Raw genomic sequence first — 72089 nt, 5'->3', positions numbered from 1 at the left:
TTGTTGAACACAAGGAGGATCTCACGACGTTCAGGTCCATTGCCTACGAACATCTTCTACTGGCTCGAGTGTTTCACTCTATTTGAATCGTCTTCTGTTCATTCAAACTTCTAGAAAGTGCCAGGAACATGAATTTCAATAGCTCAGAATACTGAACAATTTTGGCGCCTAGCTGATTAAGATGGAGGTTAAAAGTGGCACACATCAATTTTTTTTTTTGTCTCGGAGAAACGGTGACATTACAAGTAAAAGTTTGAGAAACACTGACGATAATAGCCTAATTTTACTCTCTACAATTTATAGTGGATAATATAGTAAGGATATATTATTAAGAATGATGTCTGCTATGTTGTTAAGAGTTTTGTCCCCTGATGGGCTGTACCGCTGTTATAAAGACTTCAAATCATTAAATCCTCTAAACAAATACAGTGGATTGTATCATTGCGTATGTTCCAGTTGCTCCAGTTGACTGTTACTAATTGATGAATGGGCTTGCGCCACGAGTATTGAAGCCGGGAAAGGGGACAGAAATTATAAATGAATCCTATCATTCAAACAGAAGTTGTTTCCCTTCTTTTCTTTAGAAGCAGAAGAACAATGGCTGGAGTTTCATCCCAACGTTAAGAATTATAGATGACTACAACAGATAAATGTTAATTGTAGTGAATCTTTTTTTTTTTAAATTATGTCCCTTTCAATTGTGCCCCCATTGAGGCGGTGTTGTCATATTGTCACAGATGTACACGTTTCTAGTGATGACAAGCTACTCAAAGTTTTGTGAAAGAAGAAAGGAGGTTAAAACAGTGTCGTCGGAATAATGAAAGTAGGTATTCTCGATACCAGGATCAAAGGCTTGCCATGCGTATGTCTCAAAGCGCGCGAGTGGTCACGTGCTACTATTTGCATACGCCTCTTCTGAGGCATTCATGTGTTTCTATTGGCACCATTTCTTGTCCAACCTCTTCGACTGCAGTGTGGACATGAAGAAACAAAACAATAGGGAAACATAAATGAGATATCCTTGTGCTTAAAGGGTTAATGTGAAATGAAGAAGAATGGCAATGTTTCGTGTATACAAAGGGTTAACTTATTAAACATGTCATCTAAGTGTTTCTTGTCTGCATATTAAATATCTGACAATAGACACAGAAGCAAACCGATGGCAAGAGACATTAGACATTTCCTTTGTTTGAACCTGTTCACCATGTGATAAAACAAACTATGTGTTGTTATCTAAGTCTATGTGTTGTTATCTAAGTCTATGTGTTGTTATCTAAGTCTATGTGTTGTTATCTAAGTCTATGTGTTGTTATCTAAGTCTATGTGTTGTTATCTACGTCTACATTCAAGACATTGACGGCTACAAGAATAACTGAGCTGAAAGCACAAAGATAAACCAAACAGAAACAAATAACATAACAAAACATAACATGGGATGGCTGCCAAGCGTGCGGTATACGCTCTGGACTGTCGTCTCGATTGTCCCGGGTTCGAACCCTGCTTGTCGCTCACCTCACGGAAGGTTAAGAAACTAAAATTGAAACAAAGATGACAGCTGAAACAAAGAAACTAAAACAGAAACAAAGATAACAGCTGAAACAAAGAAACTAAAAAGAAACCAAGATAACAGCTGAAACAAAGAACCTAAAACAGAAACAAAGATAACTGCTGAATCATAAAAACTAAAACAGTAGCAGAGAAACTAAAACAGAAACAGCTGAATCGAAGAAACTAAAATAGTAACAGAGAAACTAAAACAGATACAAAGATGACAGGTGAAACAATGGAACTAAATCAGAAACAAAGATAAAAACAAAGATACAAGACAGACCACTTGTTATTGACGGACCAAAACTGACAAACAAAAAAGAAGATTGAAGCTCACTAGACACAGAGATAACTTCCTCTCTGTCGTATTGATGGTCACAGGTTCGAATCGTACTTCTACCATGTGCTGGTGTTCTAAAGGAGGTTTGGACTAGAACCTGAATAAAAGTCTCAAAACTTACTAGTGAAGGGAGACTACCGTGATCCCCTCTTTCTTCCCCCCCCCCCCGGTCGAAATTCGATCTTTAGCGTGTGTATTTAGGTCAGAGGTTTTTAAACTTTTTTTTATATTTGTATTCGTGTCAGTATCTTTAATGTATTTGTATTCGTGTCAGTATCTTTAATGTATTTGTATTCGTGTTAGTATCTTTAATGTATTTATATTCGTGTTAGTATCTTTAATGTATTTGTATTCGTGTCAGTATCTTTAATGTATTTGTATTCGTGTCAGTATCTTTAATGTATTTGTATTCGTGTTAGTATCTTTAATGTATTTGTATTCGTGTTAGTATCTTTAATGTATTTGTATTCGTGTCAGTATCTTTAATGTATTTGTATTCGTGTTAGTATCTTTAATGTATTTGTATTCGTGTTAGTATCTTTAATGTATTTGTATTCGTGTCAGTATCTTTAATGTATTTGTATTCGTGTTAGTATCTTTAATGTATTTGTATTCGTGTTAGTATCTTTAATGTATTTGTATTCGTGTCAGTATCTTTAATGTATTTGTATTCGTGTTAGTATCTTTAATGTATTTGTATTCGTGTCAGTATCTTTAATATATTTGTATTCGTGTCAGTATCTTTAATGTATTTGTATTCGTGTCAGTATCTTTAATGTATTTGTATTCGTGTTAGTATCTTTAATGTATTTGTATTCGTGTCAGTATCTTTAATGTATTTGTATTCGTGTCAGTATCTTTAATGTAGTTGTATTCGTGTCAGTATTTTTAATGTATTTGTATTCGTGTCAGTATCTTTAATGTATTTGTATTCGTGTCAGTATCTGTAAAAGTATGAAAGCTTATTTGTAATCATACTGTAGTCTGTTAGTCTGGGACTATGTTAAGTGTGTGTCCTGTTAGTCTGGGACTATGTTAAGTCTGTGTCCTGTTAGTCTGGGACTATGTTAAATCCTTACTTAAAAGATGCTATAAATATATTGTAGTCGTAGTATATAGTACGAGAATCTTTATATTTAAACGTAATTCAATCTTGTACTCACATTGCATCGGATAAACAGGAGAACTCTCTGATTCTCTCTCTTAGCACCACATTGCTTGAACACTTAACACTTTCATACAACTTCAAATGTAAACATAAACTTTGATTTGTTAGCTGATTGCTACCGGATCACTTCAGTAGAAATTATATCTTGAAGTTTGACTCAACACTCAATACTCTTCCTCCTCTATCACAATGTGACTAAATTTAATCTACATCTTTGGGTGATCTGACTTTCAGCGAAACTTTAACTTCCTGTCATGTGATTATCATTTAAAACAATTCACTTTACAGCGTCTGTATTTGGCATGACACAGGACCTTCCATCACTTGATTAACTGACCAGAGGCATGTACATATGAAGACCTTCCATCACTTGATTAACTGACCAGAGGCATGTATATATGAAGACCTTCCATCACTTGATTAACTGACCAGAGGCATGTACATATGAAGACTTCCATCACTTGATAAACTGACCAGAGGCATGTAAATATGAAGACTTCCATCATGTTTTGATTGACAAGATGTACGCGACATTTGTGATGTCTCCGTTGTCTCCGCCCATGGGCGTAGCCAGGGGGGGGGTTCTTGGGGTTCAAACCCCCCCCGAAATGAAATCCCCCCTCCCCTGCGGGGGTGGGTGGGTGGGAACGGAATTAAGTGACTGATTTTTGCTTTCATTTTGTTTATTTTAGGTGAGATTTTAATACTAAATCATCACTTACCACAGCACAGCCGAGGGGGTTTTGAGTTAAAAACCCTCTACCAGGGGGTTTTGAGTTTTAAACCCCCTACCAGAGGTTTTTGCAGTTAAATCCCCCTCTTCTATAAAACAAAACAAAAAAAATGCAAACCACAATCCCCAAATTCCAACATCACAGTTAAGGAAGATTTTGATTTTAAAACCCCCTCCAAAATTTATGATAAACCCCCTCTTCAATATAAAAAAGCAAATTACACATTTAAAATTCTTTGAGAGTAGCCAAAGGGGTTTTGAGTTTAACCCCCCCCTTCCAGTTGAGATTTGAAGCTAAAAAGTACCTCTTCAATATAAAAAAAAAGCAAATTACACACTATAAAATCTATGAGCGTAGCCAAAGGGGTTTTGAGTTGATGGTTTTTTCTTTAAAGTTTAAAACCCCTCCAGATGGTTTTGAGTTTAAAATTCCCCTACAGAGCGTTTAGAGTTGAAAACCTCTCTCTTCAATATTATTTTAAAGCAAACTACAGTCACCAAATTCTATGATCGTAGCTAAATGGGGTTTTGAATTTAAAAAACAACAAAAAAACTCCAAGATTTTTTATTTTAAAACCCCTCAACAGATGATTTGACGAAAAAACTTTCCTTTTCGATATAAAATCTAAAGCGAAATACAGGCATGTAATTCCAAGAGCGTAGTCAAGAAAGGTTACAAATTTCTACCAGTGGCTTGGGCTCCATTAAAAGGCCTAAAGTGTGAATAGTCTTATGCCGAAATTGAAAAACATTAAATGTGGCTCAACAAAGACAGATTTTAGGAGTCAGTTATAGAGATCGGGTCTAAATCAAAGAAATCATATGCCGAACTGTGAGTCGAATCCTTAGTAAGGTTGTGACAGAGCGTCGCATGAGGTTTTGCGGGACATGTTCTCCGACAAAATGAATTACGTAAAATAAGAGTTGCGGAAACAGCTTGCCGGAAAATGCGCCGAACGGCGCGAGAGGGTCTAACTCAGTAAGAATAGCACATTAGGTTTTTGAAATAAAACTTTTTAATAGCAAGATAATGCACTGTAGATACCTCAGAATATGCATTTTGTTGGCTTTCAATACCAGAAATAGTGCTCGGCGGCGGGGCTTGGCCCCGCGCTGGGGGAGCGCTGCGAGCTCCCCCAGACCCCCTTGCTGGCAAGGGCGGGGAGTCTACAATAAACAATAAACGTCTTCCGAAAGGGTCAGAATGTAATAAAGATTAATTATGTACACACACACATATATATGTAATTTTTTTCCGCGGGGGGGGGGGGGAGGGGGAATCCCCCCAAAACCCTCCCCGAAAAATAATCCTGGCTACGCCCATGATCCGCCTATAGGATTTTTTCTTTTTGAACTATTGACTTTTGTACGTAATAGTTTTACACTAGCCTACCTTTCCTATTGAGTGCTGCCCCAAATACTGTTAAATAAAAAAAGGGTCTGATGCAACCGTTCTCAAAATATATAGAAAAGCTCAGCTCTAACCAAATGCTATAATGGGTTAAGTGGCTTACACCCCTGTAAGACAATGAGAGAAACGTTGGACTGATTTCTCGACCACATCTGTTATGCGAAGAAGACAATATAGAATTGTTGTATTCAGTGACTTATACGAACAGATGTTTCTGTCTGTGTCAATCTTCACGGGAGGCAGTAAATCTGTGTGTGTGTGCGTATGTTTAGTGATATTGATCTAGGTCAGGTCGATTTGAAACGAAAATCACGTTCATTTAATTACTTCCCTTATCAATGCACATAACCAACCAATTGTACCAATCTCCCAAAACAGAATTATCTGTCTAGAGATATACAGTGATCAAATCTATCGACCTCCTTATCTACTTACTTGCCTATCTATATTATCAAATTCTGTGTCTGGTAGCGACGACTTAGGAACTCGGACACCAAAAAAAGAAGAGGTCTACCTGTACAGAAGTTCATAACTGATGCACTGACGATGTATGCCTTTGGCCGGCGCTACACAGACTCCAGCCAAGTACTTATTCACCGATTCCGGACGCTAGACCATTCAACGATTATGTCCCTTTGTCACCCAGGGAAACGGGGGATAACTCAAGAACAATTCCTAACGGAAATTTGGTAATTACCAGAATGGCCCAGGCATCTCGCAGCTTGTCACTCGATTGGTTGATCGCGATGCCATGCTACACAGCAGGGTGGGTGGGTTAGGAAAGGTTAGCATGGTTATGGTTCTTGTTAAGTGTATTTATATAACAAAATTGTGGGAAAAAATTTTGAAAATACAGATTGGACGATCTGTTACACTATAAGTAGTTTGCCAGTACAGGAGAAAATGTCAACACTAATTAGTCAAGTAAAATTAACAAATAACAAATGTACAATCAAAGTCAATTTATAAAAAAAAAAAACATTTCTAAAATGATCTCCCCTGATGAGAGCTGCACACAACAGTACAATATAAGTATACTATAAGTTGAAGGCGTACTTTCTGTACATGTGACCTAGCAATATAATCACATCAAGCAAACAATGACACTTTCAAAAATGTTGTGAACAATTTCTTCTATTAACGCTTTGTCAATGAGTTTTTATTTCCCCTTAGAAGCCATGACTATATAGACACACTGAGAGTGATAGACAATTAGCAAGGAAGACATTCACGTGTTGACTTGGTGTATTAGAGTTTAAATCCAATCAAACATGATGCATTATCAGCACGAAGCTCACCCTATGGAACCTGAGATGGACTCCAATTGGTGACAAGGCAGGGAGACCTAGGTCTCCCGTAGTGCACTGGTAAGGAACTCTGCTGTTTGGTGTAGTGCCTCATAGCTTCCATATAAACTAGGTCTCCCGTAGTGCCCTGGTAAGGAACTCCGCTGTTTGGTGTAGTGCCTCATAGCTTCCATACAAACTAGGTCTCCCGTAGTGCCCTGGTAAGGAACTCTGCTGTTTGGTGTAGTGCCTCATAGCTTCCATATAAACTAGGTCTCCCGTAGTGCCCTGGTAAGGAACTCCGCTGTTTGGTGTAGTGCCTCATAGCTTCCATACAAACTAGGTCTCCCGTAGTGCCCTGGTAAGGAACTCCGCTGTTTGGCGTAGTGCCTCATAGCTTCCATACAAACTAGGTCTCCCGTAGTGCCCTGGTAAGGAACTCTGCTGTTTGGCGTAGTGCCTCATAGCTTCCATACAAACATAGTGAACCACTGAATACGTCTTCCCGCAGCTCGCGGAGCTGCGGACACTCTTGCAAGACGTGCGCCACCGTCTCTTCTGATTCCCCGCAGTGTCGGCAACGGGCACCTATGGCACCAATAAATGGCACATCACACATAACGGGATAACAAGTAATAGTGTTAATATACAGGTAATATATTTCTTGCCTTCATAACGTATAATCTGAAGATTACAAGGTAAGATTATAAGATAAGATTAATAGTGTAATCTCATCTTACGACGTTATAAAATTATCCTAAAATTATCTGAGAAGTTCATCTTATAACCATGTTTTATGATCTTATCTTTGAAAGTTATCCTATAATATTAAATAAGAATCTTATTCTATAAGAGAATTGAAATAATATAATATGGAAGTGTAAGAAAAAAATTCTCATTCACATTTTATTTGCGCCAGAGGCGGCGCAAGGCGTTGGTGACTTTGGTGACCGCCAACGGCTTCGTGGTTTAAGCTGCAACGCGCTTCCAAGGTCTAGTCCTTAGTTCAAAGATGCGCATGTGACAGTGCATAATCACCTTTAGTGACTACTTCAACATCTATTCAAAATACTTGACCACAGAAATGACAAAAACAATACCGATGAAGTGATTCGTTGGGTCAACGAAGCGAAATATCATGTGTGTTTTTTTTTTTTGGGAGGGGGGTGGAGGGGGCGGGTTTGCTCAGATACCCTTAAAACTAAAGTACATTTTAACAAATGTCAGTAATTCCGCATAAATATAAGTAACACATGTAAAAAACAACAAACAACAAAGCAACAAAAAAGACAGCTTAAAAACAAATGATAACATGGCTGAAGTGGATGAGACTTTGTGAGGGTATTTTTGGCAGACAACGAACAGAAAATTCGAATCTTTTTTGTTTTGTTTTGTTTTTGGTATATTTGTGATGAAGTTCTTTACGTCTGAACAAAACAGGAGACGTAAAATTAAGACGTGAATTATCTTCTGGACAACCAGCCGAACTGCAGACTATCAATTGGAAACATATTCAACAGAAGTGAGTGGAGAGTTGAATAGTTCTCAAATTATCTAATTGTATACATTGGCTTTAAGTGAAAAAATTATTATAATTGAATACAATTTTCATCTTTCTGTGGACCCCTTTCGGTCGTCTTGGGAACCCTGTGGGTCCGCGGGCCACATTTTAAGAAACACTGTCTGAGATGAATTACAATACTCTAATGTAGGCTACCACTAATGCATGAAAATGAACATTAAATTCATTTAAAAAAAAATAAAATGAACAATTTTCGTTTTCATTATTTATAAATGGGCCTCGCAAATATACTTGACCCACTCAAAATGTAGGTCTCGTGCCGTCACTGATTCGCGTTCCGCTTCTGGTCTAGCCATCTCCACATTCGAGTTCTTCTTTCCACAGCATCCATAGGAAACACATGAACCTACGTTAATAAGCAGATCAAACGTATGTTTACATTGTTCCAGCGAGCAAAGAGTTAATACAAACGTCTTCATGGTCATCCACATATGGAAGCTTCACACATTTTTTTGTGTTTGTGACATCTTTATGTTTAAGTGTTGTGTGTGTGTGTGTGACATCTTTACGTTTAAGTGTTGTGTGTGTGTGTGACATCTTTACGTTTATGTGTTGTGTTTGTGTGACATCTTTACGTTTAAGTGTTGTGTGTGTGTGTGACATCTTTACGTTTAAGTGTTGTGTGTGTGTGTGTGTGACATCTTTACGTTTATTTGTTGTGTTTGTGTGACATCTTTACTTTTAAGTGTTGTGTGTGTGTGTGTGACATCTTTACGTTTAAGTGTTGTGTGTGTGTGTGACATCTTACGTTTAAGTGTTGTGTGTGTGTGTGACATCTTTACTTTTAAGATTTTCTTTCTTTTTTTCCTTTTCTTCTTTCAACGCTTTAGAAGACCCGACTCATACAAAAGAGAAGAGGGTAGTGGCTGTCGGTGCGCGCAAAAAGATTACCTTGGAGTTAAGGCGACAGCTGTGATAACATGGCGGATTATCTTTGGGGAAAACCAACAAGCGAACTGGTGGGATAAGTTTCAGGTCTGAATGTTGAACCAGACTATCCGAGAGATGCTTGCTAATTGGGTTGCTCGAGTTCCTGCCCTTGGCCTCAGTCACGATTATTCCTCCTGTGCATTAGCCTCCTGGATATAATTAATACGAGCCTATTTAATACTTGTTGTTTTTGTTGAGATTTGGAGGACTGAGTTTTTTTTTTCTTCAAATTAAACGTTTATTCCTTCTATTTGGTTTTTGTCGTTTATCTATTTTCTTGTTCGTGGCTGCTAACAGTTCTCGAAATGTGAAGCATGTTGACACAGTGCCAGAAATGGACGACAAGCGGCATCTAAGCTATTATGATAATTGGAGTTAACTAAAAATGATCTACTTGACAATTAGTTGAGCAATATATTGTTATCGGGGTGATTGTTCTTTGTACTGATCATGTGACTCACACATATGAGTGAAACTGGTCACACCAATTCTATAGCCCTAAAAATTCAAAAATAGGAGGGGGTTGATTTAATATGTATCAATATCTTTTAAATATTTCCGGAGAAATGATGATGTGGTGTGGTAGATAAGTTGTAAGACAATTAACGAAATAGAGGGGGGTGAAGACTGGGATTTTTCAAAAAAGGTGAACTTTAGGGCATCTCTAAGACAACAGAATATTAATGAGTTCCTGACTTAAGTTGGGGAAAGTAAAGACCGTTGTACTGTCCACATCATTTTGAACCGTGGGAAATAGAAACAGAAGTGTTTGACATCAGTAAGATAGATGGCCTTGCCTGTTCAGACATGGTGGCAATACATTTTAGAAATCTATTCACTAGACGACCAGAAGATAAACTTCTGAAGAGCAGAATTAAAAGTTCAGAAAACAAAAAAAACATCAACAGAAGAGCAGAGGTTGAAAGGTAAGAAGGTAAAAAGAGCAGAAGTTGAAAGGTAAGAAGACAGAAGAGCAGAAGTTGAAAGGTAAGAAGACAGAAGAGCAGAAGTTGAAAGGTAAGAAGACAGAAGAGCAGAAGTTAAAAGGTAAGAAGACAGAAGGGCAGAAGTTAAAAGGTAAGAAGACAGAAAAGCAAAAGTTGAAAGGTAAGAACAGAAGTCTGAAGGGAAGAAGTTAGAAGCCCTCTAAATTGTAGAAAAACAAAACACAAAAGTTGGAAGGGTAGAAGAAAGAAGTTGGAAGGGTAGAAGACAGAAGTTGGAAGGGTAGAAGACAGAAGTTGGAAGGGTAGAAGACAAAAGTTGGAAGGGGAGAAGACAGAAGTAGGAAGGGTAGAGGACAGAAGTTGGAAGGGGAGAAGACAGAAGTTGCAAGGGTAGAGGACAGAAGTTGGAAGGGGAGAAGACAGAAGTTGGAAGGGGAGAAGACAGAAGTAGGAAGGGTAGAGGACAGAAGTTGGAAGGGGAGAAGACAGAAGTTGGAAGGGGAGAAGACAGAAGTAGGAAGGGTAGAGGACAGAAGTTGGAAGGGGAGAAGACAGAAGTTGGAAGGGGAGAAGACAGAAGTAGGAAGGGTAGAGGACAGAAGTTGGAAGGGGAGAAGACAGAAGTTGCAAGGGGAGAAGACAAAAGTTGCAAGGGTAGAAGACAGAAGTTGGAAGGGTAGAAGACAAAAGTTGGAAGGGGAGAAGACAGAAGTTGGAAGGGGAGAAGACAGAAGTTGGAAGGGGAGAAGACAGAAGTTGGAAGAGGAGAAGACAGAAGTTGGAAGGGGAGAAGACAAAAGTTGCAAGGGGAGAAGACAACAGTTGGAAGGGTAGACGACAAAAGTTGGAAGGGGAGAAGACAGAAGTTGGAAGGGGAGAAGACAGAAGTTGGAAGGGGAGAAGACAAAAGTTGCAAGGGTAAAAGACAGAAGTTGGAAGGGGAGAAGACAGAAGTTGGAAGGGGAGAAGACAGAAGTTGGAAGGGGAGAAGACAGAAGTTGGAAGGGGAGAAGACAAAAGTTGCAAGGGGAGAAGACAGAAGTTGGAAGTGTAGAAGATAGAAGTTGGAAGGGGAGAAGACAGAAGTTGGAAGGGGAGAAGACAGAAGTTGGAAGGGGAGAAGACAGAAGTTGGAAGGGGAGAAGACAGAAGTTGCAAGGGGAGAAGACAGAAGTTGGAAGGGGAGAAGACAGAAGTTGGAATGGTAGAAGACAGAAGTTGGAAGGGTAGAAGACAGAAGTTGGAAGGGTAGACGACAGAAGTTGGAAGTGTAGAAGATAGAAGTTGGAAGTGTAGAAGACAGAAGTTGGAAGGGTAGAAGACAGAAGTTGGAAGGGTAGAAGACAGAAGTTGGAAGTGGAGAAGACAGAAGTTGGAAGGGTAGAAGACAGAAGTTGAAAGGGTAGAAGACAGAAGTTGGAAGGGGAGAAAACAGAAGTTGGAAGGGTAGAAGACAGAAGTTGGAAGGGTAGAAGACAAAAGTTGGAAGGGTAGACGACAGAAGTTGGAAGGGTAGAAGACAGAAGTTGGAAGGGGAGAAGACAACAGTTGGAAGGGTAGACGACAAAAGTTGGAAGGATAGAAGACAGAAGTTGGAAGGGGAGAAGACAGAAGTTGGAAGGGGAGAAGACAGAAGTTGCAAGGGGAGAAGACAGAAGTTGGAAGGGGAGAAGACAGAAGTTGGAATGGTAGAAGACAGAAGTTGGAAGGGTAGAAGACAGAAGTTGGAAGGGTAGACGACAGAAGTTGGAAGTGTAGAAGATAGAAGTTGGAAGTGTAGAAGACAGAAGTTGGAAGGGTAGAAGACAGAAGTTGGAAGGGTAGACGACAGAAGTTGGAAGTGGAGAAGACAGAAGTTGGAAGGGTAGAAGACAGAAGTTGAAAGGGTAGAAGACAGAAGTTGGAAGGGGAGAAAACAGAAGTTGGAAGGGTAGAAGACAGAAGTTGGAAGGGTAGAAGACAAAAGTTGGAAGGGTAGACGACAGAAGTTGGAAGGGGAGAAGACAGAAGTTGGAAGGGGAGAAGACAACAGTTGGAAGGGTAGACGACAAAAGTTGGAAGGGGAGAAGACAGAAGTTGGAAGGGTAGACGACAGAAGTTGGAAGGGGAGAAGACAACAGTTGGAAGGGTAGACGACAAAAGTTGGAAGGGTAGACGACAGAAGTTGGAAGGGTAGACGACAGAAGTTGGAAGGGGAGAAGACAACAGTTGGAAGGGTAGACGACAAAAGTTGGAAGGGTAGACGACAGAAGTTGGAAGGGTAGACGACAGAAGTTGGAAGGGTAGACGACAGAAGTTGGAAGGGTAGACGACAGAAGTTGGAAGGGGAGAAGACAACAGTTGGAAGGGTAGACGACAGAAGTTGGAAGGGGAGAAGACAACAGTTGGAAGGGTAGACGACAAAAGTTGGAAGGGTAGAAAACAGAAGTTGGAAGGGTAGAAGACAGAAGTTGGAAGGGTAGACGACAGAAGTTGGAAGAGTAGAAGACAGAAGTTGGAAGGGTAGACGACAGAAGTTGGAAGGGGAGAAGACAACAGTTGGAAGGGTAGAAGACAGAAGTTGGAAGGGTAGACGACAGAAGTTGGAAGAGTAGAAGACAGAAGTTGGAAGGGTAGACGACAGAAGTTGGAAGGGTAGAAAACAGAAGTTGGAAGGGTAGAAGACAGAAGTTGGAAGGGTAGACGACAGAAGTTGGAAGGGTAGAAGACAGAAGTTGGAAGGGTAGACGACAGAAGTTGGAAGAGTAGAAGACAGAAGTTGGAAGGGTAGACGACAGAAGTTGGAAGGGGAGAAGACAACAGTTGGAAGGGTAGACGACAGAAGTTGGAAGGGTAGACGATAGAAGTTGGAAGGGGAGAAGACAACAGTTGGAAGGGTAGACGACAGAAGTTGGAAGGGGAGAAGACAACAGTTGGAAGGGTAGACGACAAAAGTTGGAAGGGTAGAAAACAGAAGTTGGAAGGGTAGAAGACAGAAGTTGGAAGTGGAGAAGACAGAAGTTGGAAGGGTAGAAGACAGAAGTTGGAAGGATAGAAGACAGAAGTTGGAAGGGGAGAAAACAGAAGTTGGAAGGGTAGAAGACAGAAGTTGGAAGGATAGAAGACAGAAGTTGGAAGGGTAGACGACAGAAGTTGGAAGGGTAGAAGACAGAAGTTGGAAGGGTAGACGACAGAAGTTGGAAGGGTAGAAGACAAAAGTTGGAAGGGTAGAAGACAGAAGTTGGAAGGGTAGACGACAGAAGTTGGAAGAGTAGAAGACAGAAGTTGGAAGGGGAGAAGACAGAAGTTGGAAGGGTAGAAGTCAGAAGTTTAAAAGCCAAACGTCTAAAGATATTCCAAGATGATGAAACTACTAGAATGTTGCATCAATACATGCATTTCATTTTACATTGTTTCTTATATTGCCTCATAGAGAAGGTTACAGACGATCCAATAGTACATCTTTATGTAACAGAATAGTTTGTTCTAGAACCAACACAAACCACCTTTTTTTCTACATCAAATACAATAAAATACAGTAAAATATATACAAAGTTTTTGTCTTTGCAACGCCTTTGTATGAGTTACGTTTGAAGAAAAATGTAAGCCACTGTTAGGTCTTTGTCTTCATGTGCAGTTTCCTACTCTTCCTTAATCTTCAGATTACCTTATTTATTATTTCTATTATGATTATTAATATTATTATTATTCGATGTACATCTAACCTCCTCTACAGCCCCAACACATTCTAGCGGTACTTTAATAATTTTAAACTTCACCAAAATAAAAAAAAACTGCTCATCAATTGTGACCTAAAAGTCAGACATGATTAGAAACGTGAGTTTGTATAGACAGTTGTCTGGTCCAGCTGCTAGACATAATCTGGTGTTTTTACTCAACAGACTGACTACATCATGAGTAAACATACCCGGGCAGCCCCCCCCCCCCCAACCCAACTCTCGCGTCAGTTCCACCCCGGCATCTCAAACACCTGATAGCCTTCCACCAAATCCCGTTATTCCTTTCGTTTCCTTCTGGCAGAGAAACTCTGGGCTATTTACCCAGAGATTCGCACAGAGTTATCAAACCCTAATTAGACCTAATGATGACACAATACACATGCGAGTTTTGAAACATAACATAATATTGGATCCTGGAGGGCTCAACCCGACCAGCTTTCTGCCACTTGTGGAAATAAGCGTAACCCGGCATCTTTTCGAATATTTGCTTTGTACATCAGCTCGTTCAATGCCAGAATTCTGACAAAAAACAACAAAAAAAAAAAACTACGAAAAAAGGAGAAAACTGTTTCCGGGCTTTGGATGAAACCTAATTAGACCCTCCCCTGCCCCACTTTTTTTCTTTAATGCTAGAAGAATGGTAGATGAGAAGCTTTGACCCGGGGGGGGGGGAGGAGGGACAAGGTGGGAATTTGAGAGAGGGAAGATGGCTGATGTATACTTAAAGAATGTCAGGACTACTTCTAATGAAGCACCCGGATCAAGCGATCATCTTGTAGGGAGTCTCTAAATGAGTTTTTTCAAAAACATTGACTTTTGGTTTTTCTTCTGTTGTCTTTCTTCGCGTCTCTTTTGACGTTTAGAGTTGTCACACAGAGCGAAGCAACAAGGGGAAAGTATACATAGGACAAGGGGAGACTATACATAGAACAAGGGGAAAGTATACATAGGACAAGGGGAGACTATACATAGAACAAGGGGAACGTATACATAGAACAAGGGGAAAGTATACATAGAACAAGGGGAAACTAACGCTGCTGAAACTGGCTTTTAGAAGTTACTATTTGTTATAACATTTGTTTAGGGTTAACAGTGAGCACGACTATGAATCAATTACGCGAAAGAATAAAACCTTAATCATAGTCTAATGTATCTGTCTAGTAGCATCCTCAAATCTGATCTATCTATCTATCTATCTATCTATCTATCTTATCAGTAAAAGGATTGTTGGAGATGTCTCAGTTCGGTTTGATAAAAAATTCCTGAACAATTGTAATTTGATCAGAAAGACAAAGAGTGTTTAATGGTGAGGTAGATTATGTTTTATTTCTGGGGTCTCCTTTGACAATAAGTTCTAGGAATTGAGAAAGATTTAGGGTTATGGTTTTAAAGATTGTAAGCTGAAGCTTGTGACAAGTGCTAAATGTATTAGTATAGTAACAGTATGGTTTTGGTTTAAGGCTTTTAATTAAAGACTTTATTTAGTTGAAGATAATTATGTAAGTTTATTACATGAGTGAAAGATATGTGTGAACGTGTGTGCATGTGTGTGTGTGTGTGTGTGTGTGCAAGTGCGTGTTCGTTGAGTGAGAAACGAAGTATTTGCTAGTGATTGTCTGAGGAACGAAATAGGACAGATAGATAAGGGTTACTATCTTGTCTTATTTTCACGCTACTCGTATAATATAAGAATGGGACGAAGTAGAGAATATTTAATGATATTCCTTTTATTATTATTATTATTATTATTTGGGTGTCAGCCTCATGTGTTACACAGCGTACTCTTTAATGCGTGTCCAGAAGCTCAGAGATCTTTAGAGCCATGCCACGGCGCGTGCCTTATTGTCCTCTGGCCAATGAACCCAGAACATCTGCACAGATCGAGACCTAGCGGTGGAATTGTAAACCTCAAACAAACAGGAATAACTAAAAACAGTCTGTTTGTCTCTCAAGTTTTATACAAACTGGATCAAAAGAGAAAGTCTATAAAATGCATCAATCCTACAAGAGACGTACGAGAGACGTAGATGAGACTTTAAGCTTGTATCACAGACAATACCAGACTCATGACTATTTGATCAAGCCTTTCTTGAGAGTCTCAGGTCTTCAGAACATTTCTTATTCTGGCTACAAAGGGTTAACTTTATTTTTTTTTATAACTTACCTCCGTTTTACTACACCGCTGTTTCATCTGGCTGCTTGGAGGCGAATGGGATTAGAGGGATTGGGAATGATTAAGGTCTAGGGAGTGGGGAGAGGTATCTGATGTGGCTAGGTAAGTACAAGAGAAGACTGTTATTACTGTCATACGTTTTTAAGGATGTAAAGAATTCAATCGCTTTTCTATGTCCAATGGGCTTATTTTTTTTGCGTATGTAATTTCTCTGTCAGTGTGTATGTGTGTGTGAGAGAGAGAGAGAGAGAGTGTGTGTGTGAGTGTGAGTGTGTGTGTCTATGCGTGTTGTAGTAGAAAAAGATAGGCTATAATGGCTAGGGTTCGTCAAGTAAAAAGAGGTTTCAATCAATTCAATAGACATTGTATCATTTTGTTATTGCGTAGCTTTTCTTTGCATCTATTTCTGTCCTGCTCTGGACTCGGCTCTACTTCTCTTTACGTAACTTGTAGCGAATGTTTCTGAGTCTAGAATTCAACGTTATGACGTCCTCTAGGGACAACTAAATGATGTCATTAAATGATGTCATTAAATGATGTCATTAACTGATGTAATGGGGTAGGGGGGATGACGGACCTTTTTAAGGCTAAAATATCTGCTGTTTGTACATTCTTTATGTAGTTATAAATTCATATATGAGTGTTAATTAAGTCAAAGCAAAATCATTAAAGTTGTTTAAAAAGAAATTGTTCCATTAAATTAATAAACCTTTCTTTCCATTTTTTGTTTTTTAATCTTTCATTCACCAGTACGTGCAAAATTTCAGCTTGATCCGAGCTTGGGTGTGGTAGAAATAATATGTACTCACTTTTGACCGGACAGACACAGGGAGTTGATAGAAGCTTTGTAACAAAAAAAAAAAAGAAAAAGAAGGGGATGAAAAGAGAAAGTGAGTGAGCGAGTTCGAAGTAACCCTTTCGTCGTCGTTTCCCCGCCCCTGAAACTTAAAATGTAGCGCACACACAACCACCGAGCAGCCACTTAATTATCTCATTTCCACGCCTTCTTTGCTTTCCCAGCGTCCCTTTGGCACAAGCCCTCTCCTCCCCGTGCCCAATGAAATGTTGCCTCTGATGTCTACGTGTGAACACAGCTCAACAAAACACATTACTCTTTGACTTGTAGCCTTCCAACCAAACGAAATCCAAGGGAGATTATGATAGAATTTCCATCTCCGCCAAGAGTACCCTCCTCATGTCCTACCCGCCCCCCCCCTCTCTCCCTCCGTTTGCAGTTTAGAAAATAAGTCAAGCATTAGATTAAAGGTAATTACTTGGGGCGGCGTGGGGTGTACAAGACAGGAGAGGGGGTGCAATGTGGTTAGTGTAGAAAGTGTTTAGAATGACAAGTTTAAACCACTTGAGAACATGTGAATTTCAAATCATTGCATTATTTAATTTTAAGGTGTTTAGGGAAAAGTGAGTGACAAAGATTAGATAGATAGATAGATAGATAGATAGATAGATTGATAGATAGATAGATAGATAGAAAGATAGATAGATAGATAGTTAGATAGATAGTTAGATAGATAGATAGATAGATAGATAGATAGTTAGATAGATAGATAGATAGATAGATAGATAGATAGATAGATAGATAGATAGATAGATAGATTGATAGATAGATAGATAGATAGATAGAAAGATAGATAGATAGATAGTTAGATAGATAGTTAGATAGATAGAAAGATAGATAGAAAGATAGATAGATAGATAGATAGATAGATAGATAGATAGATAGATAGTTAGATAGATAGATAGAAAGATAGATAGATAGATAGATAGATAGATAGATAGATAGAAAGATAAATAGATAGATAGATAGATAGATAGATAGATAGATAGATAGTTAGATAGATAGATAGATAGATAGATAAATAGATAGATAGATAGATAGATAGATAGATAGATAGATAGATAGATAGATAGATAGATAGATAAATAGATAGATAGATAGATAGATAGATAGATAGATAGATAGATAGATAGATAGATAGAAAGATAGATAGATAGATAGATAGATAGATAGATAGATAGATAGATAGATAGATACATACATACATACATACATACATACATACATACATACATACATACATACATAAATACATACATACATACATACATACGTAGGTAGGTAGGTAGGTAGGTAGGTAGGTAGGTAGGTAGGTAGATAAATAGAGATAGATAGATAGATAGATAGATAGATAGATAGATATAAAGATAGATAGATAGATAGATAGATAGATAGAAAGATAGATAGATAGATAGATAGATAGATAGATAGATAGATAGATAGATAGATAGATAGACAGATAGATAGAAAGATAGATAGATAGATAGATAGTTAGATAGATAGATAGATAGATAGATAGATAGATAGATAGATAGATAGATAGATAGATAGAAAGATAGATAGATAGATAGATACATATATACATACATACATACATACATACATACATACATACATACATACATACATACATACATAAATACATACATACATACATACATACGTAGGTAGGTAGGTAGGTAGGTAGGTAGGTAGATAAATAGAGATAGATAGATAGATAGATAGATAGATAGATAGATAGATAGATAGATAGATAGATAGATAGTTCAAACATTTTAATTTATCTTAATGTAGCACTAATTTTTCTTTGCAATGAATATTACTAGTGTAATAGATAGATCTATATATTTCAAACACAAACAGTCACTACTCCAGTTTTATTCTCAGTCTCTGTCTAGTGAAACACCTATTTATACTCACACACACGACTAAATCCATAACTCTCGTGTGTGTCCTGGTCTATTGGCTTCAACGCTTACAGAATACAAATCCATCTTTTCATATTTGGTTTGAACGGAAACATTATGTCTCATAGGTAAAGATAGAAATTAAGAATAAAACACACCCACAGATACATGTTTATGAATAACTGAGACTTTATTCACATCATTCAATCTCTAGAAATCAAACGGTTCTGACATAGTGCATTATAATTATTAATGTTAACAAACAAACAGAAATATGTTATAGAATGACATCAAAACTGAACTATTGAACTTCTCGATCAGATACTGAAGTCTAGAAGGATATCTTAAGCATGACACAAAGGTCAAAATGATTTCCTGTATATCTTTCACTGCTAGTTCTAGATCCATTACCTTTACACTTTGAACAATTTTTGTTTAGGGATATATGCAAGTCAAGTCTTGTCATACATTTTCAGTGCCTTCTGCATTTGAAGTGATCCTAGATTTTTATTACCCACTCAACCCAACTCTGGCCAACTTCACCCAGCTCAACCCAACTCTGGCCAGCTTCACCCAGCTCAACCCAACTCTGGCCAGCTTCACCCAGTTCAACCCAACTCTGGCCAACTTCACCCAGCTCAACCCAACTACGCCCATCTTCACCCAGCTCAACCCAACTCTGGCCAGCTTCACCCAGCTCAACCCAACTCTGGCCAACTTCACCCAGCTCAACCCAACTACGCCCATCTTCACCCAGCTCAACCCAACTCTGGCCAGCTTCACCCAGCTCAACCCAACTCTGGCCAGCTTCACCCAGCTCAACCCAACTACGCCCATCTTCACCCAGCTCAACCCAACTCTGGCCAGCTTCACCCAGCTCAACCCTACTCTGGCCAGCTTCACCCAGCTCAACCCAACTCTGGCCAGCTTCACCCAGCTCAACCCAACTCTGGCCAGCTTCACCCAGCTCAACCCAACTCTGGCCAGCTTCACCCAGCTCAACCCTACTCTGGCCAGCTTCACCCAGCTCAACCCTACTCTGGCCAGCTTCACCCAGCTCAACCCAACTCTGGCCAGCTTCACCCAGCTCAACCCAACTCTGGCCAGCTTCACCCAATTCAACCCAACTCTGGCCAGCTTCACCCAATTCAACCCAACTCTGGCCAGCTTCACCCAGCTCAACCCTACTCTGGCCAGCTTCACCCAGCTCAATAAAGGCCTATTTTGAAAACTTGAGGAAAGACAAGATTAGTTATGTTGTTCACAATAAACGTAGATCACGTGGGCACTTCAGTACAATCTTAGATCATGGGGACACTTCTCTACAGTTTTAGATCATGGGGACGCTTCAGTACAATCTTAATCATGGAGACACTTCAGTACAATCTTAATCATGGGGACACTTCTGTACAATCTTAGATCATGGGGACACTTCTGTACAATCTTAGATGATAGGGACACTTCTGTATAATCTTAGATCATGGGGACACTTCTGTACGATCTTAGATCACGAGGGCACTTCTGTACAATCTTAGATGATAGGGACACTTCTGTACAATCTTAGATAATGGGGACACTTCTGTACAATCTTAGATCATGGGGACACTTCTGTACAATCTTAGATGATAGGGACACTTCTGTACAATCTTAGATCATGGGGACACTTTTGTACAATCTTAGATCATGGGGACACTTCTCTACAGTTTCTCAGACTTTTAGGCCGACGCCATATTTACTTTTACACTATAAAGAGCTCTGCATCTCAGCAAGGAGCTGTGACGACCCTGTTTCGTTTTTTTTACTTTCCAATACCTCTATTCAGGTCAGAGCTTCATGGAGAATTTTGGGTGGGTGAAACCTGTGTGGACACGAATATCAAAAACGGCTTTTAAAAAGTCTAAGGATTTTCTTATAAGTTTTATAGTTGAGATTTATTGTTTGGAAAAAAACACTACTGGTTCGCTGGCCATGACAGAAAAACTTTATTTTGACTTTTATCATTTTCAAAGTATACAAATAATTTTGTTGGAACTATGTCTAGCTCTAGATCCAACGTGTGTTTTGAAAGGCGTTATTGATTCAAGAGTTTAATAAATTAAAGAATCACTTTACGCACCGTCTGCTAATGAGCCTCAGCTTTGATTACTCAATAAACTTCTTTTCCTATGTAATCTCCATCTTTGCAAAATAATCGCTCTATAAGAAACAAAAGATATTTTAATAATTTCTGCTGTATAAGTTGCATTAGTCATCAATCTACGACTCGAATACCATCCTTATTATAAGTTATACAAATTAAGTATTATATTATTAAAAATATTTTTATGCTTTTCTTACTTATAGTTGATCTAGTATTGCTATTTGGAGGGCCTGTAAATGTAGAATCTATAAATGATGTATGGAAAATCATTTGATGTTACAATCATGTAAGTTTGCAAATAATGAAAAAAAAAAACAAGAAAAATACACTACATGTACTATGAGAGACTATAACCAGTCTCTAAATAAATCTAAACAGATCTGTCATTCAATCGAGATAAAAACAACACGTCTTCTATCGGCCATATTTATTCTTCTGAAAGAGACAGCTAGAGAACTCTTAAAAAGATGGCGGAACACACACTTGAATCCCACAGAAAGTGCCGAAGACAGGTGCTGACGACGAACAGAGATCTTATATTAACCCGGCTGTTAACCACTTTGTCTGCAGATATAGCAGAATATGTAGGTCGCATCTGGGTCTGAGTAGTTATGTCAACGACTGTACTCAAACTGAATGTTCGGATTCGAAGACTATGCCACAAAGTCTGTAGGATATCACTAATCAGATAGTCTTCTTATTATTACAATGCTATAACTGGATTTGGCGGTTGGACGGCAACTTTTTTGTCCGATATATCGGCGTCCGACTGAGAAAGTCTGGAGACATTTGGCATCTGACTAAGGTAAGACTGGACGTTCCAAGACGTTTTGTCTAAAGCACCGAACCCGTAGGAGTTCCAAAAAGAATTGTTTTTTAGGTGATCGTGGCTGATGCCGGGGAAAAAACCCGAGAACGGATTTCCCCAATGAGAGCCTGGAAAATTAAGTGGCAGCGGTACATTCTTATGTAAGTTTGGACTTCCAGGATTGAGGTTCGGGTTGATCCCCAAATGGCTATTCAGGTAGTTGAAGGAGGGTGGGAATAGGGAGGAGTTGAGGATGTTTTGACGAGAAGAGCGATTCGAGAGATCTGAGTTAGGGGGAGGCTGGGAATAGCTGTTGCAGTAGATCATTGGTGTTGGTGTCGTGTTGGATGTCAAATAAGGACTCTCCTGGCCTGGCTTTGAAGAGGATTTAGTTGCCTTTACATCTTCTTTTGATGACATTATTGGTTGGCTTGGCTTTGAGACGCTTTCTTTGGTGGTGTTAGTTACATGAGAGGTCAAGGCTGGGGACACAATTAGCGGCGAGTTGGCGAACCGTCTTTGGAACTTCCGGGAGTCTCTAACTGATTTTTGGTACCGATCATGTTCTTTGCTTCCGGTTTCGGCTCCTTCTTTGCGACAGCCTTGAGAATCGTGTGCACGGGGAACCAGTTTGGTCTCGTAGTGCGAATGTGGACTTTTGGCAGGGTCTTTGTCTGAGCCATCTTTCCTTCTGACTAACGAGGCGCTCAAATAAGAGTCATTGCTATCGTCGTAGTCTGAGATCATGGCGTCGCTGTCTAGAGTGTCATCCCCATTCTCTGAAGATCGGGGGAAATTTTTTGCCGTGTACTCTTGAGCGCGAGCGCGAAGAGCAGCGATGCTTTCCGATCTAAAGTCCTCGGGTTTTTTGCCATCTTGACATTGCTCTCCAGGCTGCCCATTGTCCGGGCTGGAGCGCCCGCCCTCGCTTGACTTTGATCCGCCACTTTCAATGGACTTGCGGTACATACCTGTAAATATGAAGATTAATTTCAGCTATTTTTAAGTAATTTTTCCCACAACTACTAGCATTACATAACAACTAATATTTTGAAACGAAAGTACAAACACTGTTCATGATTCTAGAGTTTTACTTATATAGTGCTTACTTAAAAGCCAGGGCGCCGACGATTCTAGCACGCCTTCCTTGGCACTTTTTACAATGGTTTCAGGGAGTGGCAAGGAGTGCCGGACCATGGCGCCATACAGCCCGTACTCCGCCATGATGGAGCTCCTTCCCCAGGTCTTCTCTGTCTTTCTCCATTTAGCCCGACGGTTTTGGAACCAAACCTGGGGCAATTCAGAAACAAAAGTTGTAATAAAAGTATTATGAAATGTACATATTAAAAAAAAAACAACACAAATGTATATTTTAACACAAAGCCTTGGACGGCCCTTTTGATCTGTCTGGTGAAAAAATAAATTGTGTCCAAACCAGGCTTAAATATTGTGACTAGGAGGATGAAATCAGAATTCAATATCGCTTCTCGTTTGTGAGAAATACAGAGATCAGAGTCATTGTTACTGTAAGGATTCTTTAAAGTTGACAAGATAACAAGAAAAAACATTAAATAAGAAATATATTTTAAACAAATGATTTAAAAACAAAAACAAAGCTTATATTATTTGTAATTGTATCAATTCGTTTGGATCAGTCATGTCATGAATTGTGTGTCATAGATCTAGAATCTAGACTAACAAAAATAAATTAACGAGTAGAAATATTTTTACTTATTGTTTTTTTTTAGTGCAATCTAATACTTTTGGCATTCTCACTGAGCCACGATCCTATCACTTGTCTGGACTAGTTGGGGGAAAAAAGGGTAAATGTTTCCGTGATCGCATTTTAAATGCGTAAAAAGTCTTTTTCACTCAGCGCTCAAGCCTCCTCACCTCCTCAAATCAATTTATACCACTAAGTTTGTCAAGTAAGATTTTTTTCACTTGTTCAATACCAGGCGAAATAATTAATTATCGATTGTTTATTAATTTGTTTGTCTTTTAATTGATTCTTGTTTCGTTTGTTCAAGAAATAATTGTGCGATATTTTAACTTAATCCGAGATTGGGTGTTGGAGAAATAAAGTGTACTAACTTTTTACCAGACAAAGTGAGTTGATATAAAGCTTTGTAAAAATACATTTTTTTTAAGACAATACTTCTGTTATACAACTTAAAATAAAATAAAAAAAATAATTAAAAAAATATTTTGTGCTCAAGCCAGGTACTGAGTTCGTACCTCAACACTGTCACCTCTATGTACCTGAGTTCGTACCTCAACACTGTCAGCTCTATGTACCTGAGCTCATATCTCAACACTGTCAGCTCTATGTACCAGAGCTCATACCTTAACACTGTCACCTCTATGTACCTGAGTTCGTACCTCAACACTGTCAGCTCTATACACCTGAGCTCATACATCAACACTGTCAGCTCTATGTACCAGAGCTACTTTGTGTAATTGTATGATTATTCAATTTATTGGTACTTTCATTATATAGATATCTAGAACTAGATCTAGACTTTGATTTAGAACTCTTAAGATCTAGACTAGATCTAGTTCTAGATTTAGAATCTAAATGCAATCTATATTAGATTTGCGTAAACGTATCAATTAAACCTAGATAATCTATCATCATATAAACTGAATACAACTTTAGATTTAATAAACAACTCAGATATAGATACACTACGGATGACTACGCCATGTTTTATAAACTGATATTTATAGCCAAATTTAAATTTCTTTCTTTCTTTCCAATGGTCAAACTAGAGTTTTCCCCGTGTGGCTAACAATATATATCAACTGGTACATTTATAGAAAAGTCAGACATTATTATCTGTACTAAATAGACAACTTTGATCATACCTTTGTGTCGTTTTTTGAAACTTTTTAAATTCACGTAGATCAAAGTTTTGTATCTTTAAGGGCTATGATTACATTTCAAAATATTCTTTACAAAGTCAGCGAAGTAATATTTACAATTCATTGACAATAATAAACTGAGGGAAACATTTGAATCGAAGTTTGTTTTTAATTTTTACATGAAACTATTATTGAAAATTTTATTCAAAGAGTGAACAATTATAATATTGATAGTCTGACAAAGTACTGGACAAACTCGCCCATCAAGCCGTCATCTGCACCTCGAGTGTGACAGCGATAGTCTGCTCCTGGACGCCGTGAACCTTCTGGAGACCGAGCTCGTTTCGTTCCCTGGAGATCTCTCTTGGGACGTCACTAGCAACCAAGTATTGTCAACTGGAACAAGTGACGCGGTCTTTGAACTAAAATATTGACAGCAATTCGCTGGTCTCGCTATGATACTGAATGTGCATCACCAAGAGAATTTCTTTTAAGTGCTCTCCTTTAGCAGAAGGGAGGCGGAAACCAGCTACAGATAATACGAGCATAACATTCAATGCGCAGAATTTACACATTCGAAGATTATTCCACATGATACATGCGCCTTTATTTAGCTTGCCACATTGATCAACAGAATGTGGACTTCCAGCGCATTCTACTCTCTGTTTTATTAATGCAAAACAGATTTAGCCACTCATTAATCACAAAAGTTAGGATGTTAAACGTTGGCCCTTTTCACCCTTTTTTCCCCCTAAAGTTGGCATGTAGCATTCTTATTTCCGAGTTTCAAAGTTAGCAAATCGAAAAGAATGAAACCCAATAATCACTAAGAACAAAAGCAATATAAAGAAGAGTACGTACTTACAAATTGTTTCAAACTTATAACAAAATTTTAAAAGCAAAAGTATCCTGTAAGCATCATGTGATGTGTCTTGTTGGTCGGTCAGCTAGTCAGCAGCATGTAATGTGTCTTGTTGGTCGGTCAGCTAGTCAGCAGCATGTAATGTGTCTTGTTGGTCGGTCAGCTAGTCAGCAGCATGTGATGTGTCTTGTTGGTCGGTCAGCTAGTCAGCAGCATGTAATGTGTCTTGTTGGTCGGTCAGCTAGTCAGCAGCATGTAATGTGTCTTGTTGGTCGGTCAGCTAGTCAGCAGCATGTAATGTGTCTTGTTGGTCGGTCAGCTAGTCAGCAGCATGTAATGTGTCTTGTTGGTCGGTCAGCTAGTCAGCAGCATGTAATGTGTCTTGTTGGTCGGTCAGCTAGTCAGCAGCATGTAATGTGTCTTGTTGGTCGGTCAGCTAGTCAGCAGCATGTGATGTGTCTTGTTGGTCGGTCAGCTAGTCAGCAGCATGTAATGTGTCTTGTTGGTCGGTCAGCTAGTCAGCAGCATGTAATGTGTCTTGTTGGTCGGTCAGCTAGTCAGCAGCATGTAATGTGTCTTGTTGGTCGGTCAGCTAGTCAGCAGCATGTAATGTGTCTTGTTGGTCGGTCAGCAGCTTAACCGATGGAGGTGTATTTAATTCTTAATGTTGAGCTTTAAATAAACGTGAACAAAGTCCTTGATGAAATCAAACGTAATGCCACTTTTATTTACAATTCTATATAGCTGAAAAGTAGATGTTGGTAGAAACAAGATACAACTTGGATCTCTCAGCCACGTGACGTCTACTAACAGTCTTTATGACAGACCAGGTTTTATCAGCCTAAACCACCAAAAACAAATTCCCCCCTTCCTCGTCTGGGAAACTCCATAACAATGTGATCTTGTGGTATGCGCTTCTGACTGTTGTCTCGATGGTACAGAATTCAAACCCTGCTTCGTCCATACCCTGGCTGCCCTTCCATACCCAGCTGTCCTTCCATACCCTGTCTGTTCTTTCATACCTTGGCTGTTCTTTCATACCCTGGCTGTCCTTCCATACCCAGCTGTCCTTCCATACCCTGGCTGTTCTTTCATACCATGACTGTCCTTCCATACCCTGGTTGTTCTTTCACACCCTGGCTGTCCTTCCATACCCTGTATGTTCTTTCATACCTTGGCTGTTCTTTCATAACCTGGCTGTCCTTCCATACCCAGCTGTCCTTCCATACCCTGGCTGTTCTTTCATACCATGACTGTCCTTCTATACCCTGGCTGTTCTTCCATACCCAGCTGTCCTTCCATACCCTGGCTGTCCTTTCATACCCTGGCTGTCCTTCCATACCCAGCTGTCCTTCTATACCCTGGCTGTTCTTCCATACCCTGGCTGTCCTTCCATACCCTGGCTGTCCTTCCTTACCCAGCTGTCCTTCCATACCCTGGCTGTTCTTTCATACCATGACTGTCCTTCCATGACTGTCCTTCTATACCCTGGCTGTCCTTCCATACCCAGCTGTCCTTCCATACCCTGGCTGTCCTTTCATACCCTGGCCGTCCTTCCATACCCAGCTGTCCTTCTATACCCTTGCTGTTCTTCCATACCCTGGCTGTCCTTCCATACCATGGCTGTCCTTCTATACCCTGGCTGTCCTTCCATACCATGGCTGTCCTTCTATACCCTGGCTGTCCTTCTATACCCTGGCTGTCCTTCTATACCCTGGCTGTTCTTCCATACCCTGGCTGTTCTTCCATACCCTGGTTGTCCTTCCATACCCTTCTGTTCATCCATACTGTGTTGCTCTGCAGTACAAGGATATAATATTCTTTAGTCCAAAGACCATGTAAGAAAAAGTATCAGGTTTATTTCTAGCTCCGCTACTTTAGATAGGATTTAAAACCTAAACCTATGACTATACACTATATACTGAACCTATGACTATACAATATACACTGAACATATGACTATACACTATTCACTGAACATATGACTATACACTATACACTGAACATATGACTTTACACCATACACTGAAGGGGAAATAAAGTATACATAATCCAGGTATTACAAATTACTCAGCGAAGAGTTACTGCCCATTGAGAAACTAAATTCCCAACCCTTGGCCGGAATAGAGTTAACGAGACGTGCCCTCTGAATTGAAAGAGTTCATTTGATATTTAGCATTCAATTACATCAGTAATCACATTGTATAAAGGTGAGTAGTGGCACACACAAAGAAAGGGAATGGGGAGAAATCATTCTTTTCTATCAATATTAACGATGTGATGATAATGGCAGTTTAGGATTGGGTACAGAGTATCAAAATGTCTGGAAACTTGTGGAATGACGCGGAAGTAGAGACGTACTTAGACTAGAGCATCACCAGTATCATTTAAAGACACATTCTTGGTTAATAGACATTAGGAACTTGGCTAGATTTACAGAGAGCTGGTCAAGATACTCTAAGAACTTGTCTAGATTTACAGAGAGCTGGTCAAGATACACTAAGAACTTGTCTAGATTTACAGTGAGCTGGTCAAGATACTCTAAGAACTTGTCTAGATTTACAGTGAGCTGGTCAAGATACTCTAGGAACTTGTCTAGATTTACAGTGAGCTGGTCAAGATACTCTAAGAACATGGCTAGATTTACAGAGAGCCGGTCAAGATATTCTAAGAACATGTCTAGATTTACAGAGAGCTGGTCAAGATACTCTAAGAACTTGTCTAGATTTACAGTGAGCTGGTCAAGATACTCTAAGAACATGTCTAGATTTACAGAGAGCTGGTCAAGATACTCTAAGAACTTGTCTAGATTTACAGAGAGCTCGTCAAGATACATTAAGAACTTGTCTAGATTAGTCTAGATAAAGAATTGGTTAACATGTAACAAAAAAAGTTGGTTTAGATTAAAAAAGAATTGCTTTGATTCATAAAGAACTGGTCTATATGCAAAAAGAACTGGTGTACATTCATAAAGAACTGGTGTACATTCATAAAGAACTGGTCTCATTGCAAAAGAACTGGACTCGTTGCAAAAGAACTGGTCTATATGCAAAAAGAACTGGCCTACATTCATAAAGAACTGGTCTACATTCATAAAGAACTGGTCTACATTCATAAAGAACTGGTCTCATTGCAAAAGAACTGGACTCGTTGCAAAAGAACTGGTCTATATGCAAAAAAGAACTGGTCTACATTCATAAAGAACTGGTCTACATTCATAAAGAACTGGTCTCATTGCAAAAGAACTGGACTCGTTGCAAAAGAACTGGTCTATATGCAAAAAGAACTGGTCTACATTCATAAAGAACTGGTCTACATTCATAAAGAACTGGTCTACATTCATAAAGAACTGGTGTACATAAATAAAGAACTGGTGTACATTCATAAAGAACTGGTGTACATTCATAAAGAACTGGTGTACATTCATAAAGAACTGGTCTACATTCAAAAAGAACTGTTGTACATTCATAAAGAACTGGTCTACATTAAAAAAGAACTGGACTCGTTGCAAAAGAACTGGTCTACATTAAAAAAGAACTGGTCTACATTCATAAAGAACTGGTCTCATTGCAAAAGAACCGGACTCGTTGCAAAAGAACTGGTCTACATGCAAGAAGAACTGGTCTACATTCATAAAGAACTTGTCTCGTTACAAAAAAAAAACTGGCCTAGATTCAAAAAGCATCAGTCTAAATGAGTAAAGGGCTGGTCTAAACAAGTAAAGAAATGGTCTTAGTGTGTCAATAAAAAGTCCAGTTCAAAGAGACTAGAGCCACTGCGGTCCAACTCAGTACAGACTTAACACCAGGAGCTTGTTCATTCGAATGTATGCATTTTATTGCTCCAATATTTGTTTAAGGTTCCCCTGAAAGCCACGGCGCAGCAGCCGCCTATCACTTGACGCGATCACGGAAGTTAAAACTAAATGCTGAAATTAACCGTCATTAAAAATGTACACACGTACCAAACCTGTTATTAATGTCTGTAATTACGAGAGGCGAAAGAGAGAGAGAGAGAGAGAGAAAAATCAGTAAATGACGTCATCAAAATCATCGTGAAATATTCAAGTGTCCGGCCACGTGAGCACTAGCCTATGTATGTGGCTCTTTCTACCCAACCTCTATCCATTTAGCTCTCTCTCTCTCTCTCTCTCTCTCTCTCACTCTCTCACCCTTACAATACTGGCCTGTGATGAATTGTAAATCTACCTGGATGTCCCACAGACACACACAGCCCAGGGACAGCAGACTAATCTAGTTAATTGAAACAACAACGTTTCGGAATGTCCCCGGGGACAGGTTTTGGAGTTTACCGAATTTAAAGTCAATAAAGGGAGGTTACAATGCCAGCTCTAAATGCTAATTTTATTGCGTTAGTATTTTTTTTCAGGAGCGTTGGAGTTGGAGCCTCAGCCGAGAGAGCAGTGAATCCGCCTTTATGTGAGAGTAAAGTGTTAATGGAAATCGTTGGCACCCTGTGGCCCCATGTGCCAACTGGAGGTAATTAACAATATGTGTGTGCCAGGTATGACAATGGTAGTTAATTGAGTTTGTTTTGAAGTTAAACTGGGCCAATAGATGTGTGTAATTAAATTAGTACGAGTGATTTGAGACTATAATGCCTCTATTGGTAGATTGGGCTTATGTCAATCATGACAGATAGTAATTAGGTGTGGATATATGTATTTTTTATCTAAACCTTTATCATTTGTGTTGTTTTTTTTTCTTTACTGCAATTCAATTTCATGAAAAAAATATAGTTTGATTAATGAAGTACTGACGCTTTTTTATTTCCAGGCGTATGTATGAACTCCCTCTATCTGATCAAAATCTAGTGCACGTTAGTTCTCCCACCTCCCATTCTCAGATCAAGTTCAAACTTGGCACCATTATTTATTGTCGATGACGACGTATGAATCAATAAAAAAAAAATCCAATTATTTTATAAATTTATTGTAATTAATTAATTATGTTCTATATGATAAACGTACTTACGGGAGATAATCTATACGCAAACAGAGATAGGGCCCGTTCCTTCAATATAAACTAGTGTTGTTGTTTTTTCAAACCTTGTCATGCATGAAATTATTAAATTCTTTTTTTAAAAAATTGAGAGCATTGTGAATACCACATAGTATCCTGGTACACCGATGGCCAAACAAACTTTGAACTCAAATTAAACAAAAAATCCTTGTTTAGCTTCGTCTCTCATTATCGTATTGCATCGTTTTGTTTGACTGAGGCGTGCTAGTCAAGTAGTGAGGCTCTAAGTCAACGAGCAATACATTGAATGTTACGCACATCACTGGTCACTTGACAAATAACAGACACCTGCTAAACGGAGTGGTTCTAGAGTTGGTGGACCTTGAGCTAGACCAGTTCCCATGGGATCCACTTTGTTTCTGTATGCCCTTGAACGGCGGACAGGATTTTGAAGGTGTATTGATTGATATGTGTTATCTATTAGGAGCATTCGAGACATGGACGGCAAATTAGAGGTTATAGCTTGAGTTTATATAGATCGATCGTAGATTTAGTTACGTTAGAAAGATTTATAGTTTAAGTTATAGTATAGAGATTTATAGTTTAAGTTATAGTACAGAGATTTATAGTTTAAGTTATAGTATAGAGATTTATAGTTTAAGTTATAGTATAGAGATTTGTGGTTTAAGTCATAGTACAGAGATTTATAGTTTAAGTTATAGTACAGAGATTTATAGTTTAAGTTATAGTATAGAGATTTATAGTTTAAGTTATAGTACAGAGATGTATAGTTTAAGTTATAGTACAGAGATTTATAGTTTAAGTTAGAGTATAGAGATTTATAGTTTAAGTTATAGTACAGAGATTTGTGGTTTAAGTTATAGTACAGAGATTTATAGTTTAAGTCATAGTACAGAGATTTATAGTCTAAAATCTCACTTTTTAGCGTCTATATTTTTTTTTACTCTTTCTTATTTTTTTTCTAAATGTATCTGTCACTGTCTCTGTCTGAATGTATGCCTGTCAATCTATACATCTGACTGCTAACCTGCCTGCCTGACTGTCACTCTGTACGTCTGACTGCTAACCTGTCTGCCTGACTGTCACTCTGTACGTCTGACTGCTAACCTGCCTGCCTGACTGTCACTCTGTACGTCTGACTGCTAACCTGCCTGCCTGACTGTCACTCTGTACGTCTGACTGCTAACCTGCCTGCCTGACTGTCACTCTGTACGTCTGACTGCTAATCTGCCTGCCTGACTGTCACTCTGTACGTCTGACTGCTAACCTGCCTGCCTGACTGTCACTCTGTACGTCTGACTGCTAACCTGCCTGCCTGAATGTCACTCTGTACGTCTGACTGCTAACCTGCCTGTCTGACAATTTTCCGTCTTCGCGGCTATCTATCTACCTTCTAGTCAATTTGCATGTAAGACATGTCTGTCCATCTGTTTGCATGTAAGACATGTCTGTCCATCTGTTTGCATGTAAGACAAGTCTGTCCATCTGTTTGCATGTAAGACATGTCTGTCCATCTGTTTGCATGTAAGACATGTCTGTCCATCTGTTTGCATGTAAGACAAGTCTGTCCATCTGTTTGCATGTAAGACATGTATGTCCATCTGTTTGCATGTAAGACAAGTCTGTCCATCTGTTTGCATGTAAGACATGTCTGTCCATCTGTTTGCATGTAAGACATGTCTGTCCATCTGTTTGCATGTAAGACATGTCTGTCCATCTGTTTGCATGTAAGACAAGTCTGTCCATCTGTTTGCATGTAAGACATGTCTGTCCATCTGTTTGCATGTAAGACAAGTCTGTCCATCTGTTTGCATGTAAGACATGTATGTCCATCTGTTTGCATGTAAGACATGTCTGTCCATCTGTTTGCATGTAAGACATGTCTGTCCATCTGTTTGCATGTAAGACAAGTCTGTCCATCTGTTTGCATGTAAGACATGTCTGTCCATCTGTTTGCATGTAAGACAAGTCTGTCCATCTGTTTGAATGTAAGACAAGTCTGTCCATCTGTTTGCATGTAAGACATGTATGTCCATCTGTTTGCATGTAAGACATGTCTGTCCATCTGTTTGCATGTAAGACATGTCTGTCCATCTGTTTGCATGTAAGACATGTATGTCCATCTGTTTGCATGTAAGACATGTATGTCCATCTGTTTGCATGTAAGACAAGTCTGTCCATCTGTTTGCATGTAAGACATGTATGTCCATCTGTTTGCATGTAAGACATGTCTGTCCATCTGTTTGCATGTAAGACATGTCTGTCCATCTGTTTGCATGTAAGACATGTATGTCCATCTGTTTGCATGTAAGACAAGTCTGTCCATCTGTTTGCATGTAAGACAAGTATGTCCATCTGTTTGCATGTAAGACAAGTCTGTCCATCTGTTTGCATGTAAGACATGTATGTCCATCTGTTTGCATGTAAGACAAGTATGTCCATCTGTTTGAATGTAAGACAAGTCTGTCCATCTGTTTGCATGTAAGACAAGTATGTCCATCTGTTTGAATGTAAGACAAGTATGTCCATCTGTTTGCATGTAAGACAAGTCTGTCCATCTGTTTGCATGTAAGACATGTATGTCCATCTGTTTGAATGTAAGACAAGTCTGTCCATCTGTTTGCATGTAAGACATGTATGTCCATCTGTTTGAATGTAAGACAAGTCTGTCCATCTGTTTGCATGTAAGACATGTATGTCCATCTGTTTGCATGTAAGACAAGTCTGTCCATCTGTTTGCATGTAAGACATGTATGTCCATCTGTTTGCATGTAAGACATGTCTGTCCATCTGTTTGCATGTAAGACATGTATGTCCATCTGTTTGAATGTAAGACAAGTCTGTCCATCTGTTTGCATGTAAGACATGTATGTCCATCTGTTTGCATGTAAGACAAGTCTGTCCATCTGTTTGCATGTAAGACATGTATGTCCATCTGTTTGAATGTAAGACAAGTCTGTCCATCTGTTTGCATGTAAGACATGTATGTCCATCTGTTTGCATGTAAGACAAGTCTGTCCATCTGTTTGCATGTAAGACATGTATGTCCATCTGTTTGCATGTAAGACAAGTCTGTCCATCTGTTTGCATGTAAGACATGTCTGTCCATCTGTTTGCATGTAAGACATGTCTGTCCATCTGTTTGCATGTAAGACATGTCTGTCCATCTGTTTGAATGTAGGACAAGTCTGTCCATCTGTTTGCATGTAAGACAAGTCTGTCCATCTGTTTGCATGTAAGACAAGTCTGTCCATCTGTTTGCATGTAAGACAAGTCTGTCCATCTGTTTGCATGTAAGACAAGTCATATACATCATCTATCGTTTTGATTTCCTGTGCAATTATTTCAATGAATTCAATACATTTTTTTCGCTAACATTTCTGTTCAAGTCTGTGTCTCACCCAAACACAGTTCTCTACACTCACGCAGACGCCTCCACTTTGTCTCTATCCACTGCGTGTGTGTTCAGCTAATAGCTCGCATCTTTTATTTCCTTTGGGACCTGAGTTCATTGGACCAGGAGGTGGATCTAGATTAGCGGTTGTTTAATTCCTCTACACTCACCCCCTTCCCTCAAGTTTAATTCAAGTTCAACTATCATCGAGTGTTTTGTTTTATCCAGGAGAAATCATAAGAGGTGGGTTGGGAGGTGACGAGTGACATGGCCTTGGCTGAAGGTGAAGGTTGTTTTTGAAGATGTTATTACATGTTCAGCCTAACAAGACACCATTCCTTTAGTACAACTTCAAACTTCGATTTCCCTATGAACTTTATTTTACTTGAAGTTTAGGAAAATTTTACTTTTTTTTTAATGAGTACCCTTATTTTAAAATTATATGTTTATTTTGTTTCTATTTTGTTTAAAATAAAGATGTTCAAGCTTTAACCCAAACATCAGGACGGCAAGAAGTGGCGCTTGGCAGGGGTTAAACACGGATTATAGTGACCGCAGTCCGAAGCGTGAACCACATGAACAGACAGCCACATATATTTTATACACAAACATATCTACCACATTCTATACTAGATTCAGTTCGTGTTAACATTAACTAAAATATTGCCAAAGGATTCCCAGAGGTAGACCAATTAATGCTAATAATGGTCTCAGGTCACGTGTTTAATCGGATGTAAAACGTGTTGAACCGAAACCAATCGTCCTAGAAGGCCTGACCACTGAGCTACAACGTCACACGGTGTGTGGGGAACAGAGACCAATAACTCGTTGCCACGTCACAGGTCTCTACGACGCAGCAACGAATAATTGTTCAAAACTGTTCACAGGTTGTGACGTCGCCGGTCAGTGTTTAGGCCTTCTATAACTATTGGTCTCGGTCAAGCAGTCAACATTATAGAGCAATTGTATATAGTTCAGGATCACTTACATTGTTCATTGGTATATACCCGCTGCAGCTGACGAATTAGGAATTCCTCCACTCAAATAAAGGAGCAATAAGCAAGCTGACAGAACGAGATCAGTTTGTAATGTTTATCACAATGAACGAAGATCTCAGAACTCTGAACACACGTATAACCGAAGTTGTTGATAGTTCATGACAATTTAGATTGCCCTTTCTTTACCTGTTTCAGACACCTGAAAGTCCACATCCATTCCGTATCTGCTCAAATCCCACACGAACATTGACTTGGTTTATGAGGTTATTAGGAAGGTCAATGTCTTTAAATATGGCCAAAGCCAACCATTCTGCACTACTCTCTAGACTTGGACAACACGACATTGTTCTATAGTTCATTTACCTACACATTTCAAACGTGGCCTTTGTGTTCACAATGAATACACAGCTGAATAGAGTTTGTGTTGGAAGAAAATAGTTGAAATAATAGTTTAAACAATAAAAATACTTTTTTTTGTTAAAGAAAGACAATACCTCCTTTGTACAACTGAAAGAGCCCTTGGTTTTAAAAGAAAGACAATACCTCCTTTGTACAACTGAAAGAGCCCTTTTGGTTTGTCTCTTAATAACTAATGAATGAGTTTAAAAACAATGGAACATTTTCGGAAATTCCCGAACGCAATAGCACTTTTAAGAACGTGATAGTCCTTTCAAAACCGATGCTAGATCTAGTTCTCTAGCCAAATTTAAATTTTATCTCTTTTTTTTTTACTTTGAAAACTATAAAAGTCAAACTAGAGTTTGTCTAGTGTGGCCAACGAGCTGGCAATTCTTTCCTCAGCGATATACATCAACTGTTACATGTTGTTGTTTTTTAGATCCGTTCCCAGGTTCCACGCAGGTTCCAACTTCCATGGTTCCTCCATGAATCTCTGACTTGAATTGAGGTATTGTAAAAAAAAATGCTTCTTCCTTTAGAATTTGTAGTACAATTAAATTTAATATATACTTTACACCTAAATATTCAGTCTGGCTAATTCAACAATACTCTTCAGTCTAGCTAACTCATTCAACTAAAGTGATCTACATACATTCTAAATCCTGTCTACATGTCTAATTTACAAAATGTATATTAGTCACGTGACTAAGTCACGAAATTATGATTTCAATAGTTTTGTATAGTTACATTAGGCAATTCATTAAGTCTTAACGTTGTCAATAAATGAATCCATAACAGCAGGAATACGTACGCATGTGTGATAAGTTTAAAAAAAATTGTTTAATTAAATATGGAGACACATTTTATCAGACTCTTGAACACAGACTTATGTCTAACAGACTTAATTGTACATTTCTATACAACTTTAGCAAAGTGTACGTAGGCTTAATTGATGGGTCACTTGGGCTGTAGATCTTGGTCAACGTGAAATAAATTGATTGACACAAAGAATGCGCCTAACTCATTGTTTTCTTTCCCACTTCTCACAACCCTAACCCTAACCCTAACCCTTTCATGAGCTAATAAAAAAAAATCAGAGGATGAAAAGGAAGGCCTCCCTGCCCCTCCCCTTCCACTCGCCTTGTCACGTCACTGGCCAGACAACGGATGAGAGCGCTGAGATTGTACTCCCGCTAACCAGACCTCCCTAGGGGACATCTATTATTTTGTAACAGCCCCCACCTTTCTCTCTCCCCCCCCCCTCCATCTCTCTTTCTCTCCACTTGCGATTCAGACGCCTGGTAATCAATAATTATAACTCATTCGAACAGCACGGCGACAAAAAGAGAGACTACACTCAAATCACTATTGTACTCATGGATGTTGATTGAAGCCATGACTGCCTGTCGAGTCAACACCCTGGACACTGCCTGGCGAGTCTGGACACTGGTAGCAGAAGCCAATATTATGCTTTCTTTTTACGGTCATCGGTTAATCTTTGCACAGTTTTTGTTTTGGATACGTTTCAAATTGCCAGACATGCCGGACATAGGGTTGAATCAAGAAGAACATTTCAATTATTAGTTAGACAAAGGCTCCCCTCTCAATCAGTGCGATATATGGGGGACATGATATTTCTTCAGCCCACAGTTGACGAGAGTGTCATGGCTCCAGTACAATGACAAACCATCGTTGCTTCCCAAACGTATGTGGGGTATCCATTTAAGTTGCTTTCATAGTTCGGGTCTTTGCCGAGACCGGCCGTATCGATTAATATTACTTGAATATAATTTCAATTGCATAAAGGTCCTGTGAATGAATGCATTGGGGGAGGGGGGGGTTTGTTACATAAGTTGCAAATAAGGAAAATATATAAAATAAAGTAAGCACATAAAAATAGGGAATCTTAGCTAAAAAAACGGATAAAAACATAAAAAACAATGTATAATGATAGATAGCTAATCAGAAACAGCAAGACAATGCACCTATACATAAACATAAGGACAGATTAACGAACAAGCGAATGAACCGATAAACCTGGAAGTAGGAACAAATTGACATCGTCAGACATTTCAAAACAAGTTTAATAAATACTAGTCGACCCATTGCGTAGCCAACGCCGCTATTTAGTGACGGGTGAACACTTCCTGAAAGACACAGTTGTCCAAATGGTGTGGGTTTGGGCAAGCGACTGTGGGTGAATGAAAAGAAGGAACTCTGGAGAGAGCAACATGCAATTGTCCATGGCTGAAAACAGGTTTTGAATGTTTGGCCTTGTTCTTTATAAATTGTCATGGCAACGGTTAATCTAACAGGGAATTGTCTGCTCGTAAAGGTAAAAGGCAAATTTTAATCTGATGTAGTCAGCGATATCCGGGGAATAAGGACAGTTTGTTAGGTAGCAACTGCGATAGTTTTACACTCCGGTACGTTGCAGTGAATGTAACCACTAAATAGCAGAGATATGGAGAGACGTTGACCGGATTGTAAACTCGAGGAGGGTCATGGGGGCGTTCTCGGAAGTGAATAGGGATAGTAGCGGGAAGTATTTGAGACATCGACACAATTTCAGCCTCGCCACCACAAACACCAGAAGTATTCATGCAGGCAGCGTTTTGTCGAGCAGAGTGTATGACTGTGCTTCTGTGTGTAACGACACTGGACAGGGCGTCGCCATAGCTATCCAAACTTTCGCAAACAAAGCTTACAGCCATCTTACAGCCATCTTACAGCCATCTTACAGCCATCCTGCGAAAGTCGAGAGCAACAGTTCCGTCGATGACATTTTTTCTAGAAATATGCGACTGATAGAAATAAACAGTTACCTGATGCAGGAATTTCGACTACATTGAAAGACATGTTGACTTCACGAAATATATGTGAAGCGTGGCCATGATTAAGAAACGAAGGGCAAGACGAATGGGCAAAATCAAAACAAAGCTACAGAAAAAGCAGATTACTATTTTAATGACACCAGATATTGAGGTGCGTAAAAAAAACACACATAAATGTAGTCAAATATTGAATGTATAAAGAGAAAGACTTGTTCTCCCAACCCCTCTTTTTTTTTCTGAGCCGTGCTCTCTGTCGAGGCGAAAGCTACGTGGGATAACTCTAGTCCGACTTGCAGAAATAAAAGAGTTATTTTTCCTTGACTTTATGGTTGGGCCATGAAGAGAATTATAGAGAGAGATAATCATCTACTTAATTCTCTGGTTGGTACAGCTTGTGTGTTAGTGGCTAGCGGGAGAGGGCCTTATAGTTCAATATGTCAATTGGCTAATTTTTACAAAATCGTCAGCGCGTTCATCTAAAAAAAAATTCTTGATGCACACACATACACACACATACATCTACGCACGCAAGATTTTTACCTATAAATCAGCAGACGTTAATCAGACGTGGAAATGACGTCCCCTGTTCCCGTCTCCCCCCCACCCTCTCGGCCCAATTCCGCTACGCGCCATGTAAGTTTTACACGGATGATTGCTTTCATTTTGTCTGTGCCAATTATTGCAATGCTCTTGTTGTGAGCCCCTATTTCCGATCTGTGAACGAGAGTTGAATGTGTTTCATCAGCTTCCTTCCAGTTCAGTCTACCGACGCCTGACCAAGCCACTCACGATGGGAGTTTGTTTTTTTTTTTCTCTCTCTATTCTATTAGTTTTAAGAACTTTCATTGAATGATTTGTTTCCCTTGTGTAAATACTAGACATGTTTTAACATGGACGTCCTTAGCAGTTGGTCCGAATGTCGGGGTCACTGGGTGGTCACTGGGTGGTTCGGGAGAACAAACAAATTCAGTGCCAATATAAACTACGTCTTCTTTAATCATTTTGTTGTTGGACGTGCCTCGTGCCAAAACGTCCCAGAATGCCACATTCCAGTTTCCCCTTTCTACATTTATCTTGTTGTTTTTTTCTTTTGTTGTTCTCAAATCAAATCCAAATATCAATGTGGTTGTATTCATTGTACTCGTTTAGTTGACCCCATTTGAATGTAGCGAAATTACAACAGATCTAGATTTATCTTTTCAATGCTATTAGGATTAGGTTGTTTGTTGTGGTTTTGACAGTGCTTCAAATTACCATTCATTGCTCTCTCTCTCTCTCTCTCTTTAAAAAAAGAAAAAAGCTCTATACATATCTTTTTAATGCTATTAGGGTTGGCTATGTTTTTTTTTATTTCGACCGCGTCTAAAAGGAAGCGGAAATTACGTAAAATAAGTAGACTTGGGGAAAAGGGAAACAAATGCTTTAAAAATAAGGAATTTGGGTGATATATTTTTAATGCATTAGGTGTAGACTGCGGCCATCTTGCGAGGTTCGAGAGGAACAGTTTCATCGATGACATTTTCCAGAAATATGCGACTGTAGAGAATTTGCCTAGGAGAAATTTCTTGCAATTCCATTTGACAGTTTAAGAGATTTCTTGATAAATCAGTGAATCAGTGGTAACTTACAAATATAAAGCAAATTTAACTTGATAGATAAAATAATCTTTTCTTATTTAATAGTAGGGTTATTTTGTAAATCTTTTTTTTTAAAATCAAAACAACCCATAAGGTGGCAAGCTTTAATATGTCTGTTATTTATAGCATCACATTGTCACTGAGCCTCGTTCTCATTTCTCTCCCTCCATGGTAAAACTACGATATCCCCATTCATGACCCCTTGCCTCCCTCACATAACACTATTGTCTATACGCACCGTTTCATTGTCATACTACAGGGGGCCAGGGAGGGGGGTGCAATCAGCAGGAAGAGAGGGAGAAGACAGCGATGCTCCCTGAAGCTTTAGGATCGAGTCTCAGCTGAGTGCTCACGACAAATCTAGAGTTCCCATCTAAATTAACAGTTAATTGTTTTCATTCCCTGATACCAATCGTCAGGCGACCTTGTGTCCAAAACCTGACAATCCAAAGGCTTTTACTAGCAAAGAGTGGGATTCCGCTTCCAGAATCGATTGTAACTATTCCAGATGTCTGCCATTGTATAGACGTAACCTTCAGTCTATATCTACATCAGACGAGCAAGAAACTTTTAAACGTAAACCTTGTCTGCTGTATATATATATATATATATATAATTCATGGGCGTAGCCAGGAATTTTTTTCGGGGAGGGTTTTGGGGGGGGGGGGGAATTCCCCCTCCCCCCCGATCCCCCCCCCCTCGCGAAAAAAATTATATATATAAATGTGTGTGTGTGTGTACATAATTAATCTTTATTAGATTTTGACCCTTTCGGAAGACGTTTATTGTTTATTGTAGACTCCCCGCCCTTGATAGCAAGGGGGTCTGGGGGAGTTCGCAGCGTTCTCCCAGCGCGGGGCGAAGCCCCGCCGCCGAGCACTATTTCTGGTATTGAAAGCCAACAAAATGCATATTCTGAGGTATCTACAGTGCATTACTTTGCTATTAAAAAGTTTTAATTCAAAAACCTAATTTGCTATTCTTACTGACTTTAAACCCTCTCGCGCCGTTCGGCGCATTTTCCGGCAAGCTGTTTCCGCAACTCTTATTTTGCGTAATTCATTTTGTCGGAAAACATGTCCCGCAAAACCTCACGCGACGCTCTGTCACAACCTTACTAAGGATTCGACTCCCAGTTCGGCATAAGATTTCTTTGATTTAGACCCGATCTCTATGACTGACTCCTAAAATCTGTCTTAGCCATCTTTGTTGAGACACATTTAATGATTTTCAATTTCGGCAGAAGACTATTCACACTTAAGGCCTATTAATGGAGCCCAAGCCACTGGTAGAAATTTGTAACCTTTCTTGACTACGCTCTTGGAATTACATGCCTGTATTTCGCTTTAGATTTTATATCGAAAAAGAAAGTTTTTTCGTCAAATCATCTGTTGAGGGGTTTTAAACTAAAAAATCTAAAATTTTTTTTTTGGTTTTGTTTTTAATTCAAAACCCCATTTAGCTACGATCATAGAATTTGGTGACTGTAGTTTGCTTTAAAATAATATTGAAGAGAGAGGTTTTCAACTCTAAACGCTCTGTAGTGGAATTTTAAACTCAAAACCATCTGGAGGGGTTTTAAACTTTAAAGAAAAAGCCATCTGGAGGAGGGGGATTTAAACTCAAAACCCCTTTGGCTACGCTCATAGATTTTATAGTGTGTAATTTGCTTTTTTATATTGAAGAGGCACTTTTTAGCTTCAAACCCCAACTGGAAGGGGGAAGGGGGTTAAACTCAAAACCCCTTTGGCTACGCTCATACAATTTTGAGTGTGTAATTTGCTTTTTTTATATTGAAGATGGGGTTATCGTAAATTTTGGATGGGGTTTTAAAATCAAAATCTTCCTCAACTGTGCTGTTGGAATTTGGGGATTGTTGTTTGCATTTTTTTTGTTTTGTTTTATAGAAGAGGGGGATTTAACTGCAAAAACCTCTGGTAGGGGGTTTAAAATTCAAAACCCCCTGTAGGGGGTTTTAAGCTCAAAGCCCCCTGGTAGAGGGATTTGTATCTCAAAACCCCCTGATAGGGGTTTTTAAAATCTCAAAACCCCCTGGTAGGGGGATTTAAACTCAAACCCCCCTGGTAGAGGGTTTTTAACTCAAAACTGCCTCGGCTGTGCTGTGGTAAGTGATGATTTAGTATTAAAATCTCACCTAAAATAAACAAAATGAAAGCAAAAATCAGTCACTTAATTCCGTCCCGGGGGGGGGGATTTCATTTCGGGGGGGTTTGAACCCCAAGAACCCCCCCTGGCTACGCCCATGATATATATATATATATATATATATATATATATATATATATATATATATATATATATATATAAAGAACAATTTAATTAGATATACAGTTTATCCCAAAGACTTTGGACTTTATAGATTCTTGTGTTTGTTTTTTTTTTTTTTTTTTTTTCACAATTCCTTTTATTAGCTTGTAAACTCTTCATGAGTTTAAAATTTTTTCACTGAGTTGAAACTTGAAGGGCATTTCAAAAACAGTTCCAACTATTTCTCTAGAAGTTTGACAGTTTATGCATATCTTTGAGAAAAAAAAAACCCAGCTAATTAGCCACACAGAGAAAACTCTGGTTTGACAGTTATAATTGTTCAAAATATAATCATCTTAAACTTAAATTTGGCTTACGTCTTTGGAACATTTTGAACACGCTTTCAGCGGGAATTCCCGCACTCGACTCGAATGTTTCTTTGTATTCCGTTAAGAGTGGAAGAAATAACTAGACCTACAGAAAATTTTGCGCACCGTCTTATGCAGAAATCATGAGCTGGACTGTTGTGTTAATAAAATAACTTGATTGTGTAAATCTGTGACGATACGAACCATGCAAAAGTTCATTTGAGTTTTTCCCAGCAAGTCGTGGGAAACTTTTATTTTTAACTTTAAACAATTATTTTCACGTCCACCCATAACTAATTTCTTTTAGGATTTATCTCCCCTCGCACTGTTTCTCACGGGACGAATCCCAACGTAAAACATTAACTAGCTTCTCTAGGGCTAACTTTTAATTTTTGACCGCTGTACAGGTGACCAGCACACAATGGTCGCGGCACCAGCGCTACACGCAGCGGCCTAATGACTTTTCACACCTATTTCTCCCCCCCCCCCCTTGCAGGATAAGCACCGCTCTAACAATAGCATTGCACTCGGGCTGGACAGATACATATTCGCTTAATTTTCTTAATCTCACGGTAGGCAACGAATATTGACCATAAATCTGACCTGACGCCTGACATCTCCGGTACATAAATACATGTGAGAAAATCACCTAGCTTTCTTCCCTACCGGTTAAACAAAATGCCCCAACTATATATAAAGAGGAATGAGTGTATTCTAAGTTAGGCCCGCTAGAATTCATAGTCTCCTCTGTTAGGAAGTTTATTAGTGAGGTTTCATTAGGGACAAACGGGTGAGTGTAAATATTTTACTATACTTATTTCATCTTATAGGAATGTGTGAGTACACATTAGTACACAACCACGTTCCCCGTCATTACATTATGACCTTATTATGTATGTACATTGTACTATTTTATGTCGATGCCATATCTTCATATAGTATTATTAATACCGCTATGGTTGTCTACCTTTGAAACAATAGTTATTGTATTTGGTTTGTTATGTTTCATCCATTCCTGTAATCTGAATGATTGATGTAATTGTAAACAATAACCTTTCGTGAATCTAAGTACTGTCTAAGAACTTAGATCACAGTGCTCTAAACTTACAGAGCGCATGGAAAAGTAATTATTTCGCATTACTATTATATATCCCTCATATATATTATTATGTCTCACACCCTTGTGAACTTATAGTTCCTTGGATGAGTTTAATTTTGGATTAATTATATCAAACCCTTATCATTGTATCTCGATCCCCAGTATTTTATTTTCATCTTATCCTTTAATATACTACGCTCATCTCCCATTTTACTATAACTGATTACTTATCGTCGTAATCAAATTAAATGGATGAATCTTGACTAGTATCATCCTACATTGTACACGCTTATTGTGTTTATCTTACTTGTATCTTTTTGTTATTGAGTTATATGCGTACTTTAAGATTTTATACTTAATTGTCTTAAATGCCTTATATGGATTAATACCAATGCCTACATCTGATTGATTGCAAGGCATATGGGAATCCCTACTCAATGCCATTAGGAGGTTCCTAATTGTCTGTCTTATCCCCAGCCTGGTTGCTACACACGATTGCTGTACTGATTGCGGTAGCTGTTTGCTGTAACTGCTTGCCGTTGCTATAACTACTAGATCTCCACTTAAATCTGTAACCAAAGCCGACCACACCAGATACTCCCCCCCCATTACATACCTGCCAGCAAGAAGGCATTGCCTACTGTCCTTGGCCATAAAATATTGCCCAGTGTCCTCAGTGCCCTATACTGCCCAGTATCGTCTGCCCAGTACCCGGCCCAAACTGTCCGCTGCCCAATAGCTATTGCCTTATGCCGACCGCTTAGAGCAACCTTCGCTGCAGAAGTCAAACTGGTGTGAGTCAGCACGGCCATCTACAAGCTAGAAACCACAGCTGAGAGGTCCACCCCACTACAACTTAGTCTGCAGCATCAACCCTCTCTACTGCTAAACAGGCAGCGGCCTCACCCTAGAGCCAGCTTGCCTACAGCATAGAGAATATCCCGAGCCAACGTCCCAAGACAGAGCCGGATGACTCATCCTTCTGAGTGCCAGTCCTTCGCCAGAAGACGACCCACGGGCTAGCAGCTAAAAATTTAAGTAGTTGGACATAGGAACATTCTTCCAGTCACTCACCAATTAGCAATCTATGATGAGCAGTTATGTTAGACATTAACACCTTCATTTCATTTCTTGATTATAATTTTATTTGATCATTTATCTTTTGTAAACTTTCATTTATTAAATTATTTTTATTTATACATGTCTAATATTGGTCTGTTCTTACTGTTAGTTGCGGTGTGCCGGTACAAATCTTATATATGTGAGCGGGATAAATTAATAAAATTTCCCCTAGACTTAAATAAATAAGCCAATTAGTAACTAATTAAACATCTCGTCACAAAATCTCACTGGCAAGACTCCTTGCAATAATAAAGTGTTACAAGAAATAAATAGAATGAGAAGTCCTAGACCACCATCACAAGGAGGAACTGATTTGTTTTCAGACTTTGCTACAGAACTCGTTTTTGTATTCTATAAACTTCATGGGCATGGCTTCTAACAGGGAAGCAAGACTTTCAAAGAGTCCATTCGCTATTTAAATTGTTTCGAAGTAATTTACATATTCATCCACAAAATTAGAAGCACTATTTTAAAAAACAAAATGTCATTTCAATGCAAATGTCAATAATTGTTCTGTGATAATGTCACGAAACGTTTAAACCTCCTTTTAAAAAGATCAACCAGTTCGTACTAGCACGCAGTAACAAACTCAATCTGCAGGGGAGACTATTCACAATTTGTTTCTTTTTAATGGACCTTTCCTGGCCAATGAACACAAAACAAAACAAAATGGCTTATTCTTAAAGCCGCTTAGCCTTTTGTCTTAAACACTGTCAATAGTTTTCTTGCAATCTAGTCATGTTCCTATAGATGTGCGTGTTCAATTGTAGTTGTTCTAGCTCTCCGTCATTAGAATCAAATATGTCCCGAGGACTGTTTTATTTGCATAATCTATTATGCACGCAAAACCTCGGGTGTATTATTCTCCGCAATGACGTTATCAATTCCAGCGCTCTTCATTGAGAAGTAATGGTGACTAATATACACGTGACATAGTACTGGGATGTTCAAGCAATTTCTTTTGAAAATCCTTAATTTATGCCATTCAATTCGGGATTGTATGGTGCCATACTTTCAAACGTGTTTAGTTCAAGTATTTAAGTACAGTGTACCCGAATTGAAAGAGCTAGCCTCTAGATATTTTTTTAAAAAATTCCCCTAAGCTCCATAGCTCAGCCTTCGCCAAAGAAATTGTCCCTTAAACTTCATCTGTATCAGGGCATTGATAGATCTAATTTCGAAAGCCTTTTATTACATAGCCTATTATATTTTTTCAAAAGTTAAAGCTTCTGTTGGTACATAAATAATGTAGGAACAAATATATAGATCCCCAATAGATCTAATAAGTATTGTAGATAGAAAGAAAAGCGACAGCGACTCTGTTATTTGAAAGGGAATATAAGCTTTTAAGCCCTTAGGGCAATCATGTTCGAACCTTTTAGCAGCGGGCCAAAAACGTTTTAAAAAAATTTTGAGAGCCAAAATATATTTAAAAAAGAGAAAATACAGAAATTGTTTATTAAATCTCAGGTTATAAAAATGTAGCTAATGCTATGTATGAATACAAACCAAAGGTGTTCCCATAGCAGTTCAAATTGAGTAGTTGGTTATTTATCAAAGTTAATTAAAGCTATACATCGTACATCTCATTCTGCCATACATTTTCTAAACTGCTCATACGAAGATGCAAACATTGCACAAATGATTTAGAAATGATTATTTAAGATGCTGATTAGTTTAGAGTTCAGTTAATTTGAACTGCATGTCTGATCTCACTACTTTAACATATATACTAAAAAGGCATTTAATAGCATGGAAGTCTACATAAGACTTAAGCTTATCTTCCTTCAGTCTTTATAGTAAAATATTGTCATTTTAACCATGAGATGATTTCCAAAGAAGTTGTTTGAGGCCATTAAGGTGATTTCAGATAGCGTTAATAAATGGTCCCCCCCCCCCCCCCCCCCGTGTATTTAGTTTGTTTATGTGACAAAGAAGATTTGTAAAAATACAGAATAACATATAACTTTAATATTTATACACTTTCGGAGAATTTTTTAAAAAGTTTTTAAATGTTGAATTAGTATTACGAAACAAATGGTGGGCCGGCTGAAAGTTTCTTTTTGGGTTAGACTTTTGTTCTCGGGCCGTACTTTGCCCACCACTGCCTTAGAGTTATCGTTCTTGTTTCTTACCCAGCAGTAAAAAAAAAAACGGATAAAAAAATGCTTTAAAAAAAAACAAAGCTTATATTAGGGAAAGAACCGCACATTTACTTGAATATATCTCAATACTGTGTTGTCATCGAAAATGAATACGTGTGCAAAGCTAAAGCTTGATGCGAGAATGGGAATTGGGAGAAATAGCTTACACAAACTGTGTACCAGACAGACAGAGTGAGTTGATAGAAGCTTTGTGAAAACAAAAAAACTCTTCAATAAGTCTACACACGGCACTAACGTACTAGCCCCCCCCTCCCGATCTGTCTGATGACGGTTAACATCGAGACCGCGATGTGTCATTGATTGCGTCGCCTTTGTTTTGGGGCTACATTGAAACCAGTAAGACACGCGCCATCTTACTAAATAAACTCATCAGGCAGATGAGAAAAGCAAATTCGCTTTATCTCCACACTGGGACCCATTGCCACGCACCCTTCACACACACTCCCAAACACCCTAGAGGGACACATTGCCACACACCCTTCACACACACTCCCAAACACCCTAGAGGGACACATTGCCACACACCCTTCACACACACTCCCAAACACCCTAGAGGGACACATTGCCACACACCCTTCACACACACTCCCAAACACCCTAGAGGGACACATTGCCACACACCCTTCACACACACTCCCAAACACCCTAGAGGGACACATTGCCACACACCCTTCACACACACTCCCAAACACCCTAGAGGGACACATTGCCACGCACCCTTCACACACACTCCCAAACACCCTAGAGGGACACATTGCCACGCACCCTTCACACACACTCCCAAACACCCTAGAGGGACACATTGCCACACACCCTTCACACACACTCCCAAACACCCTAGAGGGACACATTGCCACACACCCTTCACACACACTCCCAAACACCCTAGAGGGACACATTGCCACGCACCCTTCACACACACTCCCAAACACCCTAGAGGGACACATTGCCACGCACCCTTCACACACACTCCCAAACACCCTAGAGGGACACATTGCCACGCACCCTTCACACACACTCCCAAACACCCTAGAGGGACACATTGCCACGCACCATTCACACACACTCCCAAACACCCTAGAGGGACACATTGCCACGCACCCTTCACACACACTCCCAAACACCCTAGAGGGACCCATTGCCACACACCATTCACACACACTCCCAAACACCCTAGAGGGACACATTGCCACACACCATTCACACACACTCCCAAACACCCTAGAGGGACACATTGCCACGCACCCTTCACACACACTCCCAAACACCCTAGAGGGACACATTGCCACACACCCTTCACACACACTCCCAAACACCCTAGAGGGACACATTGCCACACACCCTTCACACACACTCCCAAACACCCTAGAGGGACACATTGCCACACACCCTTCACACACACTCCCAAACACCCTAGAGGGACACATTGCCACACACCATTCACACACACTCCCAAACACCCTAGAGGGACACATTGCCACACACCCTTCACACACACTCCCAAACACCCTAGAGGGACACATTGCCACACACCATTCACACACACTCCCAAACACCCTAGAGCCCAGGAGACGAGCCTACAGAGAGGCAAGCTTCCTTGAATCAATGACTTCGTGACACGTGATGGGTGCTAAATAGTGGAAGAAGTCATTGCGTTGTACTTCCAGTATATTTCTCTCTTTTTATAGCTCCAGTCAGGCATGACGTTTACCACCTACCTGGCTACTCAGCAGAAACTCACAAACTATGACTAAGGTGACCTTTATGCGCTGAGTGTACACCACCCCAACTCTCCCCCACCCTAATTTTTTTGTTTGCTCTGAATTGAAATCATCAGCTCAATGATAAAATATTTAACGGGTTTAGCGTGAATGGGATAAGGGTTAATATTGGGTATAGAAATATAAGGGTTTAATCGTTTCATAGTTTAGTATCACACAGACCACATTACAAAAGTAATAAAGGAACATTTGTTAGGCATCTATTAGCTTAGCGTTTACCAGTCGCGTAGATGAGAGCAGAGATTAACCAAAGTATTGACAATAATAAAATAAATAAATGATAGATAGATAGATAGATAGATAGATAGATAGATAGATAGATAGATAGACCATAAACAGATACTTCCTACATAAACAAACATGCATACATATTTGACTACACCAAAAGTAAAGTGAACATGACCAAAGTAATAAGCTATGACACCGGCATCGCTTGGCAATCTCCTAAATAGCCACTAGTTGAAGCGAGGACAGATTGTCTATCTGAATGGATGCGGGACAGGTTAACTGGCTACAGACAAGGCCGATGAGTTAGCCTTACTTAATGGAGACTGCCAATATGACACATTGTGATCGCCCATAGCCCATTAATCACCTTGTCACCCGCGTTCAATGCTGGGATGAATTATTGACTAGAAAAATAGCCAGATTGGAAGCGTAAAGCGGAAGAGAGTGCCGGCCCCCCACCTCAACTAGAAAATAAAATAAAAGCTGAGAAATCTTATTGAAAACCATTACAATTAATTAAAAGAACTCAGTTGATCAGGACCGAAATTCTGCGTCAATTCAGAGCTGAAGCAAGGGGAGACAATGCTGAAATACTTTTCCCTCAATACAAAGGGGAGACAATGCTGAAATACTTTTCCCTCAATACAAAGGGGAGACAATGCTGAAATACTTTTCCCTCAATACAAACAAAAGCAAGGGAAACGTTGTGTTGATTGAAAGTACATCTGATGAAGATCAGTACTTAGTCCAAACTGTACAGCAGTTGATTGAAAGTACATCTGATGAAGATCAGTACTTAGTCCAAACTGTACAGCAGTTGATTGAAAGTACATCTGATGAAGATCAGTACTTAGTCCAAACTGTACAGCAGTTGATTGAAAGTACATCTGATGAAGATCAGTACTTAGTCCAAACTGTACAGCAGTTGATTGAAAGTACATCTGATGAAGATCAGTACTTAGTCCAAACTGTACAGCAGTTGATTGAAAGTACATCTGATGTACATCAGTACTTAGTCCAAACTGTACAGCAGTTGATTGAAAGTACATCTGATGTACATCAGTACTTAGTCCAAACTGTACAGCAGTTGATTGAAAGTACATCTGATGAACATCAGTACTTAGTCCAAACTGTACAGCAGTTGATTGAAAGTACATCTGATGAACATCAGTACTTAGTCCAAACTGTACAGCAGTTGATTGAAAGTACATCTGATGAACATCAGTACTTAGTCCAAACTGTACAGCAGTTGATTGAAAGTACATCTGATGAACATCAGTACTTAGTCCAAACTGTACAGCAGTTGATTGAAAGTACATCTGATGAACATCAGTACTTAGTCCAAACTGTACAGCAGTTGATTGAAAGTACATCTGATGAACATCAGTACTTAGTCCAAACTGTACAGCAGTTGATTGAAAGTACATCTGATGAACATCAGTACTTAGTCCAAACTGTACAGCAGTTGATTGAAAGTACATCTGATGAAATGAACATCAGTACTTAGTCCAAACTGTACAGCAGTTGATTGAAAGTACATCTGATGAACATCAGTACTCAGTCCAAACTGTACAGCAGTTGATTGAAAGTACATCTGATGAACATCAGTACTCTGTCCAAACTGTACAGCAGTTGATTGAAAGTACATCTGATGAACATCAGTACTCTGTCCAAACTGTACAGCAGTTGATTGAAAGTACATCTGATGAACATCAGTACTTAGTCCAAACTGTACAGCAGTTGATTGAAAGTACATCTGATGAACATCAGTACTTAGTCCAAACTGTACAGCAGTTGATTGAAAGTACATCTGATGAACATCAGTACTTAGTCCAAACTGTACAGCAGTTGATTGAAAGTACATCTGATGAACATCAGTACTTAGTCCAAACTGTACAGCAGTTGATTGAAAGTACATCTGATGAACATCAGTACTTAGTCCAAACTGTACAGCAGTTGATTGAAAGTACATCTGATGAACATCAGTACTTAGTCCAAACTGTACAGCAGTTGATTGAAAGTACATCTGATGAACATCAGTACTTAGTCCAAACTGTACAGCAGTTGATTGAAAGTACATCTGATGAACATCAGTACTTAGTCCAAACTGTACAGCAGTTGATTGAAAGTACATCTGATGAACATCAGTACTTAGTCCAAACTGTACAGCAGTTGATTGAAAGTACATCTGATGAACATCAGTACTCAGTCCAAACTGTACAGCAGTTGATTGAAAGTACATCTGATGAACATCAGTACTTAGTCCAAACTGTACAGCAGTTGATTGAAAGTACATCTGATGAACATCAGTACTCAGTCCAAACTGTACAGCAGTTGATTGAAAGTACATCTGATGAACATCAGTACTTAGTCCAAACTGTACAGCAGTTGATTGAAAGTACATCTGATGAACATCAGTACTCAGTCCAAACTGTACAGCAGTTGATTGAAAGTACATCTGATGAACATCAGTACTTAGTCCAAACTGTACAGCAGTTGATTGAAAGTACATCTGATGAACATCAGTACTCAGTCCAAACTGTACAGCAGTTGATTGAAAGTACATCTGATGAACATCAGTACTTAGTCCAAACTGTACAGCAGTTGATTGAAAGTACATCTGATGAACATCAGTACTTAGTCCAAACTGTACAGCAGTTGATTGAAAGTACATCTGATGAACATCAGTACTAAGTCCAAACTGTGCAGCAGTTGATTGAAAGTACATCTGATGAACATCAGTACTCAGTCCAAACTGTACAGCAGTTGATTGAAAAATCTATTTTTTGTTCTTCTCTTTGTCCGGTCTCTTTCTGAACAGACATCTATCACAGCCGATTGAATTGATACATAAAAAGACATTGTCTTGCAGTCCAAAAAATTAAGTACAAAATCCTACGTATGACCTATTTGTGACTAAGAAATTTGTAAACGTTAGTTGTAGACAATTCAGTTTTCTGCCAGGTGTAGGTATGAAACACTGAAACACATCCTCCAGGTAGTTTGTGAAGTGGAAATAGGATTGAGAAGACGATAGGAATATCGGAGTTTTCATTTCCTAGACCGGCTGCTAACCAAGTCTAGAAGGCATACATAGATAATGTTATAATTACAATGAACTCAATAAAAAGCCTTATATATTAAACCGTATCAACGCATTACAGTGTAAGCACATCCCACTACAACACTTCATAGACTCATAAACTAAAATATACAATACACTTTGCATACCCAATAGAATAAACAGCCTAAGAACTAAAGTATATAGGCCTACAATGGAAACAATCAACATTCTAAAACACAAACTATATAAAAGTTCCAACGTAGATTTATATACACTTTATCGCTTTTTAATGTCCACGATCGTGTAATGAAATCCATGAAATTCTGGAATGTGCTGCAGAGTAGTGAGACAATATCTTGAAAATAATTTACGCACTGAAAGTTAGCGCTTTTTTGTTTCTGTATATTATATTATATATTATATTAAGTTATTTTTTAAAAAATTTTTTTATATTTAAAGAGCTTTAAAGTCGCTCACACACAAAAAATAGCATTTAGTTGGACCTATCTCTTTAATTGACAAATGTACCTGTATCCGGTCTTCAGGTAGACTGGTCTTCATGGCTAGTATTTCCCTTGTCTGAACATCCGGGTAATGGGCATCCTTGAAGGCCTTTTCTAGTTCATCCAACTGGTAGCTAGTGAAGATTGTCCTAGAGAGAGAGACAGGAATGACATCATTCCATTGCCTTACTTCACAGTATTTATTAACGTTAGGTTGAAGTAGATGGGTCAGACATGACATAATCTTCGAATTCTAGAACAAAGGGACTCCCAAAGTTGAATTAGCCCGCCCCTTCTCCGGTAACGTATTAGAGTAGCCTATCTGTGGGTCAAGGTTTAAGTATAAGATGACTTACCCCTCCCCCCCCCCCCCGTGTGTAGGTTATTAAAATCTAGTCAAGTCATTTTCTATTATAAATCTAATAAGTTGAAATTCTAGACAATTCAAGACATTTTACACTATTTAAAGCACTTGAGACACCTTGTTTACAGTCTCCAAGCATTGTGACTTTGTAGCAGTGAATGCACATTGGCCAGTCATACATTAAAACAAACGTATATATTTGAATTACTACGTAAAACTAAATTGATTGTGGCTTCAACATTAAATCTTGAACTTAGAGATAAGGTCACAGCCTCCAATGTAAGATGTTGAGAGAACGGGCCATGTTGACAAGACACAGCCATTAGGAGGCAGATTCCAAACAGATGGTCAAGACGTAGGGACAATTGGAGATTCTCGCCCAGAACCAAGGCGCCTGGAGGAAGCTGGTTGGTGGCTCAGGCGATTCAAAAGGTAGAGATGGTGAGATGAGATTGACCAGTGGTTCCCAAACCTTTCTTAATGGAAAACTTCACACATTCTGAGTATTTAGCGGAACACTTGGATTATTTTTAGAGAGATTACTTCACCTGGTGGCCTACTACTTCATTATACCAGTAATTCGTGGAACACCTAATTCAAACCGCGCGGAACACAGTTTGGGAAACACTGAGATAGAGATAAGGTTCCTCCTTTCAGAGCTTGTGGTCTATAGGGCAGATGATGTAAAGGTCATCTGTTTCTGTGGCCTACGGTTAACGAGGGTGGGATGTGGCATGCACAAAGACCAACCGCCTTTACTTTTCGCCAACTAACCATTAGAGCTGGGTGGACACAGAGGCGCCGAGGATACCAAAATTAAATCCAAGTCTTTACCAAGATTCGAACCCCAAGGAAGCCAAGTGCTTTACCGCTCAGCCACCGCGCTTCCGAGATAGAGAAAAGGGAAACGTTATATTTAATATAATTGTTCATGCAACGATCTGAACTTTTGTTTGATCTCTAGAGTCGCAGATCGAGAGTTGGTTAGGTACAAGCAAAATGACAGATTTAAATATCTTAGCGTGTGTGCGTTCAAAAAGAAATGTTGACATTACATTTTTTTTAAATGACAGAAAAGTTGACATTAAAATAGCGTGTTGAAATGCAATGGTATGGTAGCTACTTGCTGTATAATCTCCGTGATTATCTAGCTGACACATATGAAGCTGGTGATTTGTTTTTATAGCTGTTTTGTTTTCAGCTCACACTTTAACTAGCTACACGATTGTTACAATCATATTTCATTCGTTTGATCCTTATTGTAAACCATTAGTTTTATTTCCTTTCATTGTCCTTTCGTCACAGCTTTTTAGCGGCCTCCGAAAGGGGAAAAGACGCTATTAGTTTTGTGTGGAATGTCTATCCGTCCGTCCGTCCAGTTTAGATATCAGAAACAAGAAGAGAAAATGAAAATCAGACATCATGATATTTTAGATCATTCAAAGTTCTGATGCAACGGCTACTTTTTTCTTTTCCGAAAGTGAACCATTGAGTTTTTAAAATTACATATGCAAGCAGATTTTTTTTAAAAATACACCACTTTTAAATGAAAAACTTCACGCGAGGTAAGTTATTTAAAAAGGTGACAGACTTCTTCATTAATAACTCACGCTTCATTCATAGATTCGCGCATTGGTACACAAAAAAATTGCATGTAAAGTCACAATGGAAAAAGTGTGAACGAATCATTATAAAATATATTTTCCATTTATTAACTAACTCATTGAATGGAATACTTATTAAAATGTTGTTTTTAAAACGAATTTTGATACGAACTTCGTTTCAATTGTAAGTTTAAATTTAAAAAAAACGAACTTCCTTTATAGCGCGCAGTTTTGACATATCCTCATTAGTCATTATACACTTGCCAGTCTAAATAAGACTTTAAATAGAGCCTAGATCTCTCTCTCTCTCTCTCTATATATATATATATATATATATATATCATGGGCGTAGCCAGGATTTTTTTTCGGGGGGGGGGGTTGGGGGGATTCCCCCCGCCCCCCCCCCCCCGGGGAAAAAAATATATGTGTGTGTGTGTGTACATAATTAATCTTCATTACATTCTGACCATTTCGGAAGACGTTTATTGTTTATTGTAGACTCCCCGCCCTTGCCAGCAAGGGGGTCTGGTGGGAGCTCGCAGCGCTCCCCCAGCGCGGGGCTTTGCCCCGCCGCCGAGCACTATTTCTGGTATTGAAAGCCAACATAATGCATATTCTGAGGTATCTACAGTGCATTATCTTGCTATTAAAAAGTTTTATTTCAAAAACCTAATGTGCTATTCTTACTGACTTAGACCCTCTCGCGCCGTTCGGGCATTTTCCGGCAAGCTGTTTCCGCAACTCTTATTTTGCGTAATTCATTTTGTGTGAGAACATGTCCCGCAAAACCTCATGCGACGCTCTGTCACAACCTTACTAACGATTCGACTCCCAGTTCGGCATATGATTTCTTTGATTTAGAACCGATCTCTATGACTGACTCCTAAAATCTGTCCTAGCCATCCTTGTTGAGCCACATTTAATGTTTTTCAATTTCGGCAGAAGACTATTCACACTTTAGGCCTATTAATGGAGCCCAAGCCACTGGTAGAAATGTGTAACCTATCTTGACTACGATCTTGGAATTACATGCCTGTATTTCGCTTTAGATTTTATATCGAAAAGGAAAGTTTTTTCGTCAAATCATCTGTTGAGGGGTTTTAAACCAATAAATCTCTGGAGTTTTTTTTTTTGTTTTTTTTTAATTCAAAACCCCATTTAGCTGCGATCATAGAATTTGGTGACTGTAGTTTGCTTTAAAATAATATTGAAAAAAAATGTTTTCAACTCTGAACGCTCTGTAGGGGAATTTTAAACTCAAAACCATCTGGAGGGGTTTTAAACTTTAAAGAAAAAGCCATCAACTCAAAACCCCTTTGGCTACACTCATAGATTTTATAGTGTGTAATTTGCTTTTTTTTATATATTAAAGAGGTACTTTTTAGCTTCAAACCCCAACTGGAGGGGGGGGGGAGTAAACCCTTGGCAACGCTCATAGAATTTTGAATGTGTAATTTGCTTTTTTTATATTGAAGAGGGGGTTTATCGTAAATTTTGGAGGGGGGTTTTAAATCAAAATCTTCCTTAACTGTGCAGTTGGAATTTGTGGATTGTTGTTTGCATTTTTTTTGTTTGGTTTTATAGAAGAGGGGGATTTTACTGCAAAAACCTCTGGTAGGGGGTTTTAAACCCAAAACCCCCTGGTAGAGGGTTTTTAACTCAAAACCCCCTCGGCTGTGCTGTGGTAAGTGATGATTTAGTATTAAAATCTCACCTAAAATAAACAAAATGAAAGCAAAAATCAGTCACTTAATTCCGTTCCCCCCCCTCAGGGGGGGATTTCATTTCGGGGGGGGGGGTTGAACACCAAGAACCCCCCCTCCTGGCTACGCCCATGATATATATATATATGTATAAATAATTTGAAAAAAAAAAATTAATATTAAGGCAACAACTTATCTTCTAACAGCTTAGGGGTGTAGATGTATTTATTATGTAAACAGTAGTATCACATTAAGAAGTGAATCAGATACGAAAAGCATCGTAGGACTACACCATTACCCGGTACAAAAAGACCTACACTTCCTGATCATAACATTGGCCTAGGACCCTAGGTCTAGTAATTTTTAGATTAAACGTGTTAAGTCATATAAAATCTAGTCTAGATCTATATCTAAACTAGATTTATTTCTAGATCTAGACTTAGATCTATTTCTAGATCTAGATTTAGATCAGTTTTAGATCTAAATCTAGTTCAAGATTAAAGATCTAGAACTAGGTCTAGATCGAGATCAAGTTTGTATGACAAATGACAATGGAGATATTAATTTTTATTTAAGAGGGGAAAGTCTTGTTCAAGTCATGTCTAAGCTAGCTCACTACCTAAGCCTAAAGCCTAAAGTGGGTCAAGAATTTTCTTTTCTTGTTGCTAATTGATCCAATTTTGTTAGAAGAATAAATCTTTTTTAGTTTCTCTTTATTACATGTACCATGTTATTAATTTTAAATGCATGGATAATGTTAATAATTATTATTTTTAAAAATATAAGTGTACGCTAAAAGAATATATGGAGATGCTGTGGCTGAAGGGTAAAGCACTTGGAACCGAAAGTCCCGTGTTCGAATCCTGGTGAAGACTCTAGGTCACTACATCACAAATTGAAAGATTAGAAGCAGGATTAATACAGCTATGGGACCCCACGATGACCTGCTAAATACTGTCAAATGCAAGCTTAAACTCTATGGCCATATCACAAAATCCTCAGAGCTCGCAAAGACCTTTCTTCGTGGAACAGTGCTAGGATAAAGAATAAGAGGCAGACAGAGAAAGCGATGGGAAGACAACATAAAAGAATGGACAGGCACGTCATTGAAAGAAATTATATCCAAGGCAAAAAGACAAAGCGTAATGGAGAAAGACGGTGGACAAATCTTGTGTGGTGCCCCAACTGTCCAACAAACTCAAGGATACGTGAAGGTAAAGGTGAAAGTGTGAAGCACATTGGAACTTTGAGAAGATTTGAAGGAAGAACTGGATATGATTTGGATGAAATGAACTGACCTATGTCTTCTTTTCTTCTTTTTCTTCTTACTTGGTCCACCCATTGCCATGTGGTCAAACACCGGACTGTCCATGTCATCTTTGTCGCTTAAATCTGAAAAAGAAAAGATGAATTAAACTTATAAAGCTCATGTATTCAGAAAACACAGAAAAATAAACAAAATATAGAGGAGTGAAGAAAAAATGGAGCATGTATCAACCAACATAAAACTTTCTTGTACATGAAATGGAGCATGTAACAACCAACATAGAACTTGCTTGTACATGAAATGGAGCATGTAACAACCAACATAGAACTTGCTTGTACATGAAATGGAGCATGTATTAACCAACATAGAACTTGCTTGTACATGAAATGGAGCATGTAACAACCAACATAGAACTTGCTTGCACATGAAATGGAGCATGTAACAACCAACATAGAACTTGCTTGTACATGAAATGGAGCATGTAACAACCAACATAGAACTTGCTTGTACATGAAATGGAGCATGTATTAACCAGCATAGAACTTGCTTGTACATGAAATGGAGCACGTATTAACCAACATAGAACTTGCTTGTACATGAAATGGAGCATGTAACAACCAACATAGAACTTGCTTGTACATGAAATGGAGCATGTATCAACCAACATAGAACTTGCTTGTACATGAAATGGAGCATGTATCAACCAACATAGAACTTGCTTGTACATGAAATGGAGCATGTATCAACCAGCATAGAACCAGCATGTACATGTACTTGTACAAAATACTCGCTCTATAAAATATATAAAATGTATAAAGGAGGAATTGTCTTTTTTTTTTAAATTATTTTATATGTTGTTTTTTTTGTTTAAAAGTTTTAAAATACTGATCTTATTTGAAATTTAATCTTTTTAAACTTTCCTGTCAGGCAAGAAGATACAATTATTAGATTTAAGAAAAAAAATTCCAATTTAACTTTTTACAATCGAAAGATGTAATCACAGCCCTATATATATTATATCTAGACTGGAAAACGGAAACCAATCCTTATCCGCTATGGATCACTTCACAGACCTATATATAGAGATCGTTATGTACGTAACTCTTTTTCAAGCTGTAAGAGAAGTCACCTGAATCTTGGAAAATCAAATCTTTTCTGTCATAAGAAAAAAAATGATCTTTAGTTTTCAAAGTTTAGAAATAACGTAATACCATTTTCTCGGATTTTAATTAGAATGGGCATAACTATATATTCACGCAAATATATGAAATAAAGTCTTTTCCTGTTAGTTTCCATTGAGATAATGTTTCGAAAATCCTAGATCGAAATAATTCACCTCTGTTGATTTTAATCATCTTATGTACATTTCAATAGATTGATTACCTAGATCTTTTTTGAATATGTATTTAAAAATTGCAAAAAAATAATTATGAGAAGAGAGTGCTCTTTTTTTCGAATTTTAATGACTAGATCTAGGTCCTAAACATTAAATTATATGTTACATAGGTTAGGGTTGAAAAAAAGCTACAACTTGACTTCTTATAACTACTATATAAAAGAACGGCTTGTTTCAGCTTTTTAAAAGTTTTTCACGACATTTTTTGTAGTGTCCAGTCTAGGTATAATATATTGAGTCTATAGGTCTGTGGATGCAATTTTATCTTTTGTGTTAGAAATAAAATACTTTTTACTCATCATTTTGAGTGGGTAACACAAATCTTCATTCTAAACTAGTTTGGTGCACCATGATGGATTCGTCTGAAATGTCCTTGTGTTGTTGAGAATGCCACTATCTCAGCTGGATTTTGTATTCAAGTTTAGACCTTATAGAGTTGTAATTTTTCGGTTTTTTAATTTAAGGAAATGTTTCCTGTGTTTTTTGTTACCTATGATACAATTTGGAGATACGCTAAACACTTTTGGTCTTTCCTACCTTCGATAGAGCATGATCTGCACGGATATACACCTTTCCCAACATATCTATTTATTTGAAACGTAATCACCAACCTAATATAGTAAATAGGTCCTGTGATATGTCCGTGTCAATCTATGCACATGAGTACATTTGCTTCCGCTATTTTAACATGTTAAAAGAAGAGAAACCCCAGTCATGCAACTGGTCCTGAGGCATCAGATCCATTGAGCCCATTGTAATCTGTTGTAATGACTCAAGTGTAAGACCCGTAGTAGTTTCATTTGGGTATTTCCTTTGTGACGAGACACTACATTAAAAAATTAGAACGAACATAGATTAGAGATGTTAATGGACGAAGAAAGATGATTCCAAGAAAGCAGACTCACAACTAGTCCCAACTCTACTGTCCCAACTCTACTGTCCCAACTCTACTGTCCCAACTCTACTTATCTACCAACCACCAACAGACACTTTAGGCCTACACTTCATCCAAAGTCTGAGATGAATGAACTATGAACTGGAAATATATAGGTCTTGAATAAGTAGTGAACAAGTCATTTTTGTAATGCATCTATTTCTTTTTTCCTAATCATACATCTAGACACCACTAAAAGAGTGTTTCTCCTACACTAAAAAATTTAACAATTAAGTCATGTCATACAATATAATGTCTCTGTTGTATTTTTAATTAATTTTCGGAAGCTCTACTTATCTTAATTTGAACTTCGCTGTCTTCTCGCCTTATATTATATTTCAATCTGTCTCTACTCCGCGTGCATTAGTTGTTGACTAAGCTACTGAATCTGGCCAGTAAACCATTATGTCTAAATAATTTGGTTTATCAACCTCCAGGCTTGTAATGTTTGGCCATTCGGCCATTAAGCATGTGTTGTTTGGCCCACCAATTTAGGCATGAAATTTTGGCTTATCAACCTTTAGGCTTGAAGTATGCAGTCAATCAATTTAGGCATGAAATTTTGGCTTATCAACCTTTAGGCTTGAAGTATGCAGTCAATCAATTTAGGCATGAAATTTTGGCTTATCAACCTTTAGGCTTGAATTATCTGGCCATCCAATTTAGGCATGAAATTTTGGCTTATCAACCTTTAGGCTTGAAGTATGCAGCCAATCAATTTAGGCATGAAATTTTGGCTTATCAACCTTTAGGCTTGAAGTATGCAGTCAATCAATTTAGGCATGAAATTTTGGCTTATCAACCTTTAGGCTTGAAGTATGCATTCAATCAATTTAGGCATGAAATTTTGGCTTATCAACCTTTAGGCTTGAAGTATGCAGTCAATCAATTTAGGCATGAAATTTTGGCTTATCAACCTTTAGGCTTGAAGTATGCAGCCAATCAATTTAGGCATGAAATTTTGGCTTATCAACCTTTAGGCTTGAAGTATGCAGCCAATCAATTTAGGCATGAAATTTTGGCTTATCAACCTTTAGGCTTGAAGTATGCAGTCAATCAATTTAGGCATGAAATTTTGGCTTATCAACCTTTAGGCTTGAATTATCTGGCCAATCAATTTAGGCATGAAATTTTGGCTTATCAACCTTTAGGCTTGAAGTATGCAGCCAATCAATTTAGGCATGAAATTTTGGCTTATCAACCTTTAGGCTTGAAGTATGCAGCCAATCAATTTAGGCATGAAATTTTGGCTTATCAACCTTTAGGCTTGAAGTATGCAGTCAATCAATTTAGGCATGAAATTTTGGCTTATCAACCTTTAGGCTTGAAGTATGCAGTCAATCAATTTAGGCATGAAATTTTGGCTTATCAACCTTTAGGCTTGAATTATCTGGCCAATCAATTTAGGCATGAAATTTTGGCTTATCAACCTTTAGGCTTGAAGTATGCAGTCAATCAATTTAGGCATGAAATTTTGGCTTATCAACCTTTAGGCTTGAAGTATGCAGCCTATCAATTTAGGCATGAAATTTTGGCTTATCAACCTTTAGGCTTGAAGAATGCAGTCAATCAATTTAGGCATGAAATTTTGGCTTATCAACCTTTAGGCTTGAAGTATGCAGTCAATCAATTTAGGCATGAAATTTTGGCTTATCAACCTTTAGGCTTGAATTATCTGGCCAATCAATTTAGGCATGAAATTTTGGCTTATCAACCTTTAGGCTTGAAGTATGCAGCCAATCAATTTAGGCATGAAATTTTGGCTTATCAACCTTTAGGCTTGAAGAATGCAGTCAATCAATTTAGGCATGAAATTTTGGCTTATCAACCTTTAGGTTTGAAGTATGCAGTCAATCAATTTAGGCATGAAATTTTGGCTTATCAACCTTTAGGCTTGAAGTATGCAGTCAATCAATTTAGGCATGAAATTTTGGCTTATCAACCTTTAGGCTTGAATTATCTGGCCAATCAATTTAGGCATGAAATTTTGGCTTATCAACCTTTAGGCTTGAAGTATGCAGCCAATCAATTTAGGCATGAAATTTTGGCTTATCAACCTTTAGGCTTGAAGTATGCAGTCAATCAATTTAGGCATGAAATTTTGGCTTATCAACCTTTAGGCTTGAATTATCTGGCCATCCAATTTAGGCATGAAATTTTGGCTTATCAACCTTTAGGCTTGAAGTATGCAGCCAATCAATTTAGGCATGAAATTTTGGCTTATCAACCTTTAGGCTTGAAGTATGCAGTCAATCAATTTAGGCATGAAATTTTGGCTTATCAACCTTTAGGCTTGAAGTATGCAGTCAATCAATTTAGGCATGAAATTTTGGCTTATCAACCTTTAGGCTTGAAGTATGCAGCCAATCAATTTAGGCATGAAATTTTGGCTTATCAACCTTTAGGCTTGAAGTATGCAGTCAATCAATTTAGGCATGAAATTTTGGCTTATCAACCTTTAGGCTTGAATTATCTGGCCAATCAATTTAGGCATGAAATTTTGGCTTATCAACCTTTAGGCTTGAAGTATGCAGCCAATCAATTTAGGCATGAAATTTTGGCTTATCAACCTTTAGGCTTGAAGTATGCAGTCAATCAATTTAGGCATGAAATTTTGGCTTATCAACCTTTAGGCTTGAAGTATGCAGCCAATCAATTTAGGCATGAAATTTTGGCTTATCAACCTTTAGGCTTGAAGTATGCAGCCAATCAATTTAGGCATGAAATTTTGGCTTATCAACCTTTAGGCTTGAATTATCTGGCCAATCAATTTAGGCATGAAATTTTGGCTTATCAACCTTTAGGCTTGAAGTATGCAGCCAATCAATTTAGGCATGAAATTTTGGCTTATCAACCTTTAGGCATGAATTATCTGGCCAATCAATTTAGGCATGAATTATTAGGTTAATCGAAAGTTTAATCTGTTTAATTTGCAGTCCTTAAAATGTACATAACTGTTAAGTAATGAAGAACACATTGGAAGAACCAGAATGGTTTGTTTGTCGAAAACATTTGTTTACAGGCTCTATTGAATATACAGCCTAGAGTTCTAGAACAGTTATCACAATATTAAATACACAAAATTCATAACTTAGTTCTATACTATCACCACTGCATTTGTGTTTAACAGAAGATTAGAAAGATAATTCTCACAAAAAAAAAAAGAGTAGTCCGAACATTTTCTTAAGGTTGATTCTCGTCGAGTAGATCTAGTAGGCCTAGAAGCTTGTTATAATATAAGAAATATAATCGCATTGAGCTGTGTGGACGTGTATGCGTTCAAGAGTTGTGATAGTATAAATGCCTGTGTGTGTGTTTGTGGGCTGTTCTTGTATTTAATGTTTAAGAGCTTTGAAAATTGTTTTTAATGGAGTCTTTTACGTTTGTATTCCTTTTATGTTTGAATTTTGTTGCAGAGATCACAGAGAGACTAACTTATTGTTCACTTGGTTGGACTAGAATTACAGACCACCTGAACCTTTTTTTATTGCCAACTTTTATATTTGTAAATCTTAGAAGTTTTCTAAAACTTCTAGAACACTTACACAAAATGTACATTTTTATTTTTTCATTTTAAAATGGGATGAAGTAAGTATAGTTTTCATTCAATAAGCTTAATTTAAACTTAGAAGTAAAACAAATTTGTAGTCAGTACTTCTCGGACAAAATATTTCATACGCCTAATAAAATATTATTTTTTTTTATTTTACTGTCTTGAAACTCGAGAACACACTGAAGAGTTGTTTTTGTTTGTGGAATCTACTGATGTTTTGTTTTTGTTTGTGAAATCTACTGATGTTTTGTTTTTGTTTGTGGAATCTACTGATGTTTTGTTTTTGTTTGTGGAATCTACTGATGTTTTGTTTTTGTTTGTGGAATCTACTGATGTTTTGTTTTTGTTTGTGGAATCTACTGATGTTTTGTTTTTGTTTGTGGAATCTACTGATGTTTTGTTTATGTTTGTGAATCTACTGATGTTTTGTTTTTGTTTGTGAAATCTACTGATGTTTTGTTTTTGTTTCTGAAAGCATACTAAATGTTTTAGTATATAACAATAGTATAATACCCTGAAAATAAATGATTATTAACATTTTTTGTGTGTTTGATTTTCTTTGACAAAGCTTCTATCCCGTTGTCTGGGTGTTTGTCTACACTTCATTTCTCTCTCACTTCTCAGTCTCGGATCAAAGTGGAAACTTTGCCCAACTAATCAGAGTGGACGACATTCTATAAACCAATCAAACAATAAACCCAGTTATTAATCAATCAGTCGTAATTAATTGATTTAGTTTCATTTGTTTGTTTTGTTTATCGGTACATAGAAAATGTATTAAACTAAGAGGAGGTAAGCCTTGTGTAAAAAATCACGCCTTTCGCTAACTAATAGTATATATAAAACTCTTTCTATTTGTATAAGAACATAAATAGCTCATTGGTTAACACATTGGCATTTCACCATGGAGGCTTAAAGCCTCGAGTTCAAATTGAGATCAGAGCAACTTAAAAAAAATAGCATTTGAAAAAAAAAGAAGCAAGGAAACATTCTCCCAAAAACCTCCCCATCCACCCACCCACCCACATTCCCAAACTGGTTGACAAAATAAGTGATTAGCTCAGAGCGCATAGAGCATTCTATAAGCATGAATGTTGCGCTTGATAAAAACTATGAATAAAAATATTTCCAATCGCAGACATTTATTGTTGCTAGTGAAGATCTATTAAAAATTGATTACATGATTGATTACAAGTGATAAAATCAATGCAATTTCACTCATCATAATTTTTTTAAAACAACAACAACAACAACATATTGTTATACTGTAAATGTTTCAACTGTTTTTTCAATCATTGTATGAAAAAGATTAAATAGATAAAAATGGTTTTAATGTTTCATTAAATTGAATTTCAAATCTAGTATAAATCTACTTTGTTTCTTTATATATTTAATTTTAGAAAACATTTTGTTAAATTTATAAGCAAATATTTATTTAAAAACATTTTTCTCTTTGAAAAATATTCTACATCTAATTGAAAATAATGTTAATCACATTTAAATGCAATATTTTTTAATTTAAAATTATTATTCTCTTGTCGCTTTTCTATAAAAAAAATAATCAGTTTGAGCTTTTATCTTTACCTGAGGCTGAGTGGTAAAACCTTGACTTCTGAACTAAGCTGTCTAGGGTTTGAGTCTCGGTGAAGATTTAGAATTTTGGGACTTTTATGACGTCCCTGAGTCTACCCAACTCAAATGGGTAGCAGACAGATGTTATGAGTACCTGACATTGGTTGGTCGTTGTGCTGATCACATGACCCCCTCGTTAACCACGGACATATAAGCAGATGACATTTACATCATCTGCCCTATAAATCGTAAGGTCTGAAAGGATACTTTATTCTATTTTATGTTATTATTTTATTATTTTTTTTGCTTTGGGTCTAATTTAGTATAAAAAAATAAGGTATGAAAGGATACTTTATTCTATTTTATTGTTATTATTATTTTATTCTTTTTTTTTGCTTTGGGTCTAATTTAGCATAAATACATTTGGTCCCTAAAAAATTTGGCTCAAAAGCACTAAAAATTACCGGTACACCTAGTCATTTTTTCTTGAAATGTAAAGCACTAACTTTTAATGCGCCTGTTTCAAATGAGTTTTTGTAATTAAAAAAAAAATTAATTGTTCGTTTGAATGTTGGGATTTGAACCTACCGTTGCAACCGTACAGATCACGAGAGTTTTGAGTTGGGGAAAATAGGTTGAAGCTCATCACCGACTGGTGGCCACTAGCTCCAATAAGTTCCATGGGTCTCCATCGCTGACCACTGTCCACTCCGGGACCCCCTCGAGGTGTTACGGGCATTAAAGAATGATGTGGTTGGTCCTGCACTGACACGTTGGAATACGCTGATGGTAAGGATCCGTGAGAGGACGCTGCCGCTGCCTGGGACATGTGACCCATGACGGAGTCCTGCGAGGTCTTGCCGTGTAGCTTAGAGTGCCGGCGTCGGTCAAGGTAGGGCATCTGTCCATAATCCGCAACAGAAATAGCCCCATCGACTTTCACCTCAGAGGCAGCGACTTTATCCAGTGGCGCCTTCCCTTCACTTGTGTCCAGAGTGCGCTCACAAAATTCTCGGCATGGAACATCACTTTTGATGTCGTTGGCGTTGTTGTCGACATAAGTGCAAAAGTCATGAGCAGGGGAAGTGTCTACATGAGCGTCAGCGCTTCGTTCCGCCCCTGCTTCTATCGCACTCTCGAGATTCTGTGAGCTTGTTCTTCTCGGATCGTCATCAGAAAAAGACTCTCTTTTAGAAAGCTGCTGTTGCTGTAAACCCAACAAGTCCCGAATAGAAAAAGCTGTCGACTTCTTTGTAGTCTCCGAATACCCGGATGTTTTCGGCATTTCCTCACAAGCGTCAGCCATTCTTGAGAGAATTCTCCAGTCGAAATATTACAAAATCTGTATCGCACTTTCAAAGAAAAACATTTTTTAGTGTATTTTAAGATATTAAAGTAATTACAGAATTACTTTTAATTTACGTCACATCTTCTGTTGTATTCAGAATCCACAAACATGATTTAATGAAAAATCTCAATCTCAAATCAGAATGAGATATAACTAAGTCCGAGCGTTGTAGAGGTATTACTCTTTCAGTTGTGGACAGTAAATAGCAGCTTGCCGCTCGGCACAGTGCCCTGATCACAGAAGTGAATAATTCCAATTCTACTGAGCCTGTAAGAGAGAGTAGGGTGATGGTAAAACAGAGGATGGGGAGGGATCACCTTGCACAGATCGAGGGCTGAACTGTGTGATCACCTCCCCCCCCCTTCCCTGTTTTAAGCTCATTAAAGCATTCATAATTGGCCGATGGGCGCCGCCCGAGATGGCGCCCCTCACACCTCTCTCGTACGAGACCGTTCCTTTACAAGCAGCATTGTGTAACGATTAGCACTGACCGCCCCCTCCCATCCTCTTCCCCAAACCACCCTCATACTCACCGATCCTTCAAAACAGAAACATCAGATGATCCCGCGCCCATAATCACCCCACCCCACAGATTCGAAGCCAATCCACTCACATCCCTGGTAACATCACCGGGCTGTCCTTCCGGGGGGGAAAAAGACACTGTCTGGTCATGTTCGCTGGCTTCATCGATCAGCATCGATTCTTTCTGTGACCAATGCCAGAAGACTTGGTTGTCCACCCCACGACTCTCCCCATCTCCTAGCGTTAACCGGGGGAAGATCCTCCCACGTTTGATCATGACCGCCACGACCTGCGCCACACGACAGAAGAAACTGATAGAATCAACTGTCGCACGCATCCCCCCGTTCCCCTCTTTTTTTTCCCCCTCTTATCTTTAAGTTCCGTCAGTCAGTTCCATTAGCCTTTCCTGGGTTTTGTTTCAAACTTAGGTTCGCTGTTTCGCACTTTCACGTTCCTACATATTCAACACAACATAGAAAATAGAAGAGCAGCACTAGACTACAATTGTTTCTTAGGGTAGAAAGCAAGGCAAAACTCTGGATAAGCTCAAACCCTGGATAGTGAATGCAGCTCCAGATAGATCTACTGATTTGACATGGAGGGAGGGGGTGGAAAGAGGAAGAGGAAAAATAGTCACTTTAGTTGTTAAGCTAAATGGCTTCTAGGCAGAAGTACTGGTTCATTTTCACGTCGATGCTTATCTATATCTGATCTAATTTCTCTCGCCTATTCTCAGTGGCTCTTCAATTTAGTGCTCCTATTTTATATGTCACTTCTGTTTACCATTTGATACAGCACTAAAGCTTTCACTTATGCTTAATGAATTCATTTTCAACCAACTTTGAAGACTAGATCAAAATGACGTATTGTCTCGTTCCTAAAGACACATTTCGTATTTTAAAACTTCATTCACGTGTTTATACTTCGGCCAGATTGAATGTTAAACAAATAAGGCAGCTGACAAATTGTTCTATGTTTATCTGGCCAGTGGATAAAGGAGTACATGTAGGCTGTGGTGAACTTAACGACTTATAACCTTACTTTCTCTACGAAAAGATGCCCGGTGCAACAATTTCACTCTGGGAGGTTACGGATTTCACCAGGATTAGAACTCAAGCCATACAACTAGTCAAACACCTAGCGACAAAAATGTTTTCTTGAAGTGAACAGATATGAAGTGACCAGATATTCTTTAATGTTAGACTAGTGGCCAGATATTCTTTAGTGCTAGACTAGTGACCAGATATTCTTTAACGCTAGATTAGTGACTAGTGACTACATATTCTTTAATGCTAGGCTGGTGACCAGATATATACTACACCAGTGATGCCCAAAATACGGCCCGCGGGCCAGAACCGGCCCGCGACGTGGTTCTATCCGGCCCGCCGAAACGTCGGCACAATGTGAAGAAAATCCATTGTCCTAAAAAAAGAAGTTTAAAAAAAATCTTTCTCTACGTAGAGTAAATGGATTGGTACCGATAGTAAGCCAATATATTTGTTTTATAAAGAAAGAATGGCTCCCTTTAAAGAACATAACATTAAACAGCTTTAGGAAATCAAACAAATAAATAAAAAGGGTGGGATTCATGGTTTGAGACACGATAGTTGGATTGATAGATTATACCTAGAGTGGAGGATGGATGAGAATATTTACCTAAAATGAGAAGAAAATATGTCGGATGCATGTCTATTTTCTGTTTGTAAAAAAAATGTTTTACATGTTTCGGATGTTCCTTCAAAGTTGAAGATAGTTTACTTCCTAGTCCAAACCTCCCGCAGGACGACGGGGGATGGGAGCGGGCAGGGTTTGAACCCTCGACCGTCGATAAATCCGAACGACAGTCCAGCGCGCAGACCGCACGACCAGGCAGCGCTGACGAGTCTACCGACATATCTGATACCGCTAAAAATTTTGGTATTTATTCGCGATAAAAACAAGAGTTTTAAAATCAGAAAAGAAGTTATTTGGAGCATGGATGGGATCGCCAGTGGCAAAATTATGATAAAAAAAGTTTCAACAATCACAGAGAATCTTTTTCCCTTGGAGAAATTAGTGGGAGTGACTACTGATAGTGCCACAACTCTGGTTGACAGAAATAGTTTTAGAAGTCAAATGGAACCGAGCCTCTGTGGTCTCGTTAAATTATTCCCCAACAAAATCTATGGACCATGTGATGATGATCGTGTTCAGATTGAACAATATTCTTCGTTTCTAAACTCCATCAGCAGCAAATTGGTCAATTGTCCAGACAGAGCTACAATTGAAACGGATAGACTTACTTGATAATTTCAATTGATGCAGACTATTGATTTCTAATCCATCTTTCTTGCATAAACTTTTCGAAAGCTCCGAAAACAAGTGTTATGGATGATCACAATAATTGACTTACTGACTTAACCCTGTGCACTCCCAGGGGAGCCAAGGACCGCAACACCTCTCCTCCGAACTCGGTTCTGTGCAGTTTTCTTCATTTTCTCCCAATACATACAAGCACGTATTAGTGGGACAAACCTTTTCAGGGATGAATCGTGCGATACCGTAATCGTATCGTCTCTTAGAAGAACATCTAGAATTCTAGATTCAGTTCTTCGACTTGGCGTCTCAACTATACAGCCGGATATTTAAAAGTAGTTTAGGATAAACTTCTCATGAATTAATGTAAATACTAGATTCACTGGTTTCTTATAAAAATTGGTTTATTGTATAATTCAATTTTTTCCCCTTTTTCTTCATGTGGCCCGCGACTCGAGTGTCGAATATTAAAATGGCCCGCCGTCAGAGTGAGGTTGAGCATCACTGTACTACACTAGTCAAACATCTAGTGACAAAAATGTTTTCTTGAAGGGAACATATATGAAGTGACCAGATATTATTTAATGCTAGACTGGTGACCAGATATTATTTAATGCTAGACTAGTGACCAGATATTCGTTAATGCGAGACTAGTGACCAGATATTCGTTAATGCTAGACTAGTGATCAGATATTCGTTAATGCGAGACTAGTGAATAGACATATAACGCTAGACTAGTGACCAGATATTCTTTATTGCTAGACTAGTGGCCAGATATTCGTTAATGCTAGACCAGTGACCAGATATTCTTTATTGCTAGACTAGTGGCCAGATATTCGTTAATGCTAGACTAGTGGCCAGATATTCGTTAATGCTAGACTAGTGACCAGATTTTCTTTAATGCTAGACTAGTGACCAGATTTTCTTTAATGCTAGACTAGTGATCAGAAGTTTTTCTGTGTCAGATTTGCTCGAGAAATAAAAAGGTCAATGTATAGGTTTTTTTGTTTGGTGTGTCTCTTTCAGTTTGTATGTGTGTTCGTGTGCTTGTGTCTCTGTCCTGTCTGTATGTATGTTTGCGTAGTAAATAAATCGAGATTTCTAAAGTTTGCATACTTCAAACTATTCACTTCAATGAGCTTCTTGATTTTAGGAATTAACAATAACTCTTTCTTTTTAGAGATCTCGATCTATGTATCCATCCATCCATCTATCCATCCCGTTGGCGCTAAGCCTATGGAGGCTTCCATCCATCCATCTATTTATAATTGTGTAAAACATTCACAAGAAATGGATCAGTTGTTTTCATTTAAATCTATTCCATGATCTAATACTTATATATAGTTCGTCCATCGTGGTTCGATGATGACCACTTTGTCATCCAGGGGGCTGAGGGCTTTGCACTGGGGTTTTATGCCTCCTCGTGTGGCTGGTGAGACCTATGTGAGCCCGGAATGTTCGGCCGCACACTGGGCAGGTTATTCCAGCTGGAGCTAGTGTCGTTTGTCTTGCTTTTCTTTTCTGGCGTTTTTCTTCTGCCAGCGTTGTTCTTTTTTCCTCAGCAACCTGTGCGCCAGTTTTCACAGCGCGACGCCATGATGCTCTGTCATGTGCCTCTGTCTCCCAGGTGCCAGGGTCTATGCTGAACGCCTTCAGAGAAGCTTTGAGGGTGTCCCTGAAGCGCTTTCTTTGCCCACCTTGCGAGCGCTTTCCTTCGCTTAGTTGGCCATACAAGAGTCGTTTAGGGATGCGGTGGTCTTCCATTCTGTAGACGTGACCTGCCCATCTCAGCTGGGACTGCATCAGGATTGTGTGGATGCTTTGCAGACACGCTCTTCGAAGGACTTCTGTATCTGGTATTTTGTCTTGCCATTTGACATTTAGTATTTTTCTCAGACATGTCATGTGGAAGTGGTTTAGTTTCTTTGCATGTTTACTGTACACTGTCCATGTTTCTGAGGCATAGAGCAATGCAGGGAGGATGACGGCTCTATAGACCCCTAGCTTGGTGTTTGTGGTGATACCACGTCTGTTCCAGACATTTTTAGACAGTCTGCCATAGGATGCACTGGCCTTGGCGATACGCAGGTCGATTTCACTATCGATTTTTCCATTTCTGGAGAGTGTGCTGCCAAGATATGTGAATTTGTCCACTGCGTTTATATCCTGTCCATTTATAGTAATGCTTCGATCCGAGTAGGCTTTCCCAGGAGCAGGTAGATATAAGACTTCAGTCTTGTTCGTATTGATGGTAAGGCCAAAGTCTGAGCATGCTCTTGAGAAGTCACTGACGATGCTCTGCAAAATCGTTTTCAGAGCAAGCATTTAGGGCACAGTCGTCAGCAAATAGCAAGTCTCTGATTACTGCTGCATTTGTTTTTGATTTTGCTTTAAGCCGCCTCGGGTTGAATAGGCCACCATCAGATCTGTATGATATATTTATCCCGTTTGTTTTCTCTATTTGTGAATGCATCTGTCAGCATAGCGGAGAACATGATAATGAACAGTGTAGGTGCTAGGACACAGCCTTGTTTTACTCCGTTTGGTTCTTCGAAGGGCTCTGATGGTTCTCCACTTTCGTGGACACGAGCCTTTATGCCATCATGAAATAGTCTCACCATGGTTATGAATTTTTGTAGACAGCCATACTTTGACATGATCTTCCAGAGTCCTTCTCTGCTAACAGTGTCGAATGCCTTTGTCAAGTCGACATATATATCATGGCGCAAAAGGGTACATTGCTCTCGGTCCAACGACCAAAAAGTATAAGTGAAAAAATTAGTTATGTCAAGAATGTATAAATTTCAGATTAATACATTATTTTTCTTAAATCATTGTAAATTTATTGTTCCATTATATTGATGATATATTTATCGAATGAGAAACATAGAAAGGCCTGTAAATCTTATTATGAACTATATTTAAGAAAGGTAACTCTTAAATTGTCAGCACAGCGGCTTTTTAAATTGTAGCATTTGATTTTTTTTTTTTTCAAATAAAATACTTATTTTTTTAATGGAAAAAAATAATAAACTAATCTACTAAAAATATGTTGTTGTTTTTTGTTTATTTTTTTCCCCTCAATATTACGTTAGGCCTCCACTAGTTAATATACATTAAGAAATACTATAAGTTGACAGTAAACTTTATCTATATATCTCAGCCGTCGCGCATCGTCGTAAAGTTGGCAGTTGCTTAAAATATCTAATAGCCAATTGAAAATGTTGTTAGGATCTACTACATGATATTGTTTTAATGTTGTTTTTTTCTGTGGCATTTTACGTTTCGAGAGACGATCTTTTCCCTTTGCCACTTCTTGTGTGACTAAAGAGGCCAATCCTTGATACACAGCTGCGATCGCAGGTTGGGCATATATAATCGCCAGGCGCCGTT

At 38.5% G+C, this 72089-nt stretch overlaps 1 protein-coding gene across 1 annotated transcript; it reads right to left on the bottom strand.

The window, feature by feature from the left end:
* Positions 1-19739: 19739 nt before the first annotated feature.
* LOC106060820 (uncharacterized) lies at positions 19740-66537 on the bottom strand. The gene is made up of 5 exons (XM_056022338.1): positions 65120-66537; positions 57108-57201; positions 52164-52287; positions 22658-22838; positions 19740-22519 (listed from the first exon to the last, which is right to left on the bottom strand). The coding sequence occupies exons 1-5, from the start codon at positions 65835-65837 to the stop codon at positions 21444-21446; spliced, it is 2193 nt and encodes a 730-aa protein (XP_055878313.1). The 5' UTR covers positions 65838-66537; the 3' UTR covers positions 19740-21443.
* Between the last annotated feature and the right edge of the window lie 5552 nt (positions 66538-72089).

Source organism: Biomphalaria glabrata, chromosome 3, assembly GCF_947242115.1.
Source record: "Biomphalaria glabrata chromosome 3, xgBioGlab47.1, whole genome shotgun sequence".
Taxonomy (NCBI): Eukaryota; Metazoa; Mollusca; class Gastropoda; family Planorbidae; genus Biomphalaria; species Biomphalaria glabrata.
This window is presented reverse-complemented; position numbering and strand designations above follow the sequence as displayed.

Bases quoted from the DNA above. Each gene is read 5' to 3' on its own strand.
- LOC106060820 (XM_056022338.1), bottom strand. From the start codon at position 65,837: ATGGCTGACGCTTGTGAGGAAATGCCGAAAACATCCGGGTATTCGGAG. The intron at 57,202-65,119 runs GTAGGTTCAAAT...TTTCTTTTTCAG, and splicing joins TGATCTGTACGGTTGCAACG to ATTTAAGCGACAAAGATGAC. The intron at 52,288-57,107 runs GTCAGTTCATTT...CTCTCTCTCTAG, and splicing joins AAGAAGAAAAGAAGACATAG to GACAATCTTCACTAGCTACC.